The sequence below is a fragment of the Lactuca serriola genome, chromosome 9 (genome assembly GCF_051521515.1).
Source record: "Lactuca serriola cultivar US96UC23 chromosome 9, Lser_US96UC23_V15, whole genome shotgun sequence".
Classification (NCBI taxonomy): domain Eukaryota; kingdom Viridiplantae; phylum Streptophyta; class Magnoliopsida; order Asterales; family Asteraceae; genus Lactuca; species Lactuca serriola.
Genome location: NC_136416.1, coordinates 63,338,312 through 63,410,400, shown reverse-complemented (window position 1 = coordinate 63,410,400; position 72,089 = coordinate 63,338,312). Strand labels below are relative to the sequence as shown.

At 35.4% G+C, this 72,089-nt stretch overlaps 3 protein-coding genes and 1 long non-coding RNA gene across 6 annotated transcripts; 3 read left to right on the top strand and 1 right to left on the bottom strand.

Annotated features, from left to right (window-relative positions):
* Positions 1 to 18,813: 18,813 nt before the first annotated feature.
* On the top strand, positions 18,814 to 21,994 carry LOC145074215 (signal peptide peptidase-like). Of its 3 annotated transcripts, none has more exons than XM_079020633.1 (13): positions 18,814 to 18,952; positions 19,056 to 19,144; positions 19,430 to 19,485; positions 19,612 to 19,727; positions 19,809 to 19,960; positions 20,055 to 20,140; positions 20,218 to 20,345; positions 20,432 to 20,482; positions 20,549 to 20,635; positions 20,724 to 20,793; positions 21,308 to 21,444; positions 21,524 to 21,601; positions 21,760 to 21,994. In XM_079020633.1, the coding sequence occupies exons 3-13, from the start codon at positions 19,446 to 19,448 to the stop codon at positions 21,838 to 21,840; spliced, it is 1,026 nt and encodes a 341-aa protein (XP_078876759.1). In that variant the 5' UTR covers positions 18,814 to 18,952; positions 19,056 to 19,144; positions 19,430 to 19,445; the 3' UTR covers positions 21,841 to 21,994. The 3 variants fall into 3 exon arrangements, with proteins under 3 accessions (XP_078876759.1, XP_078876760.1, XP_078876761.1); XM_079020634.1 differs by having other exon boundaries at positions 18,815 to 18,952; positions 19,061 to 19,144; XM_079020635.1 differs by lacking the exon at positions 19,056 to 19,144 and having other exon boundaries at positions 18,824 to 18,952.
* Positions 21,995 to 27,265: 5,271 nt separating this feature from the next.
* On the top strand, positions 27,266 to 31,766 carry LOC145072312 (pyrophosphate--fructose 6-phosphate 1-phosphotransferase subunit alpha). Its single transcript, XM_079018712.1, has 17 exons — positions 27,266 to 27,496; positions 28,353 to 28,525; positions 28,647 to 28,759; positions 28,847 to 28,921; positions 29,008 to 29,121; positions 29,201 to 29,268; positions 29,340 to 29,477; positions 29,559 to 29,639; positions 29,726 to 29,819; positions 29,913 to 29,986; positions 30,084 to 30,194; positions 30,296 to 30,397; positions 30,567 to 30,671; positions 30,753 to 30,869; positions 30,958 to 31,067; positions 31,163 to 31,328; positions 31,446 to 31,766. Exons 1-17 carry the CDS (start codon positions 27,407 to 27,409, stop codon positions 31,557 to 31,559), a joined length of 1,845 nt encoding a protein of 614 aa, XP_078874838.1. The 5' UTR covers positions 27,266 to 27,406; the 3' UTR covers positions 31,560 to 31,766.
* Positions 31,767 to 33,244: 1,478 nt separating this feature from the next.
* On the top strand, positions 33,245 to 36,508 carry LOC145074178 (uncharacterized). Its single transcript, XR_013691733.1, has 3 exons — positions 33,245 to 33,564; positions 33,664 to 33,743; positions 36,356 to 36,508. It is a non-coding gene; the product is annotated as an uncharacterized LOC145074178 (long non-coding RNA).
* A 17,933-nt stretch (positions 36,509 to 54,441) lies between these two features.
* Positions 54,442 to 55,371, bottom strand: LOC145074030 (AT-hook motif nuclear-localized protein 27-like). Its single transcript, XM_079020475.1, has one exon. It carries the CDS (start codon positions 55,271 to 55,273, stop codon positions 54,518 to 54,520), a length of 756 nt encoding a protein of 251 aa, XP_078876601.1. The 5' UTR covers positions 55,274 to 55,371; the 3' UTR covers positions 54,442 to 54,517.
* Between the last annotated feature and the right edge of the window lie 16,718 nt (positions 55,372 to 72,089).

Here is a 72,089-nt window from a genome sequence, read left to right as displayed (position 1 = left end):
GCAGCCCTACCAAGTTACTATCACAAAAACAAATTTAACACATAAAAATGTGTCCAATCAATCATAAAATTTTCCCCTAGACTTTACTAGGACTTCTTCCACGCGTATCTTCAATTATCAATCCTGCTTTAACTCGGTTGGTGGTGGAAATGCCATATGATGGGACAACTTCAGGAATTATGCCAATCGTTCCATCATCCCGCCAATCGAAGGTGTTCTATGGACGTACCGTACTCCTCTAAACGTACTGTCTAATATATACCAAAGGCAAGATACCACTCTTACGATATCTTCTGATAGGTGTCATTCACTATCATAACCCTTTTCATTTCCTCTATTTACTCAATTCTCCATGAGTCTTCACTATGACGTTATTTTCACGGAAGCATGCATTCATTGCATCGAGACGAGAATATGGATAGAGAAGATTTAGACGCGTAATCCTCCTTATTACCCTGAAAAGTTACATGACAGTTCTGATATCGTAATTAAACGTTTAGAAATCTGAACACATAAAATTTCAAGATCCGGTCGGCAACAGACCATAGATCCGATCAAATAATAACATCATAAAGCATCATAAATCAGTTAGCACATAAAAGCATTTTAGTCATCTTCCCTAAATAAGCTAGTGCTTGTGTCTATTTAGGTGTACTTCCTAAAATATATTAGACACACTCCTCACAATCATCGCTTAGCATTCTAAGTTTAAGTCTAGAAATAAATCGTTATTCTTAGTTCGCTTAAACTAATGCTCTGATACCAACTGTGACATCGCCATTTTCACGGCTAGAAAAGACCAATTTTGTTTATGCTTTATAAAAATTAGAGTATCTCTTTCAATAAAAACGTTGCGGAATTTGTTCCCAGAAAAACATGATAATTTCATTATCAAAGCATTTCCGAAGAGATGTATTTTTATTCATCTTAAAACATTTGGGATGTCATCGTCAATACATAAACATAAGCATAAACAAAACTTACATTCATTTACACTAGTGATCTATATCTCCTTAATCTCTCAGTGTAATGTAACTTCACATCGTCACCTTTGATACAAGTAAACTGAGTGTGTCAGGTTGGGAAACCTGGTGAGTACATAGGGTTTTCAACCCACAATAATATAATTATTATGTTTAATCATCAAACAATTAACCCAATTACCCATCCCTATTATCTTCTTTATTCCTAAGTACCTTCCTAAGGATTTATCCTAAGGGCCGTCTCCATAGGCGGATCCAAGGGGTATCCCGGGGTAGCCCGGGATACCCCTCAAAAAAGAATTTAGAATATTTTCGTTTTTTTAGTGTATATATATGCATCCCTTCACTTTTAAACACAAACATATAGCTAGTCTATTGGTTAAGGTGTTGGGTTATTGACATAAAGGTCTCAAGATCAATTCTTGCTCCCTACAAATCCTTTGTTTATATTTCTTTTATTTTTCCAGCTATTCTATTCTTTTTTAATTTCTAAGCTATTCTATCTCACATCGCAAAACACATGTAAACTCAGTTATTTTCATCTATTATAAAAACTTGTTATCATCATGATTCATTTTATATCAACTTTGAGTCCCACATTGATTCAAGTATCAAAAGATACTTCAACTTTATATTTATATAACAAGACTTAAAGTTAGATAAGGATTCTATTAAGTTTTGAGTTTAATACCAAAACCAAACGAGGAAACCCATGTACAAGCTGAAAACCGTAACACCGAACTGATGGGTTTAAGTTTGGTTTGGTTTTAAAAGCTTCAAAACCGTGGCTGTCGGTTTTTGGTTCGATTTTAGGTCAAAACTGACTCGCCCCGCCCCATGCTCAGCCGTTGCGGTGATACCCGAAATTTTTTTTTTGATACCCCTTTGCTTTTAGTCTGGCTCCGCCACTGGCCGTCTCCTACATCATATTTACCTCTCATCTCCTTAAATCGCATTTCCTTATATGTTTGTTCCTAACGACTCTCCCTAAGGATCATCGCCTACATCGGATAGACAATATTGATTCAGGGATTACTCCCTCAATACGTGCCCAACAAGGGTTAGGGTATCATCGCATGAATATGTAGTTACAACATCGCCTGAACTCGTAATTCATCACCTACAAGTTATGAGTCTGTTGGTGTTTCCACGAGGTTGTCTATAATAGTCTGTGGTCACCATCTATACTCTGGTAGATGACTACATCTCCAAATTTTCGGACAAGGTTATAGTATCTTTCATCCTACATCACTGATTCATCATCACCTATCTATCCTCACCTAATTATCATCACCCATCTCTCATAATTTTATTTCATCACACATCAACTATTTCATCTACCCATGTTTTATCACAACATATTTGTAGATATAAAACAAATATATAGTTTAAATCATTTAAAACATGTATAAAATCATTCATCCAACATAGACATCAAGTATCCAGATAATATGCACACATGGCACCCACTTTATATAAAATACTTCATATCTATGTGTAAGATGAAAGTAACTATGCACTCACTTGGTAAGGTGGTGATTCCGAACTCAGACTGCGCTTCGTTACTCTTAAAACAATTTCCTTCGAGAAAACCTAGTATCAATACCACTAGGGTTTAGTCTAACGTTAACCACGACTAATTAACAATCTAGCTATTATTACTATTATATAAGTGTTAAATAACACTCAATATAACTCGTAATAATAGCCAAAATAATTATTTTAAGGTCCTAATAATGTTACTATAATTAAATAAAAGGTATACTAAATATAGTATAGGCGTAGCTCACTTACAACGGGGTTTTATTAAAAATCGGGCTTCGTTGGAGCAGCGTTTCTGAGCCGAAAGCTTTTCTTCTCGAAGTCGTCAGGCGCTCCGGGGCTTCTTTCTCGTGCTAGGGAGATTCCCTAGACTTGGGAGGGGTTTAGCGAGGCTAGAGAGAAGTTAGAGAGAGAAAGAAAGGCTTATGGTGTGAAGAAAATAAGACTGTTGGATTAGTGTCTAAGTCCATAACTATTTTGGTATGTACTTGACCCGATGGTGCATGGTCCTTTTGGGTTGCCTTCACCAAAGCAACTTGATTGGAGAAATAAATAGAAATAGAGGATAATATGATTTATTAATATGTTATAAGAATAATATATTAAAGGAGAAATCATATTTGTTTAATTAATATTGGTCGATAATTAATTAAGAATTAGTTTTGTGATCAAATGTAATTAATTAAACTTGAGGGGCTGAATTGTAATTATGTGATAGTTACAAAATAAGGTAAGGATTATCTTATAAGTATGGTGAACGAATTTAAGGTTGGAAAGCCTTAGAATTCGAGTATGATAAGGATTCAAGGATTATCTTATTGGTTGCTTAATGGATAATCAACTAGATAAGGATAATGACTGAAACCCTATCTCTACACCTATATAAACACCCATAGGGTTATGAATTCGGTGATCCCTTCCCAAGAAGTCCCAAATACGAATTCTAACCTCCCTCCTCTCTCCTTATACCTTCTCCACTTGCTTATGGTGTTTGTAAGCCATTAGAGGAGTGACACTTGTGACTCTTTGCTTTCCAAGGTCAATTCAAGGAGGAATTGGATTGTTATTGCTACATAACAATCAAGGTATGTTCTTAAACCTATTTACATGTGAATTCTGATTTCCATATGCTAGTATTAGGGTTCAAAGTCTTGGATTCAAAGTATGTACAACAGAGAAACCTAGATCCAAGCTTTAGGGTTTGTATGAGCACATAGGATGTCTTATGACCAAAACCCATCAGTGGTATCAGAGCCTTGATTGGTTTCTATTGTATTGATGCTTGTTGTAACTGAAAAAATTCGATTTTTTGCATTCTGGAGGCTGGACTCGCCGAGTCCATGGCTGAACTCGCCGAGTCCAAGGTGACTCGACGAGTCCAAGGCTGACTCGACGAGTCAACTCGTCAGAAGGAGGGTACTTCGGGATTTCTTGCTGTTTTTGCTTATGGATAATTACCTTATCATGTTAGATTAATATTAATCCGATTATATGATATATTTGACTATATTTTTAATCTAATTGAAGATATTTATCAATTAATAGGATAATTGTTTCCTTATAAGATAATTGATTAATTATTTTAAGTAAATTGATAAATTATTTTGCAAGAAATCATCAAATATGGATAATTATGTGATTAAATGTTAATTTGAATTATTTGTTATTTGATCCTTGTTGTTGTGAAAAGTTTCATATTTGGCCCTTTAGGTTTTATAGTTTAAATTTGAACCCTAAAAGTTTTGTTGTTTTGAAATTTAAATAGTTGAAACCCTAATGTTTTGAAAAAGGTTTCAAAACTTGCCCTCAAGTTTTGGAATTTAAAAGTTGATTAAAAGTTTAATTAGGAATGTGAAATTCTAAAACTCTGGTATTGTTTTGAAAAAGTTCAAATCACACCCTTATGGTTTTATTAATTAATTAAGGTGTATAATTAAAAGAGAGTTAATAAATCCATTAAAGTTTAGGTTAACCATTTAATAGAATTAAAAGTGTAATTGTTAAAGTTAACCACATAGTATTTTAAAAGTTATAAAATACACCCTATACTATATATAACATTAAAAGTCTAACATTATATATATGTATAACTAAAAGTCAGTCTTACCGTTAGTAGGCCTCATTCACGAAGCTGGTCTATAAGGGGTGTTTAAGGAAATTGCCTATAAAATGGCGATTGAATGGGTATCCACTCTTACCCACCGCACTCTTGACTAGTGGAGGGTCGTTAGCCGAACGGGTAGGATAGGACGAAACCTTCCATTATAAGTATAATGAATTATCAAGTAACTAAATGTTTTATAAAATTCCCAATCTTAGTTACTTAGGCAAAAGTGAATTGATGCAATTCCATGAAATTACACTTTGTGCCCTTGCGAAGACGTTAGTGGAGCGTGTGTGGTTAACCGGCACACTAAATGGGTCTAAGCAAAGGTAGCAAAGGGTGACTCAATGTTTGTCATAGTTCGGTGGAGCGTGTGTGGTTTACCGGCACATCGAATAGGCGACTGTAACATGTGAGGGCACCATGTAGTTTGCATGGTTATTCACACCCGCTTTGTGATCCTCGGCATCCCAGTCACAAACAAGAGGGGCATATCGAGATATAAACATGCCATTGAAAGTTCAATGTATCTCAAAGGATCTAGGAGTTTTCATAGATTTAAAACTTAAATTTCTTTTTCGTTTTTCATGGTGGAAATTAGTGAATCGTCATTCACTTACCTTCAAATATTCTGCAACTAGATTACGGCATCCCTTTTCTAGGTTGTAGCGTATTGTGTTGGGTCCTAGCCTTGGAATTTCATTTGGGTGATCTACCAAGGACTCAATCTATCAACTAACTTGAATTCATTTTTCTCCCGGTTTGTAGATGTCAAAGTTCGACAACTATGGTCTTCCCAAATCCCGTGGAACAAGCATTCCACATGAAGATGGTATTCCACGATTCAATCGAGGAACGAGAAATCATACTTCACTTCCTCCTCCTCCTCCTATTGTTCTCCCCAACCCACAAGATCGAAGAATTGAAAGGTTCAATATCACTAAAGCCCTATTGGAAATGAAACATGAAGATGGTAAACCCGTGTGTGCCCACGTTCTAGGAATGAAATCACACATTGATAGGTTGAAAATGTTGGGTGTGTCATTCCCGAATGAGTTGGCTGTGAATTGGGTTTTGCAGTCACTTCCAGAATCATATAATGAGTTCAAAAGAAAGTATTATATGATGAATCATGATGACAACCTCATTGACCTAACTTACATGCTCATTGCTACTGAATCAGAAATGATTTGGCGAAGCAATGGAGCGTATTTGTTGGGAGAGTCAACCGAACATACTTCCGAGGACGTTCTAGGAGAACCGACCTGCGTTTGCTGCCAAAAGAAAGGGCGTTGGATACAAGTCTGCCCAAAGAGCCTGAAGAGTCCAGAAGATGGGAGAGTCAAAGAGTATGGCTGCGCTTCAGGTAAAATCCACTATATAACTCCATTAAGTTCCTATTCATTAATTCTTAATACATAATGTAATAAGATTGCATTTGAATGTTTTACAGGATCGGTGAAAAGAAAGGAAGCTTGATAAGAGAGCAAGATGAATCTAATCACAAGAGATGGATCTCGATCGCATGGACTTGAAGATTAGATTTCGAGCTTAGAAAGTTATGATAGAGTTGTTAGAAATTTTCTTTTGTACATAGTTTTCAATGGATTTTGCATTGTAAGGACAAATTTTTCCGCTGCTTTTATAAATAAAATAAATTTTGACTTATTTATTTATTTGTTTATTTCCTTACAATGAAATCGTTATGAAAATTGATGTTCGAATATTTCTACAACGAATGGATATGATTCTTAGTTATGTTATTTATGGAAATGTCAAGAATTTACCAAATAGGGAGAGTTTCTCATCGCCCAAAGTTTCAATTGGACAGAAACTTGGAATCATGCAACGTGGATGCACGATGAATGAGAAACTTCGTATTTGGAAATTAGACTGATTCGTTGACAAAGTGTCAAGTGAAGGACTAAGAGATCGAGCACACAAAGTTGCGTGTTGATCAAGTCCACCATAAGAGTAACAAGATATTCGTCATGATTTACTAAAGGTTTAGTAAATATGATTATACTTACAAGATTAAGTGTAATTCTGAATTGATTAAAGGGTTTAGATCAATAGCAGAACGAATAAGAAGAATCAAGTAGGCAGAAAGATAAAAGTTTCTCCATTCTAAGAAGATGGGAGAGTACCTTTTATGCTTTATGATAGGTCTTAATGATTAAGAACCATATCTCAATTGATCCTCTAAGTGAGTCTTAGTACAATTGTATGTCTAAGAAGAGGAATCAAGAATTGAAGAAATGGTTAAATCAAGAAGTCAATCATACTTCGTTCCAATGATAAATCTTAAAGTTAAGATTGTGACAATGAGTGATAAGTATTAAGAAGGTTTGTAACTTTCATTAAATGTGGTAAGATTGTGATGTCTTGAATAAGACAAAGACCAACTTGGACCAATTTATGAAGTGTTTTGATAAAAGCTACACTAACTCTTGAATATTTGTTTGTCAAGAAATGTTTTGACAAGAGAATCTTATATGTCAAGGAGTCAGTGGGAGTCTTAATGGTCTTGAAAGGTTTCAAGAACAAATCAAATAAACCTTATCGATCATCACTAGCACACGAGTTGAGGTTTACAACCTATCGTGTTGACATTATTTTGATTATGTGCCAATCCAATCGAGTTAATTGTGCATGTGAGTTCTATGAGTTCTCATTTTGAACGCATAGAAGGCAAAGCACCTTAATCAATGAAAGGTACATTGATAGGAAAGGGTGAGCTGCTTAACTACTTGGATGACATGGTGGGCAGCTGTGCTACCATAAAGGCAAGAAATCGAGATCAAGAAAGTTCGATCCATAAGAGTTTGAATTTGTCGTAAACTTTGGTTTTGACAAATTCACATGGATAGGAACAAATACACTGTTTAAATCTAAGTGTCATAAGATTTCCTTCTTCATGAAAATGATTGTGAGGAAATGCTTTCACTAAGACAGATTTTAAGAAGATAGTGATTGTAAAATTGCATTCTCGAATTCAATTATGGTTACGGCATCCCTTTCCATAATTTGAATTGTGAGGTTTGGCAATTAGTCTTAATTGTTTAGACACACATATGGACTATCGAAGGCAAATGTGTATAAGTTCAAGAAACCTTGATAAAAGATTATCAAAGCACTATGTATTAGAAACATGGACTCAAGAAATTCAATAGGTATTGTCTTTCTGGAAGTTAAGATGTTTAAGAATACATGTCGAAGCTAGTGGGAGCATAAGTGTTATGTGTTATAATAATCATCAAGATAGTGGGAGCATAAATGTTATGATTGTATGATTATTAAGGAAAGTATTGCAAGATTAGCAATATTAATTATAGAAAACAAGAGTTATTCCTTGCAAAGTTGTAAGGGTTGTAAAGTTGTTTTGCTATAATTAAGGGAGAGAATATTATACTTCATTTCAAATCTAAAGGTTTAGGTTGAGAAATGTTAATAAATTTAGTCAAAGGTACATAGTGTGTTCTTAAAATTTCGATTATGATTACGGCATCCCTTTTCACAATTCGAATTTTAAGAACATAGCAAATAAAACATTATGCGTTGTGTCCCATACGCTTCGGGTATAGGATCGATTGCAAATGCTTTAATGTTTGACCATTCTAAAATTTTCCAAATGTCGAGCACATTTAGAGGGAAAAAGGACAAGAATCGGTTTAGACTAAAATAATTAAACAACTATCAAAGGACAATCCAAGTTCGACGAGGATTGGTCGCTTGTGAGTAGTTGGAAGTATAGTATTGGAAAATATGGAAATGTTTCCATATTGGATGGACCATATCGACATCATAGATAAGATTCTATTAAGAATGAGTTGTCATATGGAACATATGGAAGTGTATCCATATTGGGAATTGAATATTGAGAAATCTATGATTAGATTAAAGACTTCTATGCAAAAGGATGTTCAAAGAATGTACTTTGAGAGAGAGACATCACGTCTATGGAATTGTCTTGTAACAATCTCCGATAGAGGACTTTGTAATATCATTGGCAATAGTCTTTGTGACTTTGGTGCAGTGACATTACGAAAGGATAGTTGCATAGAATGTTAGAATCTAGCATATTCTATAAGTAGCAAGAATTTGATATTCTTTGACTTATGAAAAACGGATTTGGAGTTGTGAAATGAGAAGGATTGGAAATGTATTCGATGAGATTCTATTAAGAATGAGTTGTCATATGGAACATATGGAAGTGTATCCATATTGGGAATTGAATATTGAGAAATCTATGATTAGATTAGAGACTTCTATGCAAAAGGATGTTCAAAGAATGTACTTTGAGAGAGAGACATCACGTCTATGGAATTGTCTTGTAACAATCTCCGATAGAGGACTTTGTAATATCATTGGCAATAGTCTTTGTGACTTTAGTGCAGTGACATTACGAAAGGATAGTTGCATAGAATGTTAGAATCTAGCATATTCTATAAGTAGCAAGAATTTGATATTCTTTGACTTATGAAAAACGGATTTGGAGTTGTGAAATGAGAAGGATTGGAAATGTATTCGATGAGATCTATTTCACAAAGTAAGAACCATAGGTAAACATTGTGTTCATGCTAGGAGCATGGGACAAGTATTGTAATTCAAGTAAGAAGTTGATTACCCGAAACGACAAATAATGAGTAATCAATATGGTGATAAATAAAAAGTGTTTTATTTATACTCAAAGGTTTGAGGCCATATGGGATTAGTATTATTCTTGTGTTTCACTTTGCATGTTTTGACTTCCAGAATAATTGAATTTATTAAGAATAATCGAATTATTCAAACGGGCCACAGTCGTTCATATGTTGGAAGTAGATATGAATGAAGACTGTCGTGAATTGGTGTGTGGAATGTCTAGAAAAGTATTAGACATAAGCAAATGTTTGCTGCAACGTTCATGAGTGCTTATGAATGTGATTTGAGCATTGGATTAGACCCACGCTCACTTGGATCACTCCATGGATTGTATCACGAGTGATTGGTGAGACGATAACATCTTATATTCTTGAAACCGAGATGTGTGAGTTGTATCTTACAAATCGGTTACACATTGATAATATGTAAACGCACCAGTAACTTGGTGTTATAAAACATATTGTTGTGTGTGATTCGGTGCGTGAGTACAAGCGAGCATTGTATCAAAGTTTATTCGTTCCTTTTATCCAAAGTAGGATAAAAGCGATATCTTTGGGCCCCTCGATGGTTTAGTGATGACAAACGTAAATGCTCGGCCGGGCTAGGGCTAATTTGATTTGTTCGATTAGTCAGTCGTCATAAATCGAGAAATCGAGATAGAGTACAAAGAGAATGATTTGAAATCATATCTCATATGATATCTAGAATGGAGGAATATTTGATCCCTTATCTAAGGACACGCGTATTTGATATGATCAGAGTTGACAGCGGCTTTGGAAAGCTACGATTGCAGATCGGGATCCGAAGTCATACGCAGAATAGTTATTAGACTTATCCAAGTGGGAGACTGTTGGATTAGTGTCTAAGTCCATAACTATTTTGGTATGTACTTGACCCGATGGTGCATGGTCCTTTTGGGTTGCCTTCACCAAAGCAACTTGATTGGAGAAATAAATAGAAAGAGAGGATAATATGATTTATTAATATGTTATAAGAATAATATATTAAAGGAGAAATCATATTTGTTTAATTAATATTGGTCGATAATTAATTAAGAATTAGTTTTGTGATCAAATGTAATTAATTAAACTTGAGGGGCTGAATTGTAATTATGTGATAGTTACAAAATAAGGTAAGGATTATCTTATAAGTATGGTGAACGAATTTAAGGTTGGAAAGCCTTAGAATTCGAGTATGATAAGGATTCAAGGATTATCTTATTGGTTGCTTAATGGATAATCAACTAGATAAGGATAATGACTGAAACCCTATATCTACACCTATATAAACACCCATAGGGTTATGAATTCGGTGATCCCTTCCCAAGAAGTCCCAAATACGAATTCTAACCTCCCTCCTCTCTCCTTATACCTTCTCCACTTGCTTATGGTGTTTGTAAGCCATTAGAGGAGTGACACTTGTGACTCTTTGCTTTCCAAGGTCAATTCAAGGAGGAATTGGATTGTTATTGCTACATAACAATCAAGGTATGTTCTTAAACCTATTTACATGTGAATTCTGATTTCCATATGCTAGTATTAGGGTTCAAAGTCTTGGATTCAAAGTATGTACAATAGAGAAACCTAGATCCACGCTTTAGGGTTTGTATGAGCACATAGGATGTCTTATGACCAAAACCCATCAAAGACGAGTTCACCCTTTATTTATAGGAGTTTTATAGTAAAGTAGTCTCTAAGCTTCGTCTGTATCTTCCGCGTACGAGCTCCGTTTTCTACGTTCTTTATATACACGCATTGGTATTTACGAGTACTACAACTTTCATTTAGACCCCGTCGGCTAATTTTCCTTCTATCTCATATTTACAAAAACTGTATCGAATTTGTCGCGCTCGAAAAGTAGAGACTAAGCTTCGTCCATAACTTTCGCATACGATCTTCGTTTTTGTCAATATTTATATCCACACGTTGGTATTTATGATTACTACAACTTTCATTTAGACCTCGTTGTCTAATTCTCATTCTATCTCGGATTTACAAAACTGTATCGAATTCGCCGTGCTCGAAAAGTAGAGACTAAACTTCATCCATAACTTTCGCATACGAGCTCCGTTTTTGACGTTATTTATATCCACGCATAGGTAAAAATCAAATCTATAACTTTCCTTTTTACTCCGTCGGCTAATTCTCGACCGATCTTAAATTTAACAGTAGGAGGTGATTACACTGTTAAATGTCCGTGTAAAATTCATAACTTTTACATACGGACTCCATTTTCGTCCGTCTTTTTGTCGTTGATTTCCTGTTAATGAGATATTAAATTCTCATTTAGTTTGCGTAAGCCAAAAACCGCTCGAACTAAAATTCGAGTTTTGGGTCATGCACCGCAATGCCAAATCTTAGAAAAATCATAACTTCCTCGTACGAAGTTAGATTTGGGCGTTCTTTTTATGTACACTCTCGGTTTAACATTTTCTATGACTTTTGTTTAGATTGCTAAGGCTAAAAGTCATTCTATCATAAATTCACTATTTACACTTCCCGGTGTCGTGTCGGTTCCGTCGCGAAACTTCGACGGGTCATAACTTCTTCGTTATAACTTGGATTTCGGTGTTCTTTATATGTACGGAAACCTTGTAACATATACTAAAACTTGGTTAAGATTATTTATTCTAAATAATCTTTTGTCGAAAATTCGTTTTCGACCCCAATTATCTCTAAATTGACTAGCCCGAATATACGGGCGTTACACTGAATAAGTTGACATTATATACTATTTACTTGACCGTTGACTTGTGACTTGGATTGACTTTTTGTTAAATTTTAGTTTTAGATGTATACTTAGGGTTTACCTTGTGTGGATCAATAGGAGGTGTCAAGCACCCATCTTTTGGCAGGAGAGAAGTTAGTTGTGGTCGACTTTGAGATTCAGGTGAGTCTCTTCATTGTACTCGTGGGTCGAAGGCACCAATGTCGACCCACTAGGTTATGTTATATGCTAGTTGTCTTTGTGACTCTTGCATGGTATGTTGGGCTAGGCCCATTGTATGAAGGAATTTGTCCCATGGTATGTCGGGTGGGGCTTATGGATCAGGAAGGGTTAGGCTCAATGTATGTTCGGTTGGATGCTAGTTGTCTTTGTGACTCTTACATTGTATATCGGGGTAGGCCCATTATGGTGGCTTGGGACCAATGTGAGGGTTAGGCCCAAAGATATGTATAGTATGTGGTATTTTGGGTAACTCACTAAGCTTTATGCTTACGGATTTATGGTTATGGTTTCAGGTACTTCCGGTTCGAGAGGGAAGTGCCCGACTTGATCGCAGCGCATCCACCCATTTTTCCGCACCTTATGATTTTGGAAATTGTACTATGATAATTATTTTTTCTTTGACATACTTCTGAATGGTTGATAAGAAGAAATGATGTTTTGTGTTAATCTAAAAATGAAAATTTTGCCTTATAATTTTTGGGATGTTACAAGTTGGTATCAGGACCTTGGTTTGAGGGATCCGGGCACACTCTCGGGTGTGATTGAACTCAAATTGAGGAACTGGTAATCTTCTGAAAGAAAATAAATTTTTAGAAAAGATTTTTATAATGAAAAAGGAGGTGTGATGTGTGCAATCCGCCGAGCTCATTTAAGTAATTCACAGAATACCCATACATGTTGATATGTCATATGATATGAATGTTTGCATGCCAGGATAAGGCTATGGATACTTTCAGGATTTGCATGATAGATTGGCCTGATATGTGATGCCTCGTAGCTTATGAGGAATAGGATGTTATGATATATTTGGATTTTGTATTAGTATAGGTTATTGCTAAGTGTATGCTTTAAAAATTGTATACAATTAGGATCATATAGCCCTAGAATGACCGATTTAACCTTATTTCCTATTCCTTGACTGGTTGAGGTCCTAGGGTTGAGCCTAGGGATGAGCATCTGGATCGGGAAACCGGTACCGGAACCGGAACGAGATAGTGTTGGATTAGGTGACTAAGCCCATAACTATAATTAGTATGTACTTGACCCAAGAGTATCATTGTCCATTTGGGTTGCCTTCACCATAGCAATTTGATATGATGGACTTTTGAGAAGAGGTTATTTATGATTTATTAATATATTATAAGTTCTAATATATTAATATGAAATCATATTATTTAATTAGTATTGATCAAAAATTAATTTAGTGATCAAAAAAGACTAATAAAATTTATGGGGACTAATTGTTTAAATTAGTTATATATATATATATATATATATATATATATATATATATATATATATATATATATATATATAGTTTGGGCTTATGGACTAAGTTTATGTAAGGATTCATAAAGAGTTAATCCACATGGATCATGGATAATAAGCCCAAGTGTATGGATTAAGGTTTACACCCTTGGATTCCTACACTATATATATATATATATATATCACACCCATTTGGCCAAAAATGGGTGGAAGATGTATTCTTGGAGAAGCATAGCCGAATTTTAGTGCTCCATATTCTCTCTCAAAAAGTACTCCATTTGTTCATGGTGTTTGTGAACCATTTGAGGCATCACATTTGAGGTGCTAAGTTCTTAAGGGCCAAAACTACAAGCTACAACAACAAGGTAATTCTATAACTCACTTTTATGTTGTTTATGTCAATTGTATGCTAGTTGTCACACCCCGACTGACGGTGGAAACGCCGGGGTTGCGACGCCAACTTTGGATCACAGTTAACAACACATATTGAAGCATACAATGATTTATATAACATTACATTCTTCCATGGAGCAAGTATGAAGAATTACAATGTTTAACAATCCAAAAGACGATAATTACTTAATACAAGTTCAACAAAACGTAAGGTAGAATAGAAAAAAAGCCTATCATATCGGCTAACCATTTCAAGTAACAAAATAATATTTTCATGACACACAGGGTGTGTCCTCCATCTCTTAAGTTCCTGAAGATACATACGTTTAAAAATACGTCAACAATAATGTTGGTGAGTTTTACAGGTTTTAAGTCGGTGTGTTATTATAATCAAACGTGTGTTTAAACTAATGATTTATAAAAATATAAAATATAACATGTTTACACTTGTAATCTCATAAGAGTAAATGAGACTTGCTTACACCCATAACTAATAAAACATAAGTTATAATTCAATAAAATGTCGTGTCAAAACTTTATAAGGTATTATATATTTTAAAATAATAATTAAATTAACACTTATCTATTTGAACAAAGCGTTCCCACATTTATTATGTACATTCGAGAATGAATTTTCAGGGTTTATAACGAGCCTATAAGCAAACTACGGACGAGAAGTCTCTGAAAGACACTGTGAAGGGTGTGTCGATATCACTAACACATCATCAACGTTGTCAAAGTATGAAGATAATGAATATATATATATATATATATATATATATATATATATATATATATATATATATATATATATATATCCGCCGTAATAAATGAAGTTTTTTTTGCCACATGTCAATCTCTTATAAGTTTTGACACTTGTCATTTTGTGGTATTTTTGAAATAAATATTATCCACTTGTCAATTTTTGGTTTGTTTCAATTTTTAAAATTAAAATCATATACTTATATATGTAAAATATTAAATATCATATATATGATATTAAATTGCAATAAATATGTTTCTTTCTTTCTTATTTTAAAGTTGTACATTAAAAAATATTTTCACTTTACATTTTAATATTTAATATTTTTTTAAATCAACCCGTGTATTACACGGGTCTGAACACCTAGTGTATATATATATATATATATATATATTATTACTAATTTGCATATATATACTTGAAAACATCATTTTATGTATAAAGACTCATTTTTTACCTACTTTTGTGTACTTCACTATCATGTACATGTATAATACATATTCCAATAAGTATGTATATATACATATATATCAATATATCAGGTGTTTAAATATCTCTATAGTTTATATAAAACATTTGTGAACATTATTTGACATCGTTTTATATATGATACATTTATGAACTTTATTTGACATATTTTTTTATACAAAACCCATATAAGAACATTAATTGTCATTTAAGAACATTACATGTTATGTTTTTATATAAAACCCATATTAAAACAATCATTGGATATCTTTTTATATAAAACATATATATGAACATTATTTGACATCTTTTTTATATAAACATGTTTTTATACATATAATTGTATATTAGGTCTATATACATATACATAAATCATAACTATTTTATAGAAAAACATTACGAATAAATATATACACATGTTTAACCTTGTATTTGTCTTACAACTTATTAACCAACATTTTATGACATATAACATACATAACATGTCAATAATTTTATGCACATAATTTCTAACATTCTTACTAGCATTTTGAACATAACACATATGTATATATCCAAAATAATCATAACGAAAATGCACATAAACGAAATACATATACATAAACATAATATGATCAAATGCAAGCTTAAATTATCAGAAAAAAGACATTTATATATATTCCCCCGAAAATCATAAAAATATAAAATAGGGTTGTAAATACTCACCTTATTTGCGTGAATGAGTTATCGGAGCTTGGATCGATTTTCTTAACTTTGCCTTTGAAGTTCTTGCACCAAACGAAAACCCGAGCTTTGGATCTTCACTTGAGAAGCTTAGAAAACCACCTCTTTTTAAGCTTACAATCATTGGGACTATTTTGATCGAACAACACAAATGAGAAGGTGGCAGAGGATGGTTTTGAGGTGGATGGATAGTCGTGAGAAAGGGAATGTAGAAACGGATCCGACAAGGGAGGTTGTCATTGTCGATAGTGTCAGCGAGGGGTTGCTTCTAGCAGCTTCCTCGAGTTTTTCGTTTCTGTTTCGGCGGTGGAGGATCGGAGGGGAGAAAACAACAGTAAGAACGACGATCAATGTGGTGTTTGGCTGTTAGGGTCGTCTAGTAAAGGTGGAGGAACAATGGAGGGTTGTTTCCCTCATCATCACTGGAAAACACCCACCTCTGGTGGTGTTTGTCTAGCCGAGATCAATAAAGAAAGGGAAAGAAGGAGGAGAGCTAGATAGTTTAGTGTTGTTGTTCTTCTATGAGTTCAAAATCAACTTTATCATTATAAAGGACGATACTTAGTGTTGAAGAAAGGTGGTAGGAAGACTTATGTTACATGTATATCCACTGCAAATGTACTTAGAGGAAGTTTGTAAGAGAATAAGGAAACGTGTGGACAATATAGGAGGAGTGCATGGCTCGACATTTAAGCACTCATACATGTACTAGTATACTTGAAGGTGATGTCACACTTGTGACATCAAGAATGGTGTCACTCACTAACTTTCTCGACTCTCGTGCCAAATAATCTCGAAATCCAATAACTTTTCTAAAGGTGGCGAATGATACTCTTGAATGTGAGGATTCTAAAAATGTAAACGAAACTTAATTCCGATTTTTAGAACTACGGGAAAAGACGATTAAATTTTCACGTCAAAAACGTCCCGATTCGACAGTTTTTGCGAATTCGATAAATCTTCGGGTTAAAACTTACAAGTATTGTGAATATGAAATCAAATATTAGAGTTATGTATGAGTTCAAAAACGTTCTCGAAATTTACATATGAGATGTGCAAGTACCCCACCATATCAAATCAATTTTCATTATTAAGAAAAAGTAGTGTTATACTGGTTTGGTATCTTAAAATGGACGTATCTTTTGCGTACCGGTTTTCGACGTTCTTTATATCCATGAAGTGCTGAGAGTATAATCTATCAAATTCGATCATAAATTGATCATAAGTATACTCGATGCAAAATTTTTATTTTTAGCGCATCAAATAACGCTAATTTTTATGAAATTTGCTTTGATCTTAAGTGACAGACAACTTGTTGAATAAATTGAAACATTCTGAATGTAATTATGAGTATTATATCATTAATACACTTTATAGACACAAAATTACATACAATAGGTCTTAATACATAAGGGTTTCGCGGTGGTTTGATCACCGAACTCTGACTTATTTTTACCAATTGTTACACATTGTCGATTGCTTCTGGGGTTATACGATGACGATGAAGCTGGCGCAGAGAGAGGGAGAGATAGAGATAGAGATAGAGAGAGAGAGAGATAGAGAAAGAGAGAGAGAGAGAGAGAGAGAGAGAGAGAGAGAGATCGGTTCTTTAATAGAGAGTAAGGAGTTAAGAAAAAAGGTAAAAAACAAATAAAAAATGAAAAGGTGAAAATGGCATGACACATGTGAGATTTACTGTTTGTTTTTTCTGAGGCAAAATGTCTGCAGACTACGGACCATATCTACAAACTTTTGCAGTAGAAGAGGTGGACCAAACGTTTGTAGTCTGAAAGAAGTAGTCTGTTTGGTTTTTTTTTTTTTTTTTTTTTTTTTTTTTTTTTTTTAACATTTACAGGGTGTTCGAATAAATTAAAATCTTAAACTGATTTAAAAAAAAAAATTAAAAGATTTTTTTTGATAAATTTATAACTTTATTATAAATAATTAACAAATGTAGATTAACTTTTATGCATTATTGTATAAAAAATGAAAATAAAATGGTAAGCATTATCTGATATATTTGATAAAACCAACAAACATTGGTCGTAAAGTTGTAACTAAACATTGTAATTAGGGATAAAAGAATTTAACACATAACATGGCTGAAATTAAACTTTGATTTTAAATGAAAAATTTCAAACCTTTTAATTTATCTTTTCAATTAAGTCAATTAAAAACTGACCATAAATATCTTTTCCAATAAATGAACGATGTTGCATTAATTAATGTTTTATAAAATTTGGCACAAAAATATAAGACAATATTATGATTTTTTTCATATATATATAAACAACTCCACAAATTATTATTGTAATTAAATATTTATTTATAAATTTGTCACAAACATCATGATTGTGTTATCGAACTTTTTTTTTCTTTACGTATTTGAACTTTTTTCCAACTTATTTATCATAAATAAAGTTTAAATAAATCTAAATTAAAGAAAACAAAAAGAAAAATAAAGCAATAAAAAACAAAAATAAAAACAAAAGTATGTGTTTTTAGGTTAGAAGATATCTAAAGTTTGAAGACTTTGGTTCACATCTACGCCAAGAAGAGGACGTGCAAACCTTTTTAGGTCTACAGTCTTTAAAAAAACAAACAGTCTGCGAAACTTCATATCTGCGCGTGGTTTGTACAGTACAGACAGAAGATACCTAAAAAATCTGCAGACAAAAAACAAACAACACAAGTGTTTTTGATGCCTCTTGAGTCCAAAGACTAAATTAGCATTGAAGTTTTATTTTTATAATGACTATGTGACGAAGAAAAAGGTCTCAAACTCCACTTTTTGGTAAACGATAGGACCAAATTTATAATTTACTCAAAAAAAAAATATATTTCCTGATTTTAATTATCAATTACCCAAAGTTTCATATAGAAAATGAGAATTGGTAACTACCTCTATCGAATTTAATGCATATTAAATGACAAAATAAATAATTAAAATCTCAAAAGTAAATAAATGAGTTAATACGTGGTCGAAAGCATTTACCAGACGAAGACATAACGGAGACGTACAGGAGAAAGACGAAATCTGCTAAAACCTCCGCAACAACCATCGCCGGCCCATCCCCGGCGATTGTCGATTCTCAATTTCTTCTGCCGTCGGAGGTACTGACCTTATCACTTTACGATTTAGGAGATTTATTCATTGCCTTAATTCTTTTCATCACCAAAACTTCTGATGTTCTTGCCCTAAATTCTGCCGTTTCAGAATAGACTTTGAAAGGGTCGTCGATCGATCAATCGATCTACTCCATCTAGTCTATCTACTTGTCATTTCTGGTGTTACAGTTAATTACGGTTCGTGTTCTTTGTCTTTTCAATTTTGCACACAGTTACACGTAGTGTCTTTGAATTGAGTTTCTTTTCTACATGAACTGTTATTTTTTAGGCTTAAAAATTGGTCTTTTTTTTTGTACTGCATTGGTTGGTATTCCTTTCGGATCTGAATATATTCATTTCAGTCGCCATTTGAATTATAATTCTCTGGTTGCTAGATAGATTAAGAACCATTATCAACTTGTCTTTTTTTTTTTTTCTGTTCTTCAACATTATCGTGTACCAATATTGGATTTATTAATGTAGGTACTTAGTTTTGACAATGAAGAATGGTGAGCGAGCTGCCAATATTGCTCTAGCAGGTTCTGTATCTCTTTCAAATCTATATACATCTAAATTAACTTCATCTGAAAATTATCGTTCTTTTATAGTTCTATCCTAGTTGCCATGGATTATTTCATATCCACTACATCATTTTGGATTTGCAGGTCTAACACTTGCACCACTGGTTATGAAGGTAGACCCAAATATAAATGTCATCTTGACAGCATGCCTCACAGTTTTTGTGGGTTGTTATCGCTCTGTCAAGCCAACACCTCCTTCTGTAAGTACACAGCTTCCATGTTTTGAATCATTCCAAGATTTTTACATCTTTTTCATGCTTAAAAATTACATTTTTTTACAGGAGACAATGTCTAATGAACATGCCATGCGCTTCCCTTTAGTTGGTAGTGCAATGCTGTTGTCTCTGTTCTTGCTCTTTAAGTTCCTGTCAAAAGACTTGGTCAATGCTGTTCTCACTTGTTACTTCTTTGTTCTTGGCATCATCGCGCTTTCGTATGCTCTCTTTTCTTAAGTATTTGCTAATTTTGTTAATCAGTAATCGACTAATCGTTCTCCTTTATTGACTTCTTTCAAATTTCAATTGTAGGGCAACACTTTTACCTGCAATCAGGCGGTTTTTACCAACTAAGTGGAATGAAGATGTTATAACATGGCGTTTCCCCTATTTTCACTGTTGGTTATCTATATTTCATTATGGTGATGTGATTTGTGTAAAGATGTATTTTTTTAAAATCTTTTTTTTTGTACAGCTTTGGATGTTGAGTTTACCAGGTCTCAAGTGGTTGCTGGAATTCCCGGGACCTTTTTTTGTGTGTGGTATGTAGCACAGAAGCATTGGCTGGCTAACAATATCTTGGGACTTGCTTTCTGCATTCAGGTTTGAGTTTTAATCATTTTATTATTTTGTATCATCATGTATGCCATGATGAACAAAATGACATGAAAACTTGCAAAAATTTGTAGGGAATTGAAATGCTTTCACTCGGCTCATTCAAGACTGGTGCTATTCTATTGGTGAGTTGCATTGTAGTTACCCTGTTCTGTAAAGCATGGGATTAATACTATGATCTCAATCTGCAGGCTGGACTTTTCTTTTATGATATATTCTGGGTCTTTTTTACCCCTGTGATGGTCAGTGTTGCCAAATCATTTGATGCACCTATAAAGGTATTAATTATTATGCTAGTTTTGGTTGAAATTGGGTCTTTCTTACCATTTTCTGAGGTTTTAATTGAAACTTTTAATCTGTTTTCAGCTTCTATTCCCAACAAGAGATGCTGTACGCCCATTTTCTATGCTTGGTTTAGGTGATATTGTCATTCCAGGTAATTTATTCTATTTTTTAAATAAACCTATTCCAGTTCAATTATCTTCTTGCCCCTAAATCAGCCTATTCTCTTTCCAAATCAATTTAATTTTTTATTTGATCTTGTTAAATATCATGTTCAATTTAAATTATTAATCATGTTAAATTTCTCTTGATGTGGTTATTTGCAACTAGTCGTGAGACCCATGTATTACATGGTTAATTTAAACAAAAAGTTAAATATAAAAGTCAAAATATTTGAGAACTTTGAATTTATAAGAAAAAAAAAAAATAATGAATTATTATAATGGAAATGTTTTTTATCTTTTAAATTTAAACAAATAATTTAAATAAAGGAAAGAAACTAATAAGCTTTAATTTAGGAAATTTGAAATTAAAAGGTAAGTTTGTTAATGAATTTGATATCCATTTATTACTACATATATTGCAATTATTACATTAAAATATTATGTGGAATTTAATAAAATAAAAAAACTCATAAAATGAACATATATGTGTGTGTTGGTGATCAGGCATTTTCGTAGCATTGGCACTGAGATTTGACGTGTCAAGAGGGCAAAAGAGTCAATACTTCAAAAGTGCTTTCTTGGGATATGCAGTTGGTGTGGTTCTTACAATTGTTGTCATGAACTGGTTTCAAGCTGCACAGGTTGGTGATGAATGGATGATGGACATTTTTTTTGTTTAAATTTAATTTAATCTAATATTGTTTTTGGTTTTGGTTTCAGCCTGCTTTGTTATACATTGTGCCATCAGTTATCGGGTTCTTGGGTGCTCATTGCATATGGAATGGAGAGGTCAAACCGGTAAGCCTTAATAATATTATAAATTACTTTGATTTCTCTACTCTTCAATAACAATAATATTTTCAAAAAAAAAAAAATTCAAGACTCCGACTAAATTATTTTTTGTTGTTTTTAAAAAAAATATATATTTCTAATATGATAGTTTTGGGTTGTGGCAGTTATTGGAATTCGATGAGTCTAAAACAGCTGCTGGTGGTGAAGGTGATGTAGATGAGAAAACAAACAAGAAAGTAGACTGATAGATGCTTTACAATATACAGTTGCTCACAGTAGAAGGAGCTATGCTCTTTTTTTCTATTTCTTTTATACTTTTTTTTTTCTGGGATTTTAGCTCCAATCTTTATGGTTAACTTATGCAATAGATTTTGCAATTAATCTTTTATTTCTGGATCATATCTCTAATCTCCATATAGACTGTTTTAATTGATTAAATAAATAGGGCGTGATACATGTTTATTCACTTGGATTGATAAAAAAAGGACATGATACATGGTTTTTTCACTGAAAACATGTGGAAAGTCTATATATCTAAATAATTGTGCCAATCGAAATATTATATTATGTTTTTATGTGGTTTGGTAACAAGCAAAAAATTTAATCGTATGAGATTTTACAATTATGTGTTTAGCTTGCTTACTTAGAAAGGCAATAGTGATTTATATGTATCGTAGTGTTGGAAATGTAAATATAAGGATTTTTTTTCACTAAATGAGTTAAAAGATTAATGTGGACAACTATACACGAGTGTTTTTCTTTTTTATAAAATTTGAACAAAATGACTTGATAGGTTAAGCCAAATAACCTGGCTTAATGTATTCAGGACACCAATCTTTTTCCTATTTGTCATTCTTTATTTTTTCCTCCTAGATTTCTTCCATCAAGCACGATTAAGGTCTTTGAGTATTGTCCATTTGTCATGGTTATGAATATATACTCTTGAAGTTCGATATTGAAAATCAAAATAACTTTAAAACAAAAGGAATTGGATGATATTCGAAAGGGAAGTGTCGTCGTTAAGGATGACTACAAAGTGGGTTACAAGGCAGGATGTTACTTCCCGGTATATGCCAAATCACCAAAGTGGATATCCGGTTCATTCTTTGACCAACTCATCCTATTTTCATCCTAGCCTATCCTTAAGTTCCATTATTTTTGACATAGTATTTCATATTTAAAATGCATTTATTAAATATACAAGTGTTGAAAAGGCATTATTTTTCTTAATTAGAAAAATATTGATTTTTTCACTTACTATAGACACCTGTAAATCTATATATTTTTTATACATTTATGTAATGTCTAATTCGATTGTGTTTTCCCTCAAGAGAACTTGGTAACGATATACTTCACGTCCGAATTGGAGTTAATTTGAAAGAAATATTGAATGTCGTTATAAGTTGTTTGAATAAAACGGAACTTCAAAGTGGAAAAAAAATAAGTTGTCCCACACCACACCGATCAATGAAAAGGTAAAAGTTTATTGGATTTATAAAGCATATGATCTCTTACCATTTAATTGAATGGTAAGAGTCCAAGTGAGGTATCACAAAAGCACCCACGTGTGTGCTACCCAAGGTTTTGAAAACTGGACCAGAGACCGAACCGGTCGTCTTACTATTTCGATGGTTCGGTGGTCCAACCGATCGGACTAGTCTCAAACCGGATGGTGTCATGATTATATTTAATTATATAAAAAAATACAAAAAATGAAAAAAATAAATATTTTTTAAAATTTCCGGTTTTGACCGGTTTTACTGGTTCAATCGACCGGTTTTTACCGGTTCACATGAATACCGGTTTTTTGGCATTTAAGAATTGGATCCGGGACCGATTCCCGGTTGGTCCGGTCTGGTTTTCAAAACATGGGTGGTACCATAGTTGCTTGATTTTGTGAATTGTGCTTGTACGCAATGGAGCATAAGGAGCCTTTCATTTAGCAAATTGTCGGACATTGCTACTAAACAAGTGTTGACTGGTCGAGCTAACTTGGACCTAGTGAACTGAGTAGATGTTTAAGTTGACTTAGTGCTCGAAATGACCATTGGTCGGACCGCCTCAAGCAGACTCCACCAGACTGATTATTTAGTTGATTGTAAATTAAACTAGACAAATGGATGTGTAAATTAAACTAGACAAATGGATGTGTCAATGCCTAGGCTAAACAATTTTGTTAACTAGCATTGTGTTGACTTGACTTACTGTGAACTGACTGGTCAAGCTTTTAGCCACCGAGATTGACACATCAAGTTAGCCTATAACCGACACTCAAATATATCCATAATCTGTTTTTTGCAGTTACCACCCCAAATTTATTTGGAACAACAATATTCTTTTAAGGATTGTTAATTCTCAGTATTAAAATCTTTTAGTACATGTTAATTAACACTTATCTTCTAAATTAATAATTTCGGTTTTAGATTAAATTCCACTACTATTAATTGAAAGTTAGATTCATTGCATATTAGCAATCAATCTTATTAGTCATTGGGACTGACACATCAACTTACTTGTCGGGGATCACTACTCCCCGACAAGCGAATAGGATGCAATAATAAGCTGCCAACTTACCCGTCCCTCTGGGACTCTTGATGCAAACACTTCAATCAATGCCTTCTTGTCTCATTGGCTTTACCACCCGGACTTTATGCCTTTAAAGCTTTATAAGGAGGTTCATTAATCACCTATGCAAATATGAACTTAACAACTCGAATCAACAGGGAGAAGCAATATACCAGAGGAAAATACTTGGTATAGGGCTATTGTTATTGCTGAGGATAAAACCTTACTTCTTTCCAAAGCATGTATTGTCCGGCTTGTTGTTGCTGATACCTAATACTCAAATATGTCCATGTTCAGTTTCTTGCAGTTATGATCCCAAATTATTTTCCTTGTCTTTTTAGGATTGTTAGTTCTCGGTATTAAAATGTTTTAATAAAGGTTAATTAACACTTATTTTCTAGATTAATAATTTTGGTTTGAAATTGAAAAGGCATCAACAACTATTTTCTATCTCACCACCTTAAACCTTGCGACATTCTTGACCGAAACCGCTCCCTAACTTGTTGAAGATAAGGCTATGATCATAAAGTAGGTATGATAGGTGCTTAAAAGTGTTCAAATTTAATGTGTCATAACTGCATATTTAACGGACAGTGGACGCTTTATACGACATATATTGCAAAGCATCAATAGCCTAAGAACTATGGAATTATTGAACCATAAGTAAAAAAAAAAAGAGGATATTAGGACTAGAAATTTTACGGTGGCCTTCTTAAACTTTAAGATGGTTTATACAAAGATCACAACGATTCAGGTAAAAAAAAGTAAGTATTATGCTTCATGACCTCTATGTTAATGTTAGGAGAATGACCATTAGTGAAACATAAAATGTTGTAAATATGTTTCAACAATTACCTTCCGATAAGTAGATTCCAAGGACAACTTAAAGCACAAACACAAGGAGATGCCTTAAGACAAGGAAGAACTGGTGGATAACATAATGGCTCAAAAGAGTATATACTTTCCTACTCAACTAAGGAAGGTCTAGTGGATGATGTCGTATAAATGCATATAAGAGCCCTAAGATGATAATGAAAAATAAGGGTTAGTACCAACTTAATTGTATTCATTAGATGGTGACAAACCTTGGAATAAATAACCCTATACCATTAACCAAACTTATAAGTCTGAATAATCTATCTTAATAACATGTTTATATTGACATGATAAATAAATAATTGTCACATAAGAAAAAAGTCCTTGAAGATAAAGTCATTACAATCTGCTAACTAGATTGTTATGGTTGATCTTTGTTTGTTAAGGCTTGAGCCGTTAATGGATGTAACCTTGTGGATCTTATAACACCTGGTTTCTAGTATGTGGTTTATGTATCGATCTTCTTTAAGCTAAGTTATATTTAACGTTTTTGGTGGCTCACATGTGTGACTACTTGATGTTCGTGGCGCGAGCTATGTCATTAAGTAGCGACATGACCTTATGTTGGTCGCATCACAAAGCCGTCACAACCCAAAACCCTAGGTCTTGGGCCTTGAGCCCTATTTAGGAATGATTTTTTAGGGTTTTCTCTATTCTTATCATTCATCATTTCCAGAGAAAACTCTAGCATGTCTTGGTGCTCTTGGGCTTATTTTGCAACTTTGGTGTCTTTTGGTGCTTTTAGAAGAACAAGTTTGCTTCATGGTGTAAAGGAAGACCCTCTACAAAGAATTTCCAACATCTTACCTTGCCTTTAGACCTTTATGGTATTCAAGGTCCAAACTTCATACATCATGAGTTGTATATCTAGGTTTATAAACTTCATACACCCCATTAAACTCCGTCACCACTTTGTTAACATTTCTCCACTTCGAGTAAATTTGGTCTTTTTTCTGATAGCATCCAAGATTCATCCCCGTGAGAAAACGCCGTGTATTTTCCGGAAAAAAGTTGGACAATCTTGGTTGTTTCCAACCAACGGATCTTCAGAAATATCCACCCACAAACGAGTCAACACATTTTCTTCGGGCGGTGTCCATTGGCTTGGAGTTGCCTTTCCATTTTTCTTGGGCCGTGGTCGAATCTCTTCCGGTTCCAATTCCATTTCGGGGACGAGTTCGGGTTCTCCATGAGTTTGGAATTGGGTTTGGAAATTCATTGGAGTCGTGAAGATCGTCAAATGGATTGAAATCATTTTCCATTTGAGATTGAAGTTGGGATGATAAGTTTATTTGAGGTTGGTTTTTGAAATTGAAGTTGGTTTTGAAATTGAGATTGGTTTTGGTATTGAGTTGGTTTTGGGATTGAAATGAGCAGTAAACACCACCAAAGTGTAAATTTGGAGGTGAATAAATAAACCGAACGTTTAGCTTTGAATGGAATTTGGTGAAGAAAGTGAGATTGAGTTTGTGTTTTGGGTGTTTCTTTTGGTATTTTTTGGAGCTTCTGGGTTGGAAGGAGAAACTATTTTTTTCACAAAAATTATGTTGTTTGAGTGAAAAAATAAAAAGGTGAAGTGGGATGAATATATGGTATTTATATAAGGGTATTCTTTGATTTTTTTTTGAAAAAAATGGACATTTTGACCAAGGTAACGTTAAAAAGTTAAAACATCCAACCACTTTACTCTCTCTAATCGACATTTTCCTATCGAGTTGCCGAGCCGAGCTTGACATGGCATGCCTAGTCCTGGGCCCGATGTTCGTTGAGGTAATCGAGTCTCACCAAGATCCCTCCATCAGGTCTTAAGATAATATGAAAAAAAATAGACAAATTTAAGGTTTATTTTATAAATATCCATTAACAGAATCAATCCTATATTTATGCCATATATTTTCTTTAAAACCATATATATCTCAAGAACGAAAAAGGAAAGTGTTCCTATGGAAGCTGTTAAATTATACCCAAATATAATAAAAACGTTTATGTAAAGACAAAATCTGTATATAAAAACGATCGTTGCTAAATATATTCCCTATCAACAGTTAAACTCGAGGGGTACTTACGTCCTTTTATATTCAAGGATTACATGTTTGAAATGTTTTTGAGAAAAAAGGGACCAAAGTCTAGAAAACATATTTGGAGGGATGAGAGTGCAAAATTCCAAAAGTTATTGGTTGGTTGGTGAAGTCGCCTATAGTAGCGCCCCCATTCTATAGAAGTTGTAGAACTCACCACATCATCCGCCCCAGTGTGTGTTTTTAGGTGAAGAAAGCAGAGTGAGTGCTGTTTGTTCTTGGTGAGAGAAAGAGAGAGAGAGAGAGATTCACGCACGAATCGCTAGGTAAAACTTAGAATTTCTGTGTAGCAATGGATTCGGATTATGGAGTTCCAAGAGAGCTTTCTGATCTGCAAAAGAATCGATCTCTGTACAAACCTGAGCTTCCCCCTTGTCTTCAGGTTTCTCTTTTACAATCTAGGTCGCAAGTTACTAACTGTGTTCTTCAGATTTGTACACATATCTACATGCATCTGTTGGCATTGTATTGATTTTGATGTGCTTCATATAAGTTAAATCGTGAATCGAATCAAGGGTTTATGTTTAAAGGTTTTGAATATTCTGTGATTCGATGAGATAGAAAGCGAAATAGATCTGACATATGTAGATCACGTGTTTTGTGATCTATTCGTTTTCGTTTCGCCTTTTCTCGCCCTTTATTCGCGTCACCTTTTTGATTGTTTTGGGTCTGTTTTCGGATTTAGTTTGACTGCTTTAATTGTTCGAATAGCATCTAAATGCTATGGTTTCTTTTCTGCTGTTATAAATCTAGCGATTTCAGAGATTTAGTTTGGGTTTTAGTTTTCTTTACATCAATCATGCTTCTAATGTTAAACCAAACAGTTTTTTGGTGTGGCATAAGATACGTATAATATGACCTAGGGATCCAAAAGACAGGTTGTAATGTTGTATAAAGTTTCAAACTTGTAACCTTTATGTGCTTAAAAGAGAGTGATTTGATGTTATTTCACACATTGAAAAAACTGCATTTTAAGTGGTGATAGTGATGCATGTTTGACTTTTTTTTTGAACTTATCCTAACTTAATAACTATCATGTGCTTAAAAGAGAGCGATTCAATGTTATGTGACATACTGAAGAAACTGCATTTAGTGGTGATAGAGTGATGCATGTTTGACTTTTTTTTGAACTTATACCTATTATCATATTATGTGCTTGAAAGAGAGTAAATCATGTTTGACTTTTTTGACACCTTATTTTTTGGTCATATTTAATTCATACATGTCTTTGTGCACAGGGAACAACTGTGCGAGTAGAATTTGGTGATGCAACTGCTGCAGCTGATCCTTCAGGTGCTCATGCCATTGCTCGTTCTTTTCCTCACACTTATGGTCAACCATTGGCTCATTTCCTCAGAGCAACAGCTAAAGGATCTAATGCTCAGATCATTAATGAGCACCCTGCAGTAAAGTAAGGGTTCCCTTTATTCAGACTTCAGTTTCTTTCCTTCATGTCAGATTTGCAATAATCATATGAAAAAAATCATGAACAAATAATAACATGGGTATAAATTATATTATCATTGTTCCAGGGTTGGGCTGGTTTTTTGTGGTAGACAATCTCCTGGAGGACATAATGTTGTTTGGGGACTTCATGAAGCTCTCAAAAGTCACAACCCTAAAAGCACTTTGCTTGGATTTCTTGGTAAACATTTTATCACTTCCTATGATTGCTCTCATGAGTTTGGGTTTTAGTTTTACTCATAATTTTTTTGTTATGCTGTGTGATTAGGTGGTTCTGAAGGTTTATTTGCTCAAAAAACTCTTGAGATCACAGACGATATTCTTGCAACCTACAAAAATCAAGGTACTTAATGAGAAATATAATTTGGTTGTTCTTTCTTTCTAGTTTCTTCAAGTGATTTCATATATGGCTATTTTAATCCTTTGAAGGTGGTTATGATCTATTGGGAAGAACAAAGGACCAAATAAGAACCACAGAGCAAGTAAATTCTGCCATGGCTGCATGCAAGGCCTTGAATTTAGATGGTTTAGTCATTGTTGGAGGTATAATGAAACACAATTATCAATAATAATCTTTTTGTCAGATTATTTACTAACAACACTTGTTTGTTTTTCTTTAAAGGTGTAACATCTAACACAGATGCTGCTCAACTTGCTGAGACTTTTGCTGAAGCAAAGTGCTCTACAAAGGTTTATACTTTCTCACACATCAAAATTTCTTTTTCCTTGTATATACCACTAAAATGTTTATAATTTGGCAGGTGGTTGGAGTACCTGTTACCTTGAATGGAGATCTTAAGAACCAATTTGTTGAAGCAAATGTTGGTTTTGATACTATCTGTAAGGTTAACTCTCAACTCATCAGTAATGTCTGCACAGATGCTCTTTCTGCTGAAAAGGTAATAATCACTTGACTCTTGAATACATTGATTCTTTATAATTTTTATTTTTAAAAACTAATTTGTTATCATTCTTTACAGTACTACTATTTTATCCGACTCATGGGTAGGAAGGCATCTCATGTTGCTGTGGAGTGCACTCTCCAGTCACATCCTAACATGGTACACTTACATTTCTGTCCATTATTCACACTTTATATCTAATTTATCTTGTTCCCCAAATTACCCTTGTGTATCTTTCCTTGTAGGTTATTCTTGCTGAAGAAGTTGCTGCTTCAAAGCTTACCATTTTTGACATAACAAAACAGATTTGTGATGCCGTGCAAGCTAGGGCAGAACAAGGTATTTGACTATTTGACTATTGTTGTTGAATGGTAATAATGGTTATTGATGTAATCATATTTGTTTGATTTTTTATTTTATTTTGTTATTCAGGCAAGAATCATGGAGTCATCCTACTCCCAGAAGGACTTATCGAAAGCATTCCAGAAGTTTATGCACTTTTGCAGGTAACTAAATCTTTTACAACAGTAATTTCTTTCTTTCCAGGTAATTAATTAATGCTATGAATATTAATATTAACAGTTTAATATGTTGCACATTCAGGAAATTCATAGTCTTTTGAGACAAGGAGTTTCTGCTGATAAAATATCAACACAACTCTCACCTTGGGCTTCTGCTTTGTTTGAATTTTTGCCACCCTTTATTAGGAAACAGGTTTATTTTAAAAAAAAAATGATTTCGTGTAATTACTAATTATTCATTTCTTGTAAAAAATTCTATTTCAATGCTCATATCTATCGTCTTTATTTTTGCAGATTCTCCTCCACCCTGAGTCAGATGACTCAGCTCAGTTGTCTCAGATTGAAACAGAAAAGCTTCTTGCAGAACTTGTGGAAGCAGAAATCAACAAGCGACTGGTAAGATATGAAATTAGCAACATACTTTCAATTTAATTGTTTATTATATTTATAGTATCCTACTTCCATTTCTTTCTATTCTAATAAACAAATAAATAAAAAGTATGTTGCTATTTCATCCATTTAACCCTATTATTTATTGTTTCATTATCTTTGGATATGCAAACAGAAAGAAGGTACATACAAGGGGAAGAAGTTCAACGCCATCTGTCACTTTTTTGGGTATCAAGCTCGAGGTTCTTTACCATCAAAATTCGATTGTGACTATGCCTATGTAAGTTTCTTCACTTTTAACCAATTGTAAAATATAAATTGAAAATATTTACCTAAATTGAAAGTAAATTTATTATTGTAGGTGCTCGGACATAGTTGTTACCATATTCTAGCATCTGGTTTAAACGGTTACATGGCAACTGTCACTAACCTCAAGAATCCTTCAAACAAATGGCGTTGTGGTGCTGCTCCAATAACAGTATGTCTCATACACCTTTTTATCTTTTTTATTTCAATATCAGATTTATATATCATGATGTGTTGACTTATTTTGACCTTTTTTGAAGGCTATGATGACAGTGAAGCATTATGGGCGTGGGTCAGGGTCAGGGGCCATAACACTTGGGAAACCTGTAGTCCATCCTGCTACTGTGGACTTGAGAGGCAGAGTATACGAGTATGTTATGTGATGTCATCATTTTAATTTTAATTTTAATTTTATGGAAAGAAAGAAAGAAAGAAACTTGAAATGCGTTGTGATAAATGGCACAGGTTGCTTAGACAAAATGCAACAAGATTCTTGATGGATGATGTGTACAGAAACCCTGGGCCCCTTCAGTTTGATGGGCCAGGTGCTGATTCTAAAGCTGTCAGCTTGTGTGTGGAGGATCTTGATTACATGGGTCGTATTAAGGAATTAAACGAATATCTTGACAAGGTTCTGAATTTTAAATCATTCTTTCTATATTAAGTCAAAAAAATACATCCATTTCATATGTATGTATGTATATATAGATTATTAATGAGATTAAGTTTGTGTTAATTTGTACTATAGGTGAGAACGATAGTGAAACCAGGGTGTTCTCAGGATGTTTTGAAGGCGGCTTTGAGTGCCATGTCATCAGTGACAGATATTCTATCTGTCATGACCTCACAGCGGTTGGAGTAGTGGAAGTAGTACAAGTTGAGGATCTTTTCAACTCATTGTGTGTACTCTTCTTTCAGGTTTTCTATATTTTCTCAAAATTTTAGTGAGTATGAGTTTTCTTTTCAGTTTTAAAGGCAAAACAGTTAGATTGCAACTACTTGGTTTTCGTTATGTTTTTGTGTGGAATCTTTATAATTACAATTAATGTTTGACATTTTTTTTGGTCAATTTCTTGTGTGGTTAATAATTTCGGGTGACAAGATATTAATGGGAGATCAAATAATTGGTCACACATTATCTTCCAACTATAGTTTATTGTAATTTTTGTATTTATCATATTATGCTTTTGCAACATAAGTAGCAAAAACAATACTCCGATCCCATGAAAATGGTGCTTACTCCTAAATACCCTCATCATCAGTAGAACTTGGCCGTTGTCATCTTGGATCTCCAACTCCCTTTTCTTTCTCTATAGCTTTAGCAAGCTTGTTTTTCCTTTCTTTTATCTCCAATCTCATGTTAGTTACTGTAGTTTTTTTGGATAAAGAATTTCATATCAATCTGGATTATTATCAAACGTAAAATAAAACAACCTATTTAAAAGTTTTACTTACAATTCAATGCACAACTTGTATTTTTTACAAAAAAACCTTCTTTTATATATATATATATATATATATATATATATATATATATATATATATATATATATATATATATATATATATATATATATATATATAAGGTTATAACCCGTGGATACCACGGGTGAAAATTTTAAAAATAACTTTAATTAAATTATAAGTTAATTATTGAACAATGATAATTAAAAGTTTTAATAATTAATAAATATAAATGTTTATTGGTAAATTCATAATGAATAATGATCGGTTGAAATTATGAAATCATAGTTGTTTGACGATTACATAATGATATAATTAATTATAACCCATGTCAACCATGGTTACAAAATACAACGAATCTTGATAGTTAAAAATCATAATTATTATTAAATTATTTTCAAAATGTTATTAACTAAGAGAGTTATGTGATTGTTATGTAACTTTATAATGATTGATTGAAATAAATATGTGAAATCATCTTTTTAAGATAAATGGGTCATTATTTAGGTGTAAATTAATAAAAAATGATGATATTATATAATAAAATATATACTAAATATAAAATAAAACAACCACAAGTAATGAACACTGATATATGACAAATTACAAAATTAAGTAAAAGTAAAATAAATTACTAAAAAATTAATAATAAAGTTTTTTTTACTAATAATAAAAAAATAATTAAAAATTAATAATAATTTTGTACTTTAATAACATTTAGAGTATAAAAATACAATCACTAATATTATATTTGCATAACTTTATTTTTATAGTTCTACACATTTCTTTTTATACTTCTTACATTCTTACATTAACGATTATATATACATGTCATAGTGATTTTACATAAATACATGAGTTATTTAAGTTGAAATTTTGTTCTGAATATAAAAAGATTAATTTACAATAAGATCTTTACTCATTTTCCATATTATTAAATTATCAAATTATATATATATATATATATATATATATATATATATATATATATATATATATATATATATATATATATATATATATATATATATATATATATATATATATATATATATATATATATATCCAAATAATCCCCACCTACCCACTTATCCCCCATAAACCCACCCGGTGAATCATAAATACCGTTTTCCCCTAACACTATCGGTGGTCTCCTTTTCCGGCACCAAAGCCCGTCATTCTTCCATCTACGTTTTTAATATCGGATTTAGGGACATCTACTGATGACATTTCAAATGCATTCGATTAAACCCTTTTTGCACATGATTGCCATCGATTATAAATTAGAAGGACCAACTTTTGAAATTGAATGTGATATCGGTTTGACCGGAGTGATGAAATCTAGAAGTATGCGTTGAAAGAAGATATGCACCGAACCAATCGACGTACGTCATATGACGATGGTAAGATTCAACCTGAAACGCCAAGAATTATTCCTCCTTCATTATTTTAACAAAAGATAAGTATATACATAAATACACTTACCTGTGTTTAATTTGCAGGAATTGTCAAATTGAAAATGGTAGCCGGAAGACGTCAAAAGCAAAAAATTGCAAGTCTTTGACAGTGAAGACATTATCAGGTAATTGTCAAAATTTTCACCGAATAAAAACATGAAATTTTGAAGTTCAAAAAATGTTAAATATTAGGTGGTTTTTATTTACAATATTCATCTGATTAATATAAATAAATAAGACATTGATTTTCTTGATTTACCTTCCATATAAGGTTAACAGTTGTTTGACAAAAAAAAATCAATATACATTAATTTTGTAGATACATGCTTTTGTTGTGCTCAAATTCCATATGAAGGCGGTCTTTCAATTCAAAACTGCCCATTGTAATTGGACTTTAACTAATAAAAATAAAATAAAAAATTACAATAAATATACCAAATTCTATACCAATCAAATGAAAACAATTTTCTATTTTTTATTATAATATTTCCAATAATATCTTAAAGACCTTTGAATCAGACATTTTGTCAAACCCAAACTTATTAGTTTAAAGTACAATTAGAAACAACTATATCAAAGGGCCAAAATTTAGTCTATAGTAAAACTATAAGCAATTTAAAAAAAAACAAAAAAAATGAGGAGATGATCTTTTATAAATGGCATTCGGTAAATTTGAATCCTTAATATCAGACTATACATCAACATGTATAGAATTTGGTTTGATAATTGGTGATTAGAGGCTGAATATTATTAATCACCTCTCATTCTTAAAATCTCCTTGGTAGTTCTCAATCCAGAATATGGCATACGCACCAACAAAGAAAATGTGAAAAAAAAAGCAACATGTACATATTGAGGGCATGATGGATAAGACTAAAATAACAATGTGTTTTGAAAGTACAATGTTATTTTAGCCTTAACTTGCGAATTAAAACAAAATTTCTAGTCTTAACCCTAAAATATAGCAACATGGACATGCTGAAGGCATGATGGAATGCTAGGATTGTGTGTGGAATCCCAAAGTCTGCTAGATATTGTTCACCCTTTTTCTTCCAAACCTACAACCAAGATCGAATCACACATAAATAAAAAAAAACTATATCATATTCCTAAAAACGTAAGTTAATTAAACATGATCAATTTCAAAATCATAAAACTACAAAAGAAAAACAATAAACATTTTCTTGAGTAAGAAAAAGAAAAAGGTTAAACGAATCATTATATCCCCGCTTCCCAAGCTGTTTAAAGAGTGAATAATATATGCTCCACCAATGAAGCCCACCAAAACAATTTGCTTCATTCTAGCAACTTTAGCGGGATACAAATTCACAAAGGTTAATAAAGACTACGCTTAACATAAAATGGGGAACCAACACCTATTTCATTCCCTGGCAGATATTCAAATCTCATAAAATATTAAAATTTAATAATTTGCAATAAAATAGGCTTTGAAGTCAATTGAGAAATACACATATTTAAAAGGAATGTCCATCAGATTCTTTTTGTCAGACTCAAATTACAACCTATAAATACATAATGAACCAATTGTCATATGCGCACCTTCACATCTTGTAGATTCTTGTATTTAGACCTTTGTATCCAAAATAAAGAAGTGATTTATGAGATAATCCACAAGAAATGTGTGAATTGTTAACATAAACGTTATATTACTTTCCTCTTGTAAAGCATTACAACATATAAATTTCATGTTCATAAACAACATGTTTTTTTTAAATGAATTGGTTGGATTAAAATAATAAAAATGTTGTATGAAAATAGTTCCTACGCTCAAATTTTAGTGTGAAAAAATTCCACTTGCATAAAGACATACACACTTAAGAAATATGTATTACATATAACTTGACCCTCTATTCCCCAATTTGTACATAAAATTTAATATAAACCATTACTTTGTAGCATTTACATTTAAATATACAATAAAAGTAATCACATAACCAATAAATTTTTCTGTATCTAGACACAAGAATGAAACAATCGTCGGAAATAATATCCATAAAAGTAAGAGGAATAGGGGTGCAAACGAGCCAAGCTACTCGTGAGCTACTCGGGATTGGATCGCTAAAATCTCGACTCGAAACCGATTTTAAACGAGCCTGAGCCGAGCTCAAGCTTAATATTAAGCTCGTTTATTAAACGAGCTCGAGCTCGAGCCTATGTCACTAAGCTCGATTAGGCTCGCGAGCCTAAACGAGCCTTTATATAATATAATTTATTATTTTTTATATATTAAAATATTTGTGGATTAGGAATTTAGGGTATTAGTCAACGAGCTTCTTAACGAGCTCGAGCCGAGCTTAAGCTTATTTAGGCAAGTCAGACAAAAAACGAGTCGAGCCCGAGCCCGAGTCGAGCTTGTATAATTATTTACGAGCTCGAGCCGAGCTCAGTACAAGAAGATCGAATCGAGTCGAGCTCGAGCTCGAGCCTCTTAGAACTTAAACGAGCCCGAGCCGAGCCTGGCCAGGCTCGGGCTCGACTCGGCTCGTTTGCACCCCTAAAGAGGATATATGAATATCAAATGCTTAAAAAAAAGTAACAGAAGGAGAAGAATAATAGTAACAGAAGCATAAATCAGTAACAGTAATAGAAGGTGAAGAAGAAATCAATAAAGTAGGATATCGTTTTGTAGATAACAAAAACATAAAGCAGTAAAACTTATTTGTTGTATACTGACCAAATTGATTGAATAAAGTGATATACCTTTGGTATTTTGCAGAGTTGCAGAAAAATTCATGAATGATAGGTTCGAGGACTCCAATGAAGAAGAGAACAATAGGGAATCGATATTTGTATGTTGAAGGATTATGATTAGCTGATTTTTAGGGATTGCATATCTCTACAAAAGTTTGAAATTTATGTTTACATATATGAAACTTAATTTAAATGCAGTTTAATTGGATATTGAAACTGATTTCCTTAATCTTAGGAGCTGATTAATTGACAATCACAACAATGCATGGGCGGGAAAATCATTCTAAGAATATATGTGGTAATGACACGTGGCATAAAGGAGATGTAAAAGAATACCATGTGGCAGTTTATGGATTCTTTTATTAGGAGTATATATATATATATATATATATATATATATATATATATATATATATATATATATATATATATATATATAATGCAAAATAATTTTAAATAATTTTAAAATGCAAAATAAATGGAAAAATCCAAAAATTCTTTTTTTAAATATTATTTTCGGAACTTGAATTAACTAAAAAAAATAAAAAAAAATTCCGTTTTTTTTGAAAAATACGTGAAATATTCTAATAGAATATTACTAAACATATTCTAAAAAAATAATTTTAAAATGCAGAATAAATGGAAAAATCTAAAAATTCTTTCTTTAAATATTATTTTCGGAACTTGAATTAAATAAAAAAAAATAAAAATAAATTTCATTTTTTTTAAAATACGTGAAATATTCTAATAGAATATTACACTGTACATATTCTAAAAAATAATTTTAAAATGCAAAATAAATGAAAAAATCCAAAAAAAAAATTTTAAATATTATTTTCGAAACTTGAATTAACTAAAAAAAAATAAAAAAAATTCCGTTTTTTTTTGAAAAATACGTGAAATATTCTAATAGAATATTACACTGACATATTCTAAAAATTAATTTTAAAATGCAGAATAAATGGAAAAATCTAGAAATTCTTTTTTTAAATATTATTTTCGGAACTTGAATTAACTAAAAAAAATAAAAATAAAATAAAAATAAATTTCATTTTTTTTAAAAATACGTGAAATATTCTAATAGAATATTACACTGTACATATTTTAAAAAATAATTTTAAAATGCAAAATAAATGGAAAAATCCAAAAATTCTTTTTTTAAATATTAATTTCGGAACTTGAATTAACTAAAAAAAATAAAAAAAAATTCCGTTTTTTTTTAAAAATACATGAAATATTCTAATAGAATATTACACTGACATATTCTAAAAAATAATTTTAAAATGCAGAATAAATGGAAAAATCTAAAACTTCTTTTTTTAAATATTATTTTCGAAACTTGAATTAACTAAAAAAAATAAAAATAAATTTCATTTTTTTTAAAATACGTGAAATATTCTAAAAAATAATTTTAAAATTCAAAATGAATGGGAAAATCCAAAAAAAAAAATTTAAATATTATTTTCGGAACTTGAATTAACTAAAGAAAATTAAAAAAAAATAAAAAAAATGCGTCTCACGGTCTCACAAAATTAGGCCGTCTCACATGAATCTAACCCTATATATATATATATATATATATATATATATATATATATATATATATATATATATATATGTTAAAGAATCAAAGCTTTTAAACAATATACAAATAATTGATTTTCTGATAATTTCAGCGTCAAATATCAAATTCACATTATAATCATCTCGTATATCATGTTTTAATACAATTAGATCTAATTTTAATGTTCGAATTCGAATATCACATGATCACTTTATAAGCTCACATTCAATAACCTCTTAAATAAATAATGCTGTAGATTATAAAATTTTCGAATAATAAAACACTTTTTATGTTTCTATATTTGAGACAACCAACTTTTTTTTTTTTTTTTTGAAAGTCTTAATAATTTATTAGAGACAAGTTAGCAATAACAAAAATATAAAATTTCAAAGAAATGGACAATATATGATTAAATCACCATGAGGTTATGATAATACTAACTCCTTTATTCCTATTAACAAAAACCAATTGTTTGACCATCTCGAACCTATCTTTATTTTTTCTCCTATAAATGGAGTTAAAAATGGAGTAAACAGTGTTTCATCTCCAACCCTACTTCATTTTCTACCCCATTTTTTACCCCAAAAAGTATATTTTTGGAATATTCCATTTTTATAATTTATATATATTGTCAAATACACCCCTCTACTAATTAAACTCTATATTTATGATTAATTAATATAAATTAGTATACAACATGATATTATAAATATTAAATATTGTATTTAAATTATAATTAGTAGATAAAATAAACTAGAAATGTATAAAATAAAAATAAGAGAGACTAAAATTGACAACCAAACTTCACCTCTATTTTTGGAGATATGAATAGTATTCCCCCATATATGGGGGAATACTATTCATATATCCAAAAATGGAGGTGGAAATGGGGTAGGGTTGGAGAATAATATAAGAAAAAATGGGGGAATAAATGGAGTATGAGGGTGGGTTGGAGATGCCCTAAGAATAATCAATTAAACTGACAACCATCTCTTTTTTGGTTTAAGGGTGATTTAAAATTAAATCATATTAATATAGGACAAATCTTAACTATTTTGTAAGTTAGAATACAAAAGCACACAAACTTAGTAACTATTATAGATAGTTTTGGTTGTTAGGAGTGACTACCATTTATTTGACTATTCCAGAAGTATACTTAGATCATTGTCGTCACTGTCATTTCCTCATTAAAACTTTAGGAAACGATCACCACTTTACTTCATCAGTATCATTTTAATTTCTTAATTATTTTAATACAACATTTAATTAAATAATATTTACTTTAACAATATAAAAATAATTAAAAATAAAAATGACATAATTAAAATAGTTTCTAGTCATTGCCGTCCACATCATTGTCATCCATATATTGTAGTCGTCTTTCGTATATATGTTCCGTAAAATCATAACAAAGTTTGTCGTGTGTTTATGCATTTTGTATCTCTAAAATGCTTGTAAAGTATGTTAGGATACCAAGTACTATTTGAGAATGCAAGTTAAGTCTGTTGTTCGGATTATATATAAAAATAGCCTAATCATTTTTTTTTTCTATTATCATATTATGTAAAAATACAACATCATACATTACCTTCCTTAGTTTTTTCAGGTCCCTTGATCTAGTCGGTATTTAAGTATATGTCATTTCTCTTTTATGAATCCAAAACACATCCTTTTTTACCGTTTTTTGTGTTGTTTTGAAAAATTTTCTTTTTTCATCTTGTGGATATGGATATGATTTAACGGATATAGATATGATTTAATAAATATAAAATACTATGTATATATCTCATCACCAAGATAATAACCATACTTATACTCATTTCCATTCATAATAAAAGGTAACTCAGGTGTTTTGCCTAAACATTCAGGTCGTTGTTTGATCCTGACATATTAAAGTATGCATGCCAAAATCATGGATCTTGTGACACCACTGCCTCTAGCATTGTCGTAGGATATGCATGATCATTGCATGTTTATTGACTCCGCTTGCATTGAGACAATTTACCCACGCCTAATGCATATAATCAATGCTTCCAATCATTGGTGAGAAACCGTGTTTATTGCTATGTGCCGCATATAATTGCTCGATATCACTTCTTTTCGGATGTAGTAAATATATGTTACCATAAAGCTCTACCACATATTTACAAAATAAATACATATATTCTCGTGTTGATCTCTCAAACATCTTTATATATTCAACTTATACATCCTTCGTGATGTCGTATGCCAAATGACAAAGTGGCGTCCTATACTTTTGTATCGTAGTAAACACTTGTCTCTTTCTAGCATATCATATCAGTTGAAAGATCTTGTAATTATCTTTCAAATCGTTAGCTACACGGATAAATAAATTTCTACTCAAATGATAACGAAGTTTGAATGCATCATTATCGTACAAACAATCATCAACATAGTAGTCATGTACAAAACGTTCGTTTGTAGATTCACGATCCCTATTTAGATATCTTCTATTTCTTTTGGGGGCATTCAAAGTTTCACCTAATTGTGACTGCCACCTGAAAGAATGCATTGAAAATAAAACATTTTCTTCATCGGAAAACGATGATGAATAATTTTCATAATTAAATTGTGCTTGTGTAAAAGATTGAGTAAAAAGAGTGAGATTTGTGAAAATGGTAGATGATATTTTTAGTATTTGTAAAGATTAAAAATAAATATTATTTAAATGACCAAATGATTGATGTCTCCTCCATGAGACGTCTTCATCAATGGTTTGAATTACGGCCAACAATGACAACGTGTTAGGTGCATTTCATGCATTCATTTTGTAGTTTTAGTTCATAAAAGTGCATTGCATTTAGGTTTAAACTCATGCATTTTGCATATTTTTCGGAATTTTTCATGATGCAATTCCATTCATACATTTTTATGATATTTCAGCTACTTTTTGAAGGTTGGATATTGTTGGAGGAAGTTAAAAAGAATTGGAGACAAAGTTGCAGAAGTTTTGGAGCTTAGAAGAGAGAGAATGAAGAAATAAAGAATTTGGCTTCACAGGAGTTTACATGGCCGTGTAAACGTATACCTACAATTTACACGGGCCGTGTAAACGTATATACAAGGACATTCTACTTGAAGACATAGAAGAATTAAGCATTCTACTTTTCTTGTTTACACGGCCGTATAAATGGCACCCTTTAATTTACACGGGCCGTGTAAACGTCTCGACAGTTTTTAAAGAAGTTTTACTCTCATATAATTCAGACAATCATTTTTGTGGGGAGTTAGGTCGGATTTTGGGCAGAGAGAAGACGATTTTCAGAGCTTTTGCAAGTAGATTAACACTTGGAAACACTTTAATTTCCTTTTTGTAAGTCAATTTGAAGTTTTAACTTATTTGATTTGTAGTTCAACCTAGACATGTGTGGTTGATTTCATTATCATTTCCGAATCTGAATTCTTAAGTATGTGTTGTTAGGTTGTAACTTGAATTTGACTTATGTTTAACTTCTAGTAATCTTTGATTTGATCTTAATCATGTGTTTGGTTGGTTCTCTTTTTCACTTGATCAATGAATTAGGGTTCTAGTCAATCTAGTTAATCAAATTATGAAATTCGTATATGTTTTATGATTTGATGTTAGTAACACACACTTACTTGGTTGTAATTAGATCAAAAATTAGTGCAATCAAAGATTAAATGTTTATACTCCCAAGCTTAAGAGGAATGTTAAACATTGTTGGTAATTAGTGCAAGAACTTAATGTCATTTAATGATTTGATGCAAGAGCTTATTTGAATTGAATCAATTAAACGAAGTTTTATTTGAAGAGCTTGTTTTGAATAAAAATATTTTTACCAATTTGGATATTATAGTTTATTAATATCCAATTTACCAACCTAGATTGAACATGAGTTATAATCATATTACATCTTTCAACATAATACATGTATAAGAGTCAGAATCGGAAATGTACTTCTTTTACTGCGTTTGTTATCAATCTTTCTTATTTATGAAGTTTAATTCAAGTTCAAACACAACCCCCCATTTTAATATTATTTGTATTATGTGTGAAAATATGGCAAGATAAGAAGTCCTGTATTCCTGTGGACCGACCCTGCTTACTCTATACTATCTTTAGTATTAGAAATAACAGTGATTTGAGCTTTATTAATATTATTTTATCCCATTATTTGTTGGTTTGACAACCAAACAAATTGGCACCGTTGCTGGGGATACGGTAGTACTAATTGTTTATGCAAAGATCTTTTCGCACAGGTACACCTTTACCAGTTGATATGGAGATAGAGAAATCTGCTAAACAAAGAAGGAAGCAAGCCAGACTTTTAAAGAAACAACAACAATCTGGAGCTGCTTCATCGAATCCATCAACCACATCCTCACCAACATCCAAAAGTATCACCCCACCATCTTCACCTACTCCTACCATGGCAAACAACCATGGAGGAAATCAAAATCCTCCACATCCACCACCTGAACAAACCTTTAGACAATGGGCCACTCAAGATGTCACCCAACAACCTTTGTGCATAAATTACCCTGCAACAATCAACTTTGAACTCAAGTCTGGACTCATCCATTTGCTACCCTCATTCCGTGGTCTTGAGAATGAAGACCCACATAAATTCCTTAAGGAATTTCATGTTGTTTGTTTGGGTATGAAGCCACATGAAGTCACAAAAGATCAAATCAAGTTAAGGGCATTCCCCTTTGCTTTACAAGATTCAACCAAAGAGTGGTTATATGACTTACCATCGAGGTCAGTCACAACATGGAATGTACTTGCAAGGATGTTTCTGGATAATTATTTTCCAGAAATGAGAGCTTCAGCTTTACGCTGAGAGATAATTGGTATCAAGCAACAAAAGAGAGAAGCTTTGCATACTTATTGGGAACGGTTCAAGAAATTGTGCTCAAGATGTCCACAACATGGGATTACAGAATATCAGTTGTTGTAGTATTTTTGTGAAGGAATGTCATCTTGGGATAGGAGATTACTCAATGCATCAAGTGGTGGATCTATAGCTGATAAGACTCCAACAGAAATCAGAGTTCTTATCAAGAATATGGCAGAAGAGTCCAAGCATACAGTCCAAGAAGAAGAATGGTATAGTGATGCACCAAGAGGAGTGAAAGAAATTTCTACCCCAAAAATTGAAAGCCAACTTTCTGAGTTGACTAAGGTATTAATAATGCTTGCAAAGGACAAGGGTGTGCAACCACCAACAGTTAGACCTTGTGGTATTTGTACATAAGTTGGACATCCAACCGACATGTGCCCTCAACTTCAAGAGGAAGATTATGAAGAAGCAAAAGCCATAGGAGGTTTTCTTGGATCTAGTCAAAGGGGATATGAGCAACCACGAGGTGATCAAAGATGGAACAACAATCAAGGTTGGGGAGGAGATCAACAAGGGAACTATCAACCAAGTCAACCACATCAATACCAACAAAGACTACCTTTTCCACCACAAAACTTTCAGCCAAGGCAACCACAACACCCTCCTCAACAAACGGGTTCATCAAGTATGTCTTTAGAGGACATAATGAAAAGTTTGACAACTAGTACACAGGCTTTCTGACAAGAGACAAAAGCAAGCATAAAGAACATAGAGAAACAAGTTTCACAACTTGCTATTTCCGTAAGCAAACTAGAATCTCAAGGAAAGTTGCATGCCCAAACTGAAGCAAACCCAAGGCACAATGTATGTGCCATCACATTGAGAGGCGGGAAGAGTTATGATGGTCCAAAATTGTCGGTTGATCAAAAGGAAGAAGAAATAGTAGTTGAAGAGGCGACCAAAGAAGAGAAGGAGGAAGAGAAAACAATCAAAAAGAAGCCCTTCATCACTGAGTCTAAAGCCACACCTGCTCCATTTCCCGAAAGATTAAAGAGCACGAAGAAAGAACGGGAGGAGAATGAGATCATGAAAATGTTCAAGAGAGTTCAAATCAACATTCCACTCCTCGAGGTCATCAAGCAGGTACCTAGATACGCAAGGTTCCTTAAGGATCTTTGTGTATCTAAAAAGAAATTAAAAGGAAATCAAGTCGTAACAGTTGGGGAGCATGTATCCGCGGTTTTGCAAAAGAGGATGCCCCCGAAGTGCAAGGATCCCGGTGTCTTTACCGTGCCTTGCAAGTTGGGGAATTTTTATGTACCCCGAGCTATGCTTGATCTAGGTGCATCCGTAAATGTCCTACCATATTCTCTTTTCAAATCAATTGGTGTAGGAACATTGAGCAAAACCGGTGTGATCATCCAACTTGCTGATTGGTCTTTGGTACACCCAAAGGGAGTATTAGAGGACGTGTTAGTGCAAGTCGATGAATTTGTCTTCCCGGCTGATTTTTGTGTCTTAGATATGGGAGATGATGACTCTCCAAGTTCAAGTTCCATACTTTTGGGTAGACCTTTTCTTAAAAATTCTAAAACAAAAATCGATGTCTATAATGGAACTTTGAGTATGGAATTTGATGGTGAAGTTATCAACTTCAATGTGCATGAAGCAAAAAAGACTCCTTTTGACGTTCAATCTGTTAATTTTGTCAATTTGATCCATCCCTCAACAAAAAAGGGTTTGAACTTGTCTAACAATGAATTTCTAGAATTAGTTTTGTCACGGAAACTAGACAGGGACAAAGCCAAAGAGCTTGCAAAGAAGTTTGATATGGATAATGATGTGTTGGAGATTTTAGAGTTTATTGATGACAAGAAGCATGTGAGTAGTGATGATATGTTAGAGAGGCCCACGTATCCAGACTGAAGCACAAATAGTTGGGGTCCAAGTCGAGCCAACGACATTAAAAAGGGGCGGCTAACCGGGAGGCAACCCGGGGGTATTTTTGTCATTTCGTATATTTTCATTGTATTTTCTTTATTTTCAAACTTCCAAGTTGTTTTTCATGCTAAAAGAGGGTTAAAAATCATTTTCCGGGCAGTAGAGGTTTAACGGGTTGCAATTTGAAAAAGTGAAAAAATCAATTTTTTTTGGCCTTCTCAGAAGTTTACACGGTCGTGTAAACTTATGCCTATAATTTACATGGGTTGTGTAAACGACCAAACGCGATATATCAGATTCAGGGGTTTACACGGCCGTGTAAATGTTCCCCTTTAGTTTACACGGGCCGTGTAAACGTAAAAACAGAGCTGAACGATTTTAAGGTCAAAACTCAATTTTTTTAACTCATTCTTCTCTCAATACCTGCGATTCCTTCTCTCCCTACTGCCCTCCTTCGAAAAAAATCTTCAAAATATTCAATCTTCCTCAATTTTGCATCAAAAATCAAGCTCCAAGGTATGCAATTCTTCTCTTTTCTTCATCTTCTTTATCTTCCACCTCTATTTCAACCTCTCATGGCCGATTTTGGGGTTTTTGAGCAAAACCCTAGAATTTTTGAACTTCAAAATCTCGACCTAATGTTTGAAATTTCTTGTAGGATAAGCTTGGGGATATATTGGTGAAGCATTGGATATCCTCTTACCACCATTTTCAAGCACGAATCGGTATAATTGTTCCAAACTCTTACTTTGTGCATTTAGATAGAACCACATTCCTTTTTGGGTATTTTTGGTGAAACTTGCTAGTTCTTGTGCTTCAATTGTCTTAATTGTGTGCAATACTTTGTTGATTCATTTGGGTAATGGCTTCCCGGGGTAAAAGACCTAGAATTGGAACTTCACATGATAAACAAGACCCACATGCCATGGACAACCCTTATGAATTTGGTCTTATTTTTTAGACCAATCGACAGGAAATCTTGTATGCAAATCTTGTTACAAGAACAATGGGTGCTCAAAAATTTGTGAACATCCAAGCCCTCAAGGATTTACATATCTACAAGGGTGTCCACAAGTTCTTTAAAAACATAGGATGTGAGGGTCTTTTGAATCTACATCTAGTTAGCTATCAAACACCAATGTTGGAACTTTTATCCTCCATTACCTTTGACTATCAAACCCATCTCCTAACTTTTTGTTTGCTTAATCAAACCCATCAGTTTCATGCTGACGTCCTTTGTGATATGATTGGCGCTCCCAAAGCAAGAAGGGATATATACACAACAAAGGGCAGAAAAAATGTTGTTTTTGAGCAAGACTGTGCAAGTTTTTGGAGAAGCATCTCTTGTGAGTATGAGTATCAGTCAGGCACAGCCAAAGCTTCTAGCATTATCCATCCGGTCTTGAAAGTCGCTCACCGGATCATTGCTTCTCTCTTATTCCCTCAAGAAGAGATTAGCAAGGCTAATAAGAAAGAGATAGAAGTCTTGTGGTGTATGATTAACAAGCCTGCAGAAGTCCCTCATTTTGGGTGTTGGGTGATTTAGAAAATGCTCAGAAGTGCTACGAGCAATGGTGGGCAGCTACATTGTGGAGGCATGGTTTTTGTTATTGCTGAGCATCTTGGCCTCCATCTTCCCAATAACCCAACAAATATAGTCATGGGCCGTACTTGTCTAACAATTGATGTTATGGAAACAATGCATCTTTTCCACTGCCTTCCCTCTGGGGATGTTCATTGGACAGTAGATGGGAAAGAGTATCTACGCATAGACAGCAGAAACAAGAAGATACTCAATTTAGCCAATGACATTCCGTCAACCACTTGGAAACTCAAATCCAACTTAGGGGTTACAGTAGATCATAGTCCTCCACCCTCTCCTCCTCATTCTCCTACTGTTGGTGCCTCTAGCTCATCTCGCCCCACTTCTTCTTCTGAACACAATGTTTCTATGGGATGTAACGCCCGCAGATCCGGGCTAGTCAATTTAGAGACAATAAGTGTCGAAAATGACTTTTTGGCAAAAGTTTATTTATAGTAAATAGTCTTAACCAAGTTGTAGAATAGGTCTCAAGGTTTCCGTAGATATAAAGAACGCCGAAATCCGAGTTATAACGAAGAAGTTATGGTCCGTCGAAGTTTTACGGCAAAACCGGCACGACACCGGGAAGCGTAAATAGTGAATTTACGATAGAGCGAGATTTAGCCTTAGAAATCTAAACGAAAGTCATAGAATATGTTAAACTAAGAGCGTCGATAAAAAGAACGCCCAAATCTGACTTCGTATGAGGAAGTTATGATTTTTCTAAGATTCGGCGTAGCAGTGCACGACCCGAAACTCGAATTTTAGTTCGAGCGGTTTTTGGCTTACACGAACAAAATGAGAATTGAAGATCTCATTAACAGGAACTCAATAGTAAAAAGATGGACGAAAACGGTGTTCGTATGAAGGAGTTACAAATTCTTCGCGGTCATTTAACAGTCTAAACGCCTCCTACTGTTAAATTTGAGATCGGTCGAGAATTAGCCGACGGAGTCTAAACGAAAGTTGTAGATCTTGATTTTACCTACGCGTTGATATAAATAACGTTGAAAACGGAGCTCGTATACGAGAGTTATGATTTTTCTAAGTTCGAAGGCTGATACGCGATAGGGGGTGACGTGGCACCACCAGAATTGGACACGTGGCACCACCAGAAGGCCACCACATGGACCAACTCGGCGAGTAGGTCCCCCTACTCGGCGAGTCCATCAGATATTTTCACTATAAATAGAGGTGTCGGGTCTAGCCTTCTCTTCACACCTCCCAAACTCACTTTCTCTCTCTAGTTTCTCTCTCTAGCCTCCCTAACCCCCCTAAAAGCCTAGGTAAAACCCCTAGCACCCGAAGGAAGCCCCGAGGCTCCCGGAGTCCCGAGAAAAGAGCCTTTCGGCTCGGGAACGCTGCTCCAGCGAAACCCGGTTTTCGAGAAAACCCGCTGTAAGTAAGCTATGCCTACGCTATTTTTAGTATATCTTATGTTTCAATATAGTAATGTTATTAGGACCTTATAATAAGTATTTGGGCTATTATTATGAGTTATATTGAGTGTTATTTAACGCTTATATAATAATAATAATAATAGCTACACTATTAATTTGTAGCGGTTAACGTCAGACTAAACTCTAGTGGTAATGATACTAGGTTTTGTCGAGGAAGTTGTTTTAAGAGTAACGAAGTGCTGTCCGAGTGCCGAGTCACCACCTTCCCAGGTGAGTGCATAGTCCCTTTCATGAACATGATTTTAATACAAGTATTGATTGAAGTATTAATTATATGTTTATGTGCGAGTTAATTGATGTTACCTGAAATACATGTTAAAGAACATACCTGATTATATATGATGATTTAGGATGAAGAGTAAACCTAAATTAATTATGAGGAATATTGGGTAGTATTTTCTTACGAGTACAAGTGACTTATACCCTGAGAATAGAACTTTAGTATATGTCATTGATCCGAGAGCATGGATTAGACATAGTCATTGTCCCTAGTCCGAGAGTATGGATTAGGCATAATCATTCATCATTAATCCGAGAGTATGGATTAGTCATTTGTCCCTAGTCCGAGAGTATGGATTAGGTAAAGTCGTTCATTTCTGATCCGGGAGTATGGATTAGGTAAAACGGCTAACCTTAGGTCCGAGAATATGGATAGTCTCGTTGTGAGGATCGACGGGGTGGGATAAGAGTTGTTTATATATATGGTGAAATGGTATATTTTGTGAGTTTTAAACTATATATATTGTATAACATTGTGGGATTGAAATCCCTATGTACTCACCAGGTTTCCCAACCTGACCCACTCAGTTTATTTATGTCACAGGTGTTGTTATGAAGTCACATTACACTGAGAGTGTAACACCGTAATTTCATGATAAAATTTTCATTTTTAATGTTAAAACACTTGTTTAAAATCTCATTCATAATTGAATTACAAAACATAGCTTCATTTTCACTTGCATAGAAAACCAGGATCCTCCAAAATATGACTCTTTCTCTGATGTGTACAATCAAGCCGGTGCCGTCCCGTGATACTGAAAGAAACCTGAAAACAACATAACACAAAACACTGTAAGCACGAAGCTTAGTGAGTTCCCCAAAATACCACACACATAACACATACAAGCCACTCGAGGCTATAACTCTATGGGTCCGTGCACCCAAACTCTGTGAACCCTCAGGTTCTAACTCTATGAACCTTCCGGTTCTAACTCTAGGAACCCTTCGGTTCCAACTCTGCAACCATGCACAGCATAAATCACATAGAAATAATGCAGTACAACACATAACATACATAGCATACAAATACTCTGTCACATAACTCTGGTTACCTACTCAAGGTAAAGTATAGTGAGAAGACTCACCTGGCAAGCAAAAAGCAGATATCTCCATACTCGGATCTCGAACTCGCCACCGCCTAACACGTAAGGCAAAACTCTCATGACTATAACTCTCGAGACTAGAATCAATCCTCTCAATGCACCCTCTTAAGGGTAAAAGACTATTTTACCCCTCTCTTGGCCCAAAGGCCACATCGCTGACCAAACCCTAAAAGTCAACGATCAACCCTTGGTCAAAATCAAAGTCCTTAGTCAAAGTCAACCCCTGACTGACCCTACTCGCCGAGTCAACCCTATGACTCGCCGAGTTCCTATAATCAGAACTTCACTCAATCCGCGACCTAACTCGCCGAGTCGCTCCGAGACTCGCCGAGTCTAACAACTCTGAGTCCACTCGCACACAACTCACCGAGTCATCCCTTGACTCACCGATTCTCGACTCAACCAGGGAATATCGGGACTCTTCGACAAGACTCGCCGAGTCTAAGAACAGACTCGCCGAGTCTAAGACTATCATCAACCTACTCGCCGAGTTGTTCATACAACTCGCCGAGTTCCAGGCCATCTTCATCCAACTCGCCGAGTTGTTCTTCCAACTCGCCGAGTTCCAGCTCATCTTCAAGCAACTCGTCGAGTCCACTCATGTGACTCGCCGAGTACCACCGGTCTGAATCCACTCAGAAGCATTCCAGGCCATGCAAAAGATCCAAAACATAGGTCTAGTCTCATACAACTCATCCATCACGTAAAGTGGCCAACTTTACGTGAATCCAAAGAGATCTAGGCCTTATTCACTTATAATTAGGGTTTGGGACATGCAAGCTTCACTAAACAGTCCAACACAGGGACTTTCATGCTCTCTGGTTCTTCTCCATTTCAGATCTGAGGTAGCAACCTCAGATCTAACCTCTAGACTTCCAATTTCACCCATAGACTAGACCTCACAAACCCCAAAATGAAGAAACAACATACAATCAATCCAAGAACGAGATGTTACCTCCAATGGACGCCCCAACTGCAATGAAATTCGAATCCAAGCAAAGCCCCTTGCCCCAAGCCTTCAATCTCACAAGATTCCTTCAACAAACTCCTCCAATGCTCCAAATACACTCCAATCTTCTTCAATCACACTTTCTAGGGTTTCTGGACTTCAAGAGGGAATAAAGAGGCTGGGGGAAAGATATAATGTTCTTTAAATAGGGCTCAATCCCGAGAATTAGGGCTTTCTCCACTCAGCGCCTACTCGCCGAGTCCATCTCATCGACTCGCCGAGTCGGCTACTTAACACGCGACCAAGCCGCGACTCTACTCGCCGAGTCCATCCATGGACTCGCCGAGTCGCTCTTTCCCAAATAACACTTTTAGCCCTTCAACTCTACTCTTGCTATTCCGGGATGTTACAGAGAGATTAAAGAGATGTAGATCACTAGTAAGTTCTGTTTATGCTTATGTTTCTGTATTAACGATGACATCCCAAACGTTTTAAAATAAATAAAATATGATTCTTCGAAAATGTTTTGATAACGTATTTATCATGTTTTTCTGGGAACAAATTCCGCAACATTTTTATGAAATGAAGTACTCTGATTTTATAAAGCATAAACAAAATCGTTCTTTTCTGGCCGTGAAAATGGGGATGTCACATGGGCGAGTTTGTACGCTTGAACCACCATTGCACCAGCATCCAACAGGAAGTCGGGGAAATTTATACGGGTGTCGCTGAAATCACTTCTAATTTTCAGGACTACCGTATCTTGCAAGAAGAGCATTGGGCCCAAAAAGAGTTGCGGTGGGCTGAACAAGATCAGCGATGGGCCGCTCAAGAGCAGCACAACCGCAACATTCATCACCTGCTGAGCGATATCCATAGAGTTCTTGTGCTCCCCACACAGCCGCAACCACCATCATCATCCCAACCCCAATGGCCTCCCTATTATCCTACAGATTATCCTTCACAGTTCCCTCCATACCCACCGCCCGGTCCTCAATAGGACGGCTATGCCTCTCTCCAAGCATCGATGGCGATGCTTATTTTAAGCTTGGGGAGGGGCATCCATCCATGCATTATCCCGTTGCATGTAAATTTTGTACATATTGCAATGCATTGCACAACGCCAACCATGCCGCCCTTGAGGAGGTGTTCACGCCGACTACACACAAAATGCGCTCAATAACAACTCCGCTCCAGGTAGCTTTACCACACCAAAATCATAAAATTAAAATATATTATTATTATTATTATTATTATTATTATTATTATTATTTTATTTTTTTACAACTTCATATCTCAAAAACCTGGTAAATTTTTCCTTCATTGCTTCTAGGAAGATTCGTTAGCCTCAAACTTTGAATGTTGACTTTTGATCGACTTCACCATAATCATATAAAATATAAAATATGTCGTTAAAGTGGCATTTAAATAATTGTTATGCTAACCAACTTTATAATGTTTGAATTTAAGACTGTAAACGAACCGAACGTTTAGCAAACGGTTTGACGAGAAGTTCGTTTATATTCGCTTATCTAATAAACTACAAATATAAACAAAAATTCTCGTTCGTTTAGTTAAACGATGATCTAGTTCGTTCATTTATGTTCGTGAATGTTTGTTTATATGTTTTGTTCGTGTTAGTTCATTTAAATTTATTTATGTTCAATTATTTTTATTACATTAGGGAAATCTGCGAAAAAGTCCTAATATTTTAGGCCAGTTTACGATTTAGTCCCAAATTAAATTTTGTTTACAAAAAAGGATAGATTACCAGCTAAAACTTCGGATTAATCCTTCGTGGCCAGTTTCACAAATTTAGCCGGTATCTCGTCTTTTTTCGTTAATTAATCCAAATTTTGGAGCTTTTTCATTAATTAATCAAAATTTTAGGGTTTTTTCATTATTTATTACCAATAAACCAAAATATTTGGACTTTTCTGAAGATTACCTTTAAACTAATATATATTATATGATCTAATTTAATATGTACTATTCCATGTGTTCTTTCTTATGCTCTTCTAGGCTGACCGTGTGTTTTTATCGGTGTCGTCAAACCCAACAACAAAAATCTCACTTACAAGCCTCGTTAACTCCATCGATTTTCCAAAATTATCCATTCACAACTCTATGATCATCTTTCAATCTCCAAATAAAGAACGGAGAAAATCCTTGTTGATTACATGGATGTCCCTATTACCTAACCATGACTTAAACCGTGGTTCCAACACTTTGATGTTCCTATTAACTAACCATGACTTGAATCCTATTTCGAACCCATACACTATTCGCATTGTCCATAGTGTTGTTCACAACAAAATACGAAATACGAATCCCACATGGTTTAACCACTGATACCTTGGCTCAAGTCTTACATGACCCTTGTTTCCTTACAGTAGGGCTTGAAAACCATGAAGAATGAACCATTAAGATTAAAAACTCAACATAGGTAAAAAAATCAACTCGATTTTATGTACTGAAAACCATGAAGAATGTTAACTCTAATTGTAAAAAAAAATGTCAACAAGCTATCCATCATAAACTATTAAAATATTAATTTGGTATACCTACGAGCTACGGTTCCAACACTCGGATGTTCCTATTACCTAACCATGACTCGAACCTTATTTCGAACCCATACACTAATGACATTATCCTAGTTTTGTTAACAACAAAATACGAATCCCACATGGTTTAACCACTGATACCTTGGCTCAAGTCTTACTTGACCCTTGTTTCCTTACAATAGGTGTAACATCCCGACTCCCAGGTATAATATTTAATTAATTTATATTCTTGTTGTCTTATCAACTTGACGAGTTGGAGGCCCTAGCTCGCCGAGTAGAGAGTGTTAATGGTCGCGCAATCTCTAGAGTCTACTCGACGAGTTGGAGGACCCCAACTCGATGAGTAGGAGCTGAGTGTGAAAACCCTAATTTTCAGGGTTTGTGTCCTATTTAAAGGACCTTAAGTCTTCATTTCCGCCTCCCTTATCATCTTAACACTCTGAGAGAAACCCTAATTGAGCTATATGTTTGTAGGAGAGAAAGAGGGGCTAATATTGCATATTGTAGTGCATTTTTTGGAAGAAGATTGAGGAGAAAAAGGCTTGGGACGAGAAGGAGCTTTTGGATCCATCAATAAGATTGTGTTCCGATCTTTATCAAAAACTATTGGTTTTTGTCTTGCCAAAAAGTAATGCATTCTGGAAGCCCTAAATAGACTAAAATGTAATAATGACAATTGTTGTCATTATTATTTTTTAGTTTATTTGGGGCTTCCAAAATGCTTTACTTTTTGACAAAAAAAAAAACCAATAAATGATGAACCATGTGGGAGTCATCTTATGTTGGGACTTCTATAGTGTTGTAAGGAAACAAGGGTCAAGTAAGACTTGAGTCAATGTATCAGTGGTTGAACATGTGATATTCGTCTTCTATTGTTAACAACGCTATGGACAACGCCATTAGTGTATAAGTTCAAGTCATGGTTAGGTAATAGGAACATCCAAGTGTTGGAACCACGGTTTAAATCATGTTTAGGTAATAGGGACATCCACGTAATCAACAAGGATTTTCTCCGTTCTTTATTTGGAGATTGAAAGATGATCATATAGTTGTGAATGAATAATTTTGGAAAATCGATGGAGTTAACGAGGCTTGTGAGTGAGATTTTTGCTGTTGGGTTTGACGACACCGATAAAAACGCACGGTCAGCCTAGAAGAGCATAAGCAAGAAGACATGGAATAGTACATATTAAATTAGATCATATAATATATATTAGTTTAAAGGTAATCTTCAGAAAAGTCCAAATATTTTGGTTTATTGGTAATAAATAATGAAAAAGCCCTAAAATTTTGATTAATTAATGAAAAAGCCCCAAAATTTGGATTAATTAACGAAAAAAGACGAGATACCGGCTAAATCTGTGAAACCGGCCACGAAGGGTTAATCCGAAGTTTTAGCCGGTAATCTGTCCTTTTTTGTAAACAAAATTTAATTTGTGACTAAATCGTAAACTGACCTAAAATATTTGGACTTTTTCACAAATTTCCCATTACATTACTATATTATAGGTCGTTTATGTTCGTATGTGTTCAATTGTGTTTGTTTATATTTATTCGTTTATGTTCGTATAGGATCTTCACAAACATAAACATTGTAATTTGTTAAACGTACTTCGTTCATTTATCTTTGGCTAACTTACATTCGTAACGAAGTTTGTGAATAAGTAATCGGAGCAAAGAATATCCGTGTCTTTCGGTTAAAGAGGATGTATTGAATACTTTTTTATGAATGTCAACTTCAATCGACTTGTTTACTGGTTAATTTATTTAAGATTAAAATACTATTTTGAAAAAATAAATAAAAACTTATCAATGAAATTAATGATCAAAAGTACATGCAAAATTTCCAAATTATTGTTCGTTTTCATTTGCATAATTGCATTGATAAGATAAAAGTACAAAACTTAAACTTTCAAATATTAATCTCGTTGGTAAGGAGTTCTTGAATTCGATCCCCAACCCATTACATCACCTGTAAACGGGTAATCGGAACCGCTGTTGTTGGTTCCTGCTGCCGCCGTGTTAAAAACAGAAACCCCTCCGCCGCCACTTGTTACCCCCGAACACTGAGAAGCCGTCGGTTGAACTTGTGCGCTTCCACCTTCCTCCTCCGGCTCATCCAACGGCAGTCTCTCAAACACCGCATTCGCAAAAGACGCCGCCACAAGAACCACCGGGCTGGAAGCAACTAATGTACCAACCGGGATCCCACCCACAACTTGTCCTCCTCCGCCGGCCAAAAATACCGACAACCCACCAGCATTGGGAGGCGCCGGCGGCGGAAGCACCGTGCCTGAAAACGTCAGTATCTCAAACCTTCCATGAAGCGTTACCGCGTTGTTCGAAGGATCCGCAGGCTGACGCAAAGTGACGTCAGCTACAGAGCCTGTACCGCTCAGAACAGAAACTCCCCTTCCTCTACGGCGAGCGAAAACGTTGAGGCTTTCGACGATGTCTGCGCCGGCGGATACCTCAAGAATGTGAGAGCGAAGGGTGTTGGGGCTATCACGGGTGACGATGACCGGTGGTTTGGGCTTGTTCTTGGATCCTGGTGGACGACCACGGGAACGGCGGGTAGGACCACCACTGCCGTCCGTTTCTTCTGGTGATGCAGGGTCTAGTAGGTGGTGAATCGAGCTGGGGTGGTGTTTATGGTGGTCGTCGTGATCCGCCATTGAAGACCTGTTAAGTCTTGACTTGCAGCAATCTTTAAAGTGCAAACCGGCGGCTTCCACCCACTAAATAAAGACTCCCACGCCTTTATCTTATCCTACATTAATTGTAAAATTAAAATGAATTGAAGGAAAAAGAAAATATTATATAAAAGTGTACAACTTTTTTTTTTTTTTTTTTTTTTTATCTCTGTTACTGTTAAACGAATGTTATACTGGTGCGTTATTCGATACATGTTATTATTAAGTAGAACTTTTAGAAAGAAAATAATAGATTTTAGTTTTTAAAAGTAAGCTGTGTTTCTCCATAAAGAATTAAAGTCAAATTTGGATAATTAGTTCTATATTTTGTCTACTTTTATACCCAAAATTCACATTTTTTTTCAACGGTTATAATTCGAGGTAACGACGGGCAAATGAATTGTCAACTTCCATTATTTCTTATTTTTATCATTTTCGACAAAGTCCGGCATCTTTATAAGAACACCTTCAACGAGAAAATTTGTGATGATAAATAATAAAGCTATACAATAGGTTAAAAATATTATCAACTTATTATTTCATTAATTTTAACTTTTATTAAATAACATTTCTAATAGTTAACCTTTTCGTTTAATCTTTTGAATTCTTTTTTAACTAATATAATAACTTCATCAGCAGTCTATCTAAAATATTTTATAAAAACCTCATTTTCAGGGTCGGTCCCGAGGATTCAAATGTCCTGGACAAGACGAAAAAAAATGCCCTTAAACCTTAATACGTAACGAATTAAATTATATAAAACTGAAATGTGCCTCCTTCTAAGGCTACATCTGCTAAAGCTGAAAGACTGTCTATTTTCTCCATTGTGTAACGTGGTTCTTTTTCCCAAATTACCCTTGAACATAGAGCATTTTCCAAAACTAAATCTAGGCCAAGTTCGTCTTCTTCATCCTCACCATCACTTCCTTCATCATATTCATTTTTATCCTCCGGTTCAAAAAAACCAAGAACATAAATGCCATTGTCATCTACATTTTTATTATTGAAAATAGTTTCAAACATCATTGATGTGCATTATGAAGATTTGAAGTACCTTATTTAGTATTGCTTTATTCAAAGTAGTTTCACCACTTTCTACAGATTTATTGATCCTTTTTAGTGGATTCTTTCTTGGAAACAGTACTTGAGACCAATGGATCGGATTCCTCTTGAGCATTGTATTGAAGTGAACATCTGTATTTATAATATAATCTCACACATTTAGGTGCAATCTCGACATAATGGGCAGCTCTGATACAACAACCCAAAAGAAAGAAATTCCATCATCTTTATCTCAAAATAAATGTGTTTAATTGTATCACAAGCACAAAGGAAATTAACAGAAAAAGTTCAACATATATCACAGATTTTCTGGTTCAAAAGCAAATTATTCTTAATGAAAAATACTTAGTTAATAGAACTACACCAAAATTGCTAATTGTAACTATATAATTCTTAGACAAACAAAATTACACTTGTAAACATGATTTGATTGCTTTCAACAAAGCAGAATACCAGATGATTCGTATATATCAATAGGATGAATAAAAACAGCATGTAGAATTAGAAACCCTAACCTAATTTCTAGGGCATGACCGATGCAAAAAATTGTTGCGACATAGTTATTCGCCGATCCTCTCTGCATCAACTCTTCTGCGTACTTGAAGCCTCGATGTCTCGACAACGTTATTGTTGTTGTATGAAGAGGTTGTGCCACACAGACCTGTTGAGTTGGTATTTAGTCGATCATCGATCACCGTTTGAATGATCGTTTTTCTGCCTTTGGGTGTGGACTCCGACTGATTCTTGAACGTAGTATACGTAAAAAAAGGGCCCCTAAAAATATTGGGCCATGTGCATATGCACAGCCTGCCCCCCTTCATCACCGGGCCTGCTCATTTTTTAATCAATTAGATGTTAGAAAAAAAAATAACAATGCTCTTAATTGTAAGATCATTAAAATAAACTTAGATATATAAATGTATTATATTTATCATCTATTAAACAAAATACAATAATTAAATATTAGAAAAATAAAATATATTTAAAACTAAAATACAAATAAATGGGTAATATGAAATATTGTTAAAAATAAGGGAGTTGGATGTTCAAACTTTTATTGATTATTCAATATATATTTAATGGTCAATAATATATATATATATATATATATATATATATATATATATATATATATATATATATACACACACACACCAGTGTTGTAAATTTTTTAACTAAACTTTGATTAAAAATCGATTAATCCCTAGACATTACTCGGTCGATTAGAAGACGTCTAACGATTAATTCCCGCCTAGACAATGAATGGAATTATCGAAGCCGATTAATATTTCATATTTTAAAGAAATTCTATCTCAATAGAAATATTTAATGAATGAGTAGTGGTATATTATCATATTAACATATTTTGTTATGTTAATAGTGGTATTTACAAAATTTTTTACGATATTAATCATATTTAATAATTTAAAATTTAACGAATTTACAATTTAAAATGGCTACTCGCTTGTCGTCCGACTAATTCCTAAACTCACATCCAAAACTCCGACAAACAATCCACATTAACAAATAAATGTCATAATTGATTAATTGTACATCTTATAAGACTTTATTTTGCATGAATAACTTTGTTCTAAAACGAACAAAAGCTATCATCTCCTACTCTATATAATTCCACAAGACTAAGACTAAGACTTATCCATCCCTCTTAAATTCTTCTACATTTCTTAATCGCTATGCTATTCAACGCTTAGTCAATCAAGGCATGCTTCTTCTTTTTTCAGCTAAGTATTGTCTGGATCTTTTATTTTTTATTTTTTATTTTTTTTTAAATAACGACACACTTGAACAATGAAAGGTAAAGTAACTGGGTACATATTATATGCCATAATAAGACATCACTAAATACATATCATGAAACAACATTTTATGTGAAGATGAAACAATATTTTATGTGAAGGTAACCGACGCTATTTCATATCCTTTTATAAATTGGAGTATGAAACAAACTTATTATAAAATTATACTTTCAGATAAAAAACAATTTCACTGAAACAAACTCATTATAAAAAACATATAATATTTTTATAACGGTAAATATAATCTACTCCTAAACTAACATTTAATTTCAGCTATGTTACTTGAACCTTTGAGACCTCAAATAGGAATAACACCATTACAAAGTTATCAATCACAATTGTGAAATCAAAAAATCTATAATAAAAAATTCATAGTCTCCAAAATTACTTATTAAATGGTGCATAATGATATTTTTGTTCTTTTCTGTGATTATAGAACAAAAATATGAAAAACACATATAAAATATATCAATGTTGATCAGCGTTTATAAAGAACAAAATTATTGATTAAAATATATTTATAACTAACGTAATATAGTTTATGAAATTTAGTTATAAAATAAAAAGTAAAAAGCCACTAAGACTTTGTTATGTGGCGTGAATGAAAGAAGAAAATTGGTGGAACATGAAACACATGGCTGTAACTTTTTATTTATAGGGGTGTAACTTTATTTTTTTTTATATTTTTTTATTTGTGATATTTGGTTTTGTTTTATTGATGGTAACTGATAAGATCGTTACTAATTAGCGATTAAAATAGATATTAAGGTTGTGTCACTGCTAGTTGATAAACTAGTTTATTTTTTGAATTTTTTTAAGTTGTATTCGGCAAACCAAAAAGTAATAATCACTTGACTAGCTTATAAACTAATTCTTTTAAAAAGCTACTTAGACTAGTGTAACATTCCAAAAATCAAGACCAATTTTTTTTTTTTAAAACATTAAATAAACCATAAGTATAAAGACAGATATATCAAATTAGAGTATCATTTCAAAACATATTCTAATTATCAGAGTAAAAACATCTCAGACTAAAACTTCTTGGTGTATGTCATACGATCACCCCGAGCTAGGGATGAGCAACGGGCCGAACCCAGACCGAACCAGCCCGAAGACCGAAAACCCAAAGACCGAAAATCGTGAATTACCATACCCAAAACCCGGACTGTTTTTGGGTGTAGCGGGTCCGGGTTTGGTCCGGTCCGGTTCCAGGTACTAAACCGGGTTTCGGGTTTTGGACCGAATTAGACTTTAGTAGTGTTGTTTACGGTTTTGGTCCAATCCTGTACCAAACTAGGTTTCGTATGTTTGTTGTTCACGGTTTCAGGTTTTGTTTGTCATGTCACTCTCTAGCATAATATTTCAAATTATAATCTTATTACGTAACATCCATCATTCATATCTTTGTTGTTTGCACAATTCAACTAAAAAAATACATAAAATATGATGAATACAATGGTACGATGCGAGACTCTAATTAGAATACGTGCAAATGAGGTGTATGCAAACAAATAAAAACGTTAGTAAAAAGTCACACTATTTTATTAAAAAAAACCCACACTATTTATATATAAAAAAATTGCACTTAACATCACTATTTTTATATAAAAAAAACGGCACTATTTTTATAAAAAAAATTACAATTAACAACATTATGTTTATTAAAAAATACTGCATTATTTAAAAAAAAAAACTGCACTAGTTTTATTAATAAAAAATGTAGTAGGAAATAACTTTTGGTTTTTTAAGAAAAAAAAAATCGACACTATAATACGATCAAGAAAAGAGTCCGAAACCAAAAAAAATTGACACTATAATGTGATCCACAGGAGAGGCCGAATCAATTCAATCGGACAACATTTTTTTTATTTTGGTAATTCTCGCTTACTGTTTGTCAATCAAAAAAAGAAAATAATTTTTGGTTTTCCGGTCCGGTCCGGGTTAAATCATTTAATTCGGGTACGGTCCGGTCCAAACCCGAAACCCGATTATTGATAAAAACCAAACCCGAAAACCGGCCCATTAATATGATAATCCGGTTCGGTCCGGGTCCGGTCCCGGTTTTTTTCCGGTCCGGGTCCGGTCCCGGTTTTTTTCCGGTCCGGTCCGGTCCCACGGGTCGTATGCTCATGCCTACCCCGAGCTCTTCCCTCCGCTACCGGAAGTACCTGAAACCAAGACTGAAAATTGTAAGCACGAAGCTTAGTGAGTTCCCCAACCTACCACATGCCACATACGCATAACCATATACACATAACCACATAATGGGCCCCCGCTCGCTGCATTCGACCTTACCCAACATCGGGCCCCGCTCAGTATACAAATTTGTCTCTCTTAGGCCACGCCTATCTCTGGACCTCACCCGCTATACACATACATGCAATCAAATGACATACTAGCGCATAAAGAAAACATTCTTTACTGTACTCCTGTACTAAGGCCTTGCCTATCTTGGGCCCCGCCCATGGTCTGCTACTGATGAGTTATGGAACCCCGTCCACACTCCTGCTGTTAGTGAGATACAGGACCCCACCTATACTCACTTCTCTCCTATCATGGGCCTCTCCCTTACTATGCTAATATTGAGATATGGAACCCCATCTATACTCAACTAGTGATGAGATATGGGACCTCGCCCACACTTACCTCCCTACCAGGCACATACAAGTATCACAAAGACAACAATTATAACTAACATACAAACATTCCATGGGCACCCGCCCGACATCAAACCTTGGTCCGGAATCATATACTAGCATACAGTGCCTAGGGCTAACCCCCAGGTCTTCTTACTCATAAACTACATGGGTCGACATTGTGGCCTTAGACCCAGTCACATAGTGAGGAGACTCACCTCGCACAACTGACGACTGGCTGAAACCTCCGGCTGCTATCCGACAATTCCTCGAACTGCTGCTCCCCTAGCTCCCCGAGCTACCAATACCAACATAACACTTAGTCCCAAAATGCCCTCCAGAAGTCAAACTAAGTCAACTCCGGTCAAAGTCAAAGTCAACGGTCCATGGTCAAAGTCAACACTTCCAGGTTGACCTGACTCGCCGAGTTGCTCCATTAACTCGCCAAGTTCAAAAGCTCAGAATCCTGCAATCGCGAACCAACTCGTCGAGTCAGCCCCTGACTCGCCGACTTCCCTCGCTAACCAGACTCGTGACAAACCGAGTCAACTCGTTGAGTTCACCCATAACCGAAAAACGGGACAACTCACTTAAACTCGTCGAGTCCCTCCCTAGACTTGCCGAGTTCCTCGGTCTGTTGGACTATCTTAAAGGATTAAGCCCCTATACTTCAGATCTGAACTCCAAACTTCATAAACACTCTGAAAATGACCTATTAAGGGTAAAGTTTCAAGCTTTACCCATCCTAAGTCCTTCTTAATGGGTTTAGACAAAACCTTAGCTCATTATGACATAACCCCATGGTCCAAAAACCCTTATTACACCAAACCAAGACAGGGAAATCAAGATCTAGACTCTAAACATCCAATAACCATGTAAAGTCCTGGACTTTACTTCCTTGCATGGCCTTTAGGGCTCCACGAGGCCACAATAATCCCTTTAAGCTTGCATGGGACTTCCTAATAGCATAAAGCTTGCACCTTTATGCCTTAACCACCCCCAAATACTTCCAGATCTGAAAGGATCATGCTTGGGGGACGTCCAGATATGAAAGGATCATTCTTGGACCAAAAACCTTCCAAAAAGGGGATATAAGGAGATCTAATAAACCAAAAGCCAAGATGAAGACTTGATTACCAAGAAATGCATCAAATGGGTATCTTTTGGATCTACTTCCTCCTTCTTGAACCTCCAACTTCCTTCATCTTCTTCTCCTTCTTCAAGAGCATACAAAACACACCAAGGTGGCTCAAACACTCACAAGATGCACTAGGGTTTCGTGGGTGAGGGTTTGGGGTCTGGGGCTGAAGATGAGGCTAATGGAATGAGAATATGATGCTTAAATAGGGCCTTAAGTCCCGAAATTAGGGTTTCCCAACCCAGACCAGACTCGTCGCGTCAATCCCCCGACTCGCCGAGTCGGCCACTTACTCTGTGACACGGAACTTGGTCCGACTCGTGAAGTTCTTCCTTGGACTCGACGAGTTGACTCATTGACTTAGGGTTTTTCCTTCCCCAACTTGGCCTCCTAGATTCCGGGTGTTACAACTAGCTTTTTAGGAGTTTTTTAAAATTTTTTCTAAATATAGCCCTTAATTAATTATAGAAACACATTCTTTTAAATGTCATTTTATATTTTTTAGTTAGCTTTTCAGCCAGTTTTACCAAATGACATTTCTAATCAATTAGATTTTCATTTAACAGCTAGCTTTTCAGCTAACAACTAACTTTTCAACTAGTACGACAAACATAGCCTAAGAAAGGGTTAATGACCTTGGAGGGTAACAAGGTTTTAACTTTGTCTACATTGGGTCCTTAAGGGTTTTTTTTTTTTTTTTTTTTTTTTTTTTTTTTTACATATTACACCACTATGATTGCTATAACCATTTAAAAAAGATAATAATGTTTTAATTTTGTCCATATTAGGTCCCTAAGGTCTTTTTTATACATATTACACCAACATGGTTGTTATAACCGTTTAAAGAGGGGTAATAAGATTTTAATTTTGTCCACATTAGGTCCCTATTTTTAATATTTTTATCATTTCATCTAACTCTTTTATAATTTATATTAATATCTAGTTAGATGGTTTCGTCATTTCATCTTCTTATTTTAGTCACCCATTCACCACAACCACGGTTTCAAGTGAAATGTTACATAACAATTGTCATTTTTACAAAAAAAACTAATAATAATCAAAGTCTTAATGATTAAGGTTATGTTTGGCGCGCCACAACTAACTATTAAGTTAGTTTATTTTTCGATCTTTTTTAAGCTGTCATGTTTGACAAGCTAAAAAGTAACTTATAAGCTAGCGTTTTAAAAAGCTACTTAGACTAGTTTTATTTTTTTTAATTTTCCAAATATACCCCTTAATTAATTAAGAAAACATATTTTTTAAATTTCCTTTTATGTCATTATATAAATTTCAGCTAGCTTTTAAGCCAGTAGCGGAGCCAGGGTCAAAGTAAGGGATATATTTGGAAAATTAAAAAAACTAATCGAAGTAGTTTTTTTTAAAACGCTAGCTTATAAACTATTTTTTGGTTTGCCAAACATGACAACTTAAAAAAGATCGAAAAATAAACTAGCTTATTAGCTAGCTGTGGCGCACTAAACATAGCCTTAATCATTAAGACTTTGATTATTATTATTAGTTGTTGTTGTTTTTTTTTTGGTGAAAATTACAATTGTTATGTAACCATTCAATTGAAAATGTGGTTGTGGTGAATGAACGACTAACAATTGTTATGTAACCTTTCAATTGAAAATGTGGTTGTGTTGAATGAGCGACTAAAATAAGAAGATGAAATGATGAAACATCTAACAAGATACTAATATAAATTGTAAAAGATTTAAATGAATTGATAAAAATATTAAAAATAAGGACCTCATGTGGACAAAATTAAAACCTTATTACCCCTCTTTAAATGGTTATAACAACGTGTAATATGTATAAAACAGACCTTAGGGACCTAATACGGACAAAATTAAAACCTTATTACTTCTTTTAAACATTATAACAACCATGTTAGTGTAATATATACAAAAAAACCTTAAGGACCTAATATGAACAAAGTTAAAACCTTATTACCATCCTAAGTCATTAACCCATTAAGAAAAGATAATAAATAACTTTGTCCCTCACTTTTTGGATGCCTATTAGTTTTTTTATTGGCGCAATATTATGAAAATCCACTGAAAATACTAGCAAGATGCTAAAGAAAACAATTATAAGAAACAATTAAGAAGAGGATTACAGATCCACATCGACCATTCCAACGAACTCAACTTAGATCGATGATTGATCTAATTAAAAACTATAAATTGGATATCATACATCGTCTTCAAAGGGACAACATTGCTTTTGTTGAATATCCACCTGTTTCTAGCATTCCAGATTAACCATATAATGGTATACATCAAAGTACTCCTTAAGTAAGCACATTTTTTGCTGGGAAGATAGAAATTTGAAATGATACCAAATTCTAACAGGTTCCATGGAACCGATGGCAGAAAAGAGGCCCACGATGCAAGCCACCTCCACACCATAGTGACATACTCACATCCAAAAAACACATGATCGATGTCTTGTTCCTCACGATTACAAAAGTGGAGGATTGAACATGAACACCTCTATGACGTAATGTAACAGCCCAAAATCTCAAGTATTGTTAAATTGCATTTTGGGGTGTTTTAAAGGGGAGACTCGGCGAGTTGGAGCCAGACTCGCCGAGTAGGGTCGCAGATTTGGTCGCGGGTTCGCGACTGGACTCGACGAGTCCATTAGGGACTCGGCGAGTCGACGCTGTTCAGCAGAAACCCTAGCCGTTTCGTATTGGGTCGTATTTAAGGGTTGTATGTCGTCATTTCACGTCTTTTGGCCGATTGTGGAGAACCCTAGACGGCTGTGGGCATCTGGAGCAAGGGTGAAGGCTAGTGGAAGCTTAAAGAGGTTGATAGGCAAGGAGAGGCTAGGTGGTGATCAAAGGAGGATCAAGAGGATCGAGTTATGAGGTTTGGAGACACAGAGAGGGTGTCATTCAGGTAATATTTCGAATTATCCTCTGCTATGTTGATGTGTTATGGAATTAGGGTTTATGAAACCCATTTAAGGATTTGATAGATTATAGAGTTGTTGCAAGTGTTTAAATCCCAGTAATAGTATGTGTAAAGGTCCAGGAAGTCCCATTGGTGTGTTTTTCGGGAATATATGTATCTCAGGAAGCAGTTTGATCGACTGCATGGCATGGACTCGCCGAGTCGGATGATCAGACTCGGCGAGTAGCTTGAAGATTCACTGGGACTCGCCGAGTTGTTCTTCAGACTCGGCGAGTGGAGTCGGGGTGGCCCCGCGATTCTTCCAGGAGTGACTCGTCGAGTCAAAGAGGATACTCGACGAGTAGAAGGGGAATCTCAGAGGAGTGAAGGACGACCAAACTCGTCGAGTCGCCAGGGAACTCGCCGAGTCCAGTCGAGCTGACATTGGACTGTTGACCAGAGTTGACTGGTGTGATTCTTAGGGTCAGTTAACGTGGAAGATAGAAGTATTAAATAAAGGATATATGATATTACAGGGAGCTTGCAGCTCGGAGGATCAAGTGCAAGGGATTTTAGGAGTTGCTATCTCCTAGTGACCGCGAGGTGAGTCTTCTCACTATACTTCACCCGGAAGGGTTTGATTGTGTGACCGGAAGGTCAAGTATGTTGTGTGTTATGTTTATATGCTATGAATGGAAAGTTAGCTGCTACGCGTGATATACATGCTTATATACGGGCCGGAAGGCAAGGTATTATGTGACAGAAAGGTCAGGTATGATATGTGATATATGTGCTTTATGTGTTAGAGTATTTGTATTATGTGTTATATATGTTATGGGCCGGAAGGCGATATGATGTGTGATGGACCAGAAGGTCGGCGTGGGTAAGGCCGGAAGGTTTACCCAGCAGGGACGGAAGTCCCCTGAGACACATGGACCGGAAGGTCGGGCCGGAAGGCAAAGTTATGTGGATCGAAAGATCCGGGCCGGAAGGCGTATGTGCGTAAGGTATATTGGGGAACTCACTAAGCTTCGTGCTTACGTTGTTTATGTTATGTTGTTTCAGGTTCTTATAGTAACGCGGGATGGCAACGGTTCGATTGTACACACCGAAGAAAGAGTTGTATTTTGGAGGATCCTGGCTTCTATTCTAACGAAAATGAAACTATGTTTTGTAATTCGAATGTGAATAAGATTTTAAACAAGTGTTCTTAATATTAATTTGAGTATTTAAATGAAAATTTTGTTTTTGAAAATCACGGTGTTACAAATTGGTATCAGAGCCTTGGTTTGAGGGATTCGGACGCGCCTACGGGTAAATCTGGACTCAAACTGAGGAAGTAAGAAAAAGTTTTCCAAATAAAGGGTTTTCTAAAAGTGAATAAGAGTTCAAGGAGGAAGCAAGAAAGAGCAGTGTGTACAATCAGCCAGAGCCAAACGGTGATTTCCCAAAATACCCTTACTTTTGTATTATGAAATATCTATTATGCACTTTATGAGATATTATTGCATGCTAGAGACAGGCTAGGTATTTCACATCTTAGGACTAGAGTGGCCTGATTTGTGATGCCTTAGTCTAGGGTTTGCTGTTATATGTGCGTTATGCTTTTGTGTGTATGTGATGAGTGAGAGTATCTAGTTAGAACGCACAAGGGGTAAAGCTACGGGGTACAGAGGTACTTCCGAGGATGAGCCGAGAAGGTGGAGCTACCACAGATGGGGAGTCCTATGTATGCTTCAATGCTCGAATGCTGCTTGCTTTGTGCTTTGTGGAGTTGTCGATGATGGGAGTCAGCTACTAAGTGAGTATGACGATACTCAGGAGGTAGAGGGCTGGCATCATTAGGAACTCTTCAGCAGCTGATAGCAAAGAAGTGGGAGGACGGCGGAAGGGACTAGGGAATAAACCTAGCCAAATGAGTGCCTGGTAGAGTAGAGGATTTCGCTGGAAAGCGAGCACGCGCGATGAGATTGGTGAAAGAGCAGGTTTATCAGCTACTTAGGAACTCTGGAATGGTCCGTGTGGAAGGTATGGGTAGATGTGGCAGGTAGTATGGGCCCGTACTACTGAAAGCAGAGGACCCATACTTGATACAGGGGGCATTCTGAAGGTCCTAAGGAACAGATTGAGGGGTGATGTTATGGTTCAGATACCATACATCGGAGCGGATACAGAGTGATGTTATGGTCAGGGCACCATACATCGGAACAGATTGAGATAGATGTTGTGGTTCGAGTGCTATACTTTGGAGCAGGTTGAGGAATGGTGCTATGGTTCAGGTACCATACACCGAAGCATGTTGAGGAAGGATGTCATGGGATGAGTACCATGGTTCGTAGTGGATGATGCTTGTGGCTATCCTGTTATCCGGTTATCGATCGGACGAGCACGAGCGAGCGGGATGCGAGGATTCGCGAGATCCGGCGTGATGAGGTTGCTACATTGTTGCGGGTCGAGTCGCCAGAATTGTTTGGGTCGATCAGGGCCACTATGATTGAAGTAGTTTGATGAGCGATATGCGGTTTTCGCAGAGACGGCTGCCGCGGTGGTTACAGCGGCTGTAGCAACGGCAAAGAAAGGGACTAGTCGGGGTTTTCAGTATCGGGACTTCTATTATGCGAAGCCTCCCACATTCGATAGAGTTCAGGACTCGATTGTTGCTATGAGATGGTTATGAGACTTGGAGGAGTGTTTCTCCACGAGTTTATGCCCTGCTGATCAGAGGGTGGGGTGTGCTCTGAACCTATTGAGGCTCGGGGCGAAGGATTGGTGGAGGTTGACCACGAGGTCATTTTCCGATGCGCAGAGGGCTGCGGTTTCATGGGATCAATTCAGAGGGATGTTCAGTACTCGCTATGTTCCGCGAGATGAAAAGGAGAGATTGGCTCGGGAATTCCTTGAGCTGAAGCAGGATTTGGAGTCGGTGACTGAGATCACCAGGATGTTTATTGGGAGGGCGATGTTTCGCCCTGAGTTCGCTTCGGAGCAGTCTCAGATGCCCCGATATTCGAGTAAACCCAAGGGGGTATCAGACAGTTCGTGTCTGCGCGGAGGTGCGAGACTCTGTTGGAGTTGCAGAAGGCCGCCATGTGGCGTGAGATAGAAGTTAAGTTGCAGTTGCGTGAGCTGAGACAGGCCCCGATGCAGTCGCAGTCGGCGCCGAAACGGTTCAGGACCGTAGACGTTGAAATGGGGGATCGGAGCGGTCACACTTGTGGGAAGCGTGAGAGAGATGGCACCGGAGCTTGTTGGCCCAATGGTGCATGCCGCAAGTGCGGAAAGGAGGGGCATGGTGCACGGGATTGTCGGCAGTCAGTGCCAATTCGGGATTCCAGGATTTGTTATCAGTGTCGGCAGGTTGGACATTTGAGGGCCAACTGTCCACAGCTTTTGCAGGATCGGTGCAGGCTCTAGCACCGGCCACCTTGAGGAGTTCAGGAGGAGGACAGGATGGAGTAGAGCCCAAGGGCTCAGGGTTGTGCTTATCGGCTTGCGGCAGAGGGAGACGGAGCAGTGCCGGAGGCAGCTGCGGGTATGATGCTGTCTTGATGTCTTGATTAGCTTGCGTTGTTTGTGGCGTATTGTTTGTGCTGGTAGTGTGGATTTCGATGCGGTAGTCGTTGTTGCGCGGGATTGGCATGGTTATGGATTGGTGCTTCAGGTTTCGTTTTGGCATTCGCTGTTTCCTGATGGTTTGGTATGGTTATAGTCTGGTGTTTTAGTGCCGGTAACTTTGTGCGGTTTTCGATGCGATATTCAACCTTTGGCAGGTTGTGGGTTTGGTTATGGGTTATTGCTTGGGAATTCCGTTGGTTATCGTTCGTGAGGGTTGATAGTGGAGGTGTGGGACTGGGTTGAATGACGGGTAGCATCTGCAGTTGTGGAGTGGATAATTGAAAGATCGGATTCTTTTGAGTGGACTGATCAGGGAGGAGATGTGTTTTGCTGAGGGTTGCTTACGCTTGTGGGAAGCAGTCAGTGGGTAAATGTTCTCTTTGTGCAGGATTGCTCTGAGAGGTCGCTAGTGACGATCGGTGGCAGTTAGTCAGTGCTTTAGTGGGGGAGAATTAGAAAATTCTCCGGGAGATCGATGAGTATGTGAGGGTGCTTAGCTGTCGGGATTCAGCAGTGTTTGTCAGCGCAGAGTATAGGCCGACGAGGGCGAGTGTCGGGTATGCGGGGCGGGATACAGACCTAGGGCATTCGATTTTGGAGGCCTGAGTGCAGGCCGGGATCAAGCTTGAGAAACTAATCGGGGTTATGTGATCAGGGTATCGGTACGTTGAGGTACGTGATGGTTGTACTGCATTAATCCCACGGGATTATGTTGTGCATGTTTCTAGAGCTGGAACCGGAAGGTTCCCAGAGTTAGAACCTGAGGGTTCGCAGAGTTGGGTGTACGGACCCACAGAGATATAGCCTCGAGTGGCTAGTATGTGTTATGCGAGTCGGTCCAGTCATACTGGAGACTCTGTTGGTATTGCTGGATTAGTTGAGATTTGCGGATCACGAATGTTGCAGTGTGATTGCATTGGAAGGTCTGGCCCTGGGTTATTGATTTTGTTTAGCGGAGGCAGTGATTTCGATGAGTGGAGAGAGTGCATGGGATTGAGAGCCCCTGCAATGAGAACCAGAGTATGTGAATAGCGGTTACGCAAAAAGGGTGGTGTCGTTAGGGACAAGCACCGTGGCACCGGTTGGAGTGGCATTATGTTCAAGAGAGTTCCGTGGAAAAGGAAAAGAGGAGGGTATGTAACTCCGAAGGGGGTGCAAGTTCACGAAAGTGAAAGCTGCAGAGCAGAGTTTTGGTTAGAGTGTTTCGAGTATGGTTTTGAGCGTTGTGTTCGCTGCAGTGGAGTAGGAACCCATTCGGTTGGAATGTCTGTTGAGGCTCAGAAGGGATGCATGGAGAGAGAAAATTTTAAATTTTCAGTGTGAATCTGATCAGAGTGTAGGGTGGATGTAGTGGTTCATCTTGGGAGATGTTCGAGGATATCATCAGTGTATCGGGTCTGGGATGGACAAAGTGGGCTTTGGATCGGGGATCCGGTGGTTCAGGGCTTCCTAACCCTTATTGGTCGAGTGATTGTTGGGGTTTAAGAGCAGAGTTGCATCTTGGGTGGTTCTCGGTTACAGAGAGAGATGGATAGTACAGAGTTTGGGCTTCAGTCGACAGAGCAGACTCAGCAGGTTAAGGAGAGTTAGTGATCGTTTAGAGTTAACAGGAAAGTGATTCAGGTCAACGGCTTCGTATTTCTGTCGGGTGCTTCGATTTAGGAAGAGGGGTAAATGGGGGGCCCCGGTGTGTTGGGTCTTTTCGTGAAGGTGCGAAGGTAGGAAGGGTGGCCTATCGTTTGGAGCTGTCAACGGAATTGGGACGGATCCATGACACTGGTATGTGTCGCAGTTGAAGAGGTGTATAGCGGATGAGTCAGCAGTGGTTCTACTAGAGAACGATTAGGTGGATGTGAGCCTGTGTTACGTCGAGAGGCCAGTGGCCGTCGGAGATCGGAAGATCAAGGTTCTGAGGAACAAGGAGGTACCTCTGGTATTGGTTCAGTAGCGGTCTCGGGAGAGATCGGTAGTGTCTAGGAAGCCGAAACGTGAGATGCGGGAGCAGCAGCCAGAGCTATTTTCAGAGTAAGACTTCGAGGGCGAAGTCTAATTCTAGTGGGGGAGAATTGTAACAGCCCAAAATCTCAAGTATTGTTAAATTGCATTTTGGGGTGTTTTAAAGGGGAGACTCGGCGAGTTGGAGCCAGACTCGCCGAGTAGGGTCGCAGATTTGGTCGCGGGTTCGCGACTGGACTCGACGAGTCCATTAGGGACTCGGCGAGTCGACGCTGTTCAGCAGAAACCCTAGCCGTTTCGTATTGGGTCGTATTTAAGGGTTGTATGTCGTCATTTCACGTCTTTTGGCCGATTGTGGAGAACCCTAGACGGCTGTGGGCATCTGGAGCAAGGGTGAAGGCTAGTGGAAGCTTAAAGAGGTTGATAGGCAAGGAGAGGCTAGGTGGTGATCAAAGGAGGATCAAGAGGATCGAGTTCTGAGGTTTGGAGACACAGAGAGGGTGTCATTCAGGTAATATTTCGAATTATCCTCTGCTATGTTGATGTGTTATGGAATTAGGGTTTATGAAACCCATTTAAGGATTTGATAGATTATAGAGTTGTTGCAAGTGTTTAAATCCCAGTAATAGTATGTGTAAAGGTCCAGGAAGTCCCATTGGTGTGTTTTTCGGGAATATATGTATCTCAGGAAGCAGTTTGATCGACTGCATGGCATGGACTCGCCGAGTCGGATGATCAGACTCGGCGAGTAGCTTGAAGATTCACTGGGACTCGCCGAGTTGTTCTTCAGACTCGGCGAGTGGAGTCGGGGTGGCCCCGCGATTCTTCCAGGAGTGACTCGTCGAGTCAAAGAGGATACTCGACGAGTAGAAGGGGAATCTCAGAGGAGTGAAGGACGACCAGACTCGTCGAGTCGCCAGGGAACTCGCCGAGTCCAGTCGAGCTGACATTGGACTGTTGACCAGAGTTGACTGGTGTGATTCTTAGGGTCAGTTAACGTGGAAGATAGAAGTATTAAATAAAGGATATATGATATTACAGGGAGCTTGCAGCTCGGAGGATCAAGTGCAAGGGATTTTAGGAGTTGCTATCTCCTAGTGACCGCGAGGTGAGTCTTCTCACTATACTTCACCCGGAAGGGTTTGATTGTGTGACCGGAAGGTCAAGTATGTTGTGTGTTATGTTTATATGCTATGAATGGAAAGTTATCTGCTACGCGTGATATACATGCTTATATACGGGCCGGAAGGCAAGGTATTATGTGACAGAAAGGTCAGGTATGATATGTGATATATGTGCTTTATGTGTTAGAGTATTTGTATTATGTGTTATATATGTTATGGGCCGGAAGGCGATATGATGTGTGATGGACCGGAAGGTCGGCGTGGGTAAGGCCGGAAGGTTTACCCAGCAGGGACGGAAGTCCCCTGAGACACATGGACCGGAAGGTCGGGCCGGAAGGCAAAGTTATGTGGATCGAAAGATCCGGGCCGGAAGGCGTATGTGCGTAAGGTATATTGGGGAACTCACTAAGCTTCGTGCTTACGTTGTTTATGTTATGTTGTTTCAGGTTCTTATAGTAACGCGGGATGGCAACGGTTCGATTGTACACACCGAAGAAAGAGTTGTATTTTGGAGGATCCTGGCTTCTATTCTAACGAAAATGAAACT

Coding starts and splice junctions, on each gene's coding strand:
- LOC145074215 (XM_079020633.1), top strand. CDS start 19,446: ATGAAGAATGGTGAGCGAGCTGCCAATATTGCTCTAGCAG. Junction 19,728..19,808: donor TCAAGCCAACACCTCCTTCT/GTAAGTACACAG, acceptor ATTTTTTTACAG/GAGACAATGTCTAATGAACA. Junction 19,961..20,054: donor CTTGGCATCATCGCGCTTTC/GTATGCTCTCTT, acceptor TTTCAATTGTAG/GGCAACACTTTTACCTGCAA.
- LOC145072312 (XM_079018712.1), top strand. CDS start 27,407: ATGGATTCGGATTATGGAGTTCCAAGAGAGCTTTCTGATCTGCAAAAG. Junction 29,122..29,200: donor TGGTTTAGTCATTGTTGGAG/GTATAATGAAAC, acceptor TTTTCTTTAAAG/GTGTAACATCTAACACAGAT. Junction 29,987..30,083: donor AAGTTTATGCACTTTTGCAG/GTAACTAAATCT, acceptor TTGCACATTCAG/GAAATTCATAGTCTTTTGAG.
- LOC145074030 (XM_079020475.1), bottom strand. CDS start 55,273: ATGGCGGATCACGACGACCACCATAAACACCACCCCAGCTCGATTCAC.